Raw genomic sequence first — 60,948 nt, forward strand, 5'->3', positions numbered from 1 at the left:
AAAATCCAAAAGCTTCGTCTTACTTTATGGTATAAGGGAAAGGGGGAGTTAATAATATGAATTAGTTATTTCTAATTGAGAATCTAAAAAATCGTTAGAAGTAAATTAAGTTAACAAATATTAAATTTGAGAGGTCTTTAAGAATATTGAGTAACTAGTCTTTATTAAATTCCTCATTTATTTTACTGTTAAATTCACGTTTATTAATTTACATCACGTATTAAGTTTATGGGGCACAAAGAAAAAGGAGAGTTCAAAAATATTAGTTATTTATTCCTGATTTTTAAGATAAAAAGTTGTTAGAAGTAAATTGTAGTTAAGTTATCAAATAATCGATCTTAGAGCTCTCTAAAAATATTTAGTAAATAAGATTGGTTATGAATAGGGTCCTCAAAAATCTTATCTACGAAAAAATTTTGAAAATTTTGGTTTTAATTATGTATAAAAAAATCTGAAAGCTTAGTCTTAATTAATGTTTTAAAGAAAAATGAGAGTTGAAAATTTTTGATTTATAATTCCTGATTTAAAATCTAAAAATCTGTTGGAAGTAAACTGTAGTTAGGTTACCAACTAATCAAACCTAGCTGTCTTTAAAAATATTCATAATTTTTTTGTCTTAATTTATGGTTTATTCACAAAAAAATCCAAAAGTTTTGTCTTACTTTATGGTATAAGGGAAAGGGAGAGTTAAAAAATATGAACTGGTTATTTTTAATTGAGAATCTAAAAAATCGTTAGAAGTAAATTAAGTTAACAAATATTAAATTTGAGAGGTCTTTAAAAATATTGTGTAGCTAGTCTTTACTAAATTCCTTACTTTTTTTACTATTAAATTCACGTTTAATATTTTTTATTACGTATTAAGCAAAAATATATTTTTAAACTAAAAAAAGTAGTAATAATAAGAAATATATTAAAATAGTGAAATCCGATAATCAATATTTTCTCAAAATAATTACCCAATTTTTATTTTGTGGTTCTTGTATTTATATATTAATTTTTACTTAAATAAGTTTTTAGAAAGCTTTTTGTAGTAAATATTCTTGTGATTTAGCAACATTCCATAACTTTTCATTAATGTTGGCTTAATTGTGATCAAATATTTATATGTAAAGTTTATATTTTGAGTACGTTCTTCGGTTCGTTGCAATATCTTAAATTCATTTTAGGTAAATATTTTAGTAGCCTATTGTTTGTTTAACATTTCTATGGTTATCAACTGCATTATAATAAAATCATCAGCATTATTATTTTTATTAGTTATTTCAGTATTTGATTCTGCAAAATCTTAATTGGAAATTTAGTTCTAATATTCCTTTTCCATTAGATAAATATATTTTTGTAAGCAAAATCTAAAATGGTTTATATTTGTAGCATAATCTGACTTTTGAAAAATTATACGAATGAACTGATTATTTATTCCTTCATTTAGTTTTGATCTAGTGATAAATTGTGTTAAATTCAGATAAATTTTTCAGTAAAAAATTAGAAAGTCGTGCGTCTGATGCTATTTTTCTATAGTACCGAGAACGAGGTTCTCTCAAAACAGAATGCCTTATTTCTATATATATATTTTAACTCTAGTCTGTTTTTTTATTAAAAAAAAAAGTTTTGGTATAAATTATATGTACATATTAAATAACTGTTTTGTATGTATATACAAAATATAATAGTTTCACTATGCTCTTTGCTCAATTGCCAGAAAACAAATTGTACGTGGATAGTCTGATATTAGAAAATAACAAGAGTTCAGGATAAATCTGTAAGTAATGAGACAATGTTTTGTCTTTCTGTATAGTTTAAAATTTTGAAGTTTACATCAATGACTATCGATTTGATCTAGCAAAAAAATATTTTCCCATGTTATATGAGTGAGAGGTGATGAAAAAACAAATTAAAACATAAACCAAATAGTACAAATAAAAAACACAATGCGAGACACTTTTGTCTCGCTTTGGTAAGAGTTCTCTTCGTAGCCTAATTGAAAATTTCACAAATAAGATTAATGATCTAGCGCAGCGAGCCGCTTTCGAGCGGTATAAATTACAAAAAAAGAATACAAAAACAAAAAAAGTATGTGTTCGATTAAATAAATGGCAAGAGCGTTTTTAACAACTCACGCAACTGTCGAAATGACCCTCATGCCCGTGAGGTTTCACGTTATTAATATAAGAGCTTGTATGAAGAATAAGATTTATCGAGATAGCTCGCCATATGAGGCTACAATTATCTTTTTAACCCACACGATATATCTATAGTGTTGTTGTTGTTATCTACTTTTCATCCTTTTGTATGCATATATGTTCATACGGGTGTACACTATAATAATAATAATAATTTAATATGATGAATTTGAATCAATTATATTTTTATAAATCGTTGATTGAGAAACTTTATTCGTATCCCAAACCATGAGACAATTAACAATTTTCTCTTTTTATATCGTTTTTCTTCTCGCTTAAAAATATTTCTTCAACAGCTGTCCGTTTTTAATAGCAATTTAATTTTATCATTGGCGTGTTTTCAGTTTGATCAGCGTTAAATATCTAAAATACTCGGCTTAATTATCGACAGTCACCTGCATTTTTTCTAGACTTTTGCAAAGTCAGGTGTCAAGACTTGACGCCGTTTTCGTCATTGGTATGATGCTCGTTGTTCGTGCTTTCAAATATATATGATAATTTCTCGTATATGTTCGTATGTGACTATAAAAAATAACTTATTGCCACAGCAACATGACAAAAATACAAAAAGGAGAAATAAAACGCCGGGGTCCATTTTTAATGCATGCGAGATGGCCATTCTTTTCGTATTATGTTATGTCCCTAGGATAGATCATTTAGATTTTTTATATCACTACTCCTATCGTCTTTAAAAATATAAATTTAATTAACAAACTATTGATATGTGTATTAAATTAAAGCATGAACAACTTAAATTGTTCTTTCTTTATCTATAAATAAATCTTAAGATATATCAAGAACCGAAATGGAGTATAAAGTAACCCATTCAAATTTGAGCATGAATAAAGCAGAAGTTCATATAATACCTTTTTTTACGCGTTTAATTAATTAGAATAGCTTGATAGCTTACTAAAATTAGCTAAATATTAAAAATATTTAAAAAATGGTTTAAATAACACGAATTTGGGGTTCAAATTTACTTCGGTTAATGAGTTATATTTTGAAGCTCATCACTTTTATATGTATTAAATTATAATCTAAACAACTAATATTGTTCTATTTTTACTATAGTGTTATTTTATTTCTTACCGCGTCTTTGAGAGCAAAAAAGTGACTATAATTCTGATTGATAATCAAAAAACTACTTAATCTAAAGCTTCAAATTTGTGTAAAAATCAATTCAATATGCAAAATAAAGCATAGTTTATTATGCTTCATACAAATGTAAGCAAAATGATTCTAAAATATTTTATTAATGATAAGTGTTAAAAAAGATTAATAAATTTATTTTGTAATTCAGATAAATCGATCTTCTTCTTGATTTAAAAAAAAATATATCTTCATTTTCAAAGTGCTTAATATTTAGTGAATTATAAAATAGTGTAATCATACATTTGATTATGTAATTATATATAAAAAAATCTTTGTTTATCGATCTATATTTATGATAATTTAATACATTTGTACTTATTGTCTATTTAAATTATTTTATATATTAATCCTTTATTTTAAAACATTATTACATATAATATATACAAATATTACCTATATATTAAAAATGCTGTTCAGTAATTTTGTTTTATTATGGTCTTTAAATAAATTAACGATCGATTAAATGATTAGTTATTAAAAATAATTTAGTTATGTTATATTAAATTATATATTTCTTAACAAATATTTAATTTATTTTAACATTGTTGACATGAAATGAAATCACTAAAATACTGACCGTTCATTAAAAGTCTACTAACTATTTATTAGTATTAATATATAATTCAAAAGTTAAAATTATTAACTTACTATAAATTAACAATCTAAAATAAAAATATTTAAAATTAAAATGGGTCAGTTTTTATTTGCTTATTACACTTTTATATTGTTAAATTATTGATGAGAATAATTTTGTATGATAAAAATAGGTTTAAATTTGTAGTTAAGTTTATTTTTTACAGTAACAATTTTTATTTACATTACGTATATTTTTTAATCAAAATTAAAATGTATTTACACACTAAATTTTAATTTAAGATTAGCTTCTCCAATTATAAAATAAACATGAAATATAGAGCGAATTCAATTATCAAAAAAAATTGATCCGTAACAAGTCACGATGTACGTATTTATTTTTTCGGCTGCGATAAAAATCGCCTAGTGAGTATACAACATTCAATCGACTCGCGCAACTTTTGACCCCTAGACCACGAAGCCGCGCCTTTTTAGAGAAGGCTCAATTTAAAATTCGAAATAAGGGTCCGGTCCGCGTCTCTGTGTGTGTATTTTATTATTTTTATTTATTTATGCGTGTTCGATGGCGGCCGGCGTTTTTACCCTGGGCGTTTCTGGAGAGATGAAGTAATACACGGCCGGCAACCTTAGCCGGTCCAAATTGTTTCATATGAAGACGTAGGTGAGACCCCTGTCACAGCGTGCGGCGGCCATCTTGGATCGTAATGTTGCGCATTAAAATTAATATGTCTCTGAAAAGCGGCGGACCTATAAAAAACGGGGAAGGCTCGGTCGGCCATGAGCCCCCTGCGATGGAGCCTTTTGCACACACACGGTTTTAATTAACCCTCAAGTGGCCAAGGTTGAGAAGGCCTGACTTACAGAGAATCTGTAAAGACTGAATAGCATTTTATTCACTGGAAACGATAGATTCATTAAAAAAAATATTTTCATCGAGTAGTATTTTTATTAATTATTATTTATCGTAAGTTTTATGTAATATAAACGGATACTAGTATATTATCCGTTTATATATTAAATATATTAAATTAAGTAATAAATTTTCTGTATTATCAATTTTTAATGATTTTATATTTAATACTTGCATAAATTCTATAATTAATAAATTAAAAATATTAATTAAACATGATATTATAGGATATGTAATAAAATGAACTTATCGTTATTTTCTCGTGGCGTGAGGGTTAACGCTGTTCATGTTGGTTATTTCTGTTTTTTTTTTGTCCAGAGTATAATAAATGGAAATTTTCGGAATTGGCTCTATAAATATGACACAGGCTCTGAGCGGGACATTAAAACTATAATTAATCGAGGGGGTTTAAAGGTACACCCTTACTACACTTATCGAGACGCAGTATCTGGCGTTGGTAAAATTTATTACACAATTTTCATGTTCATTTTTTTCTCGAATTAATTTTGACTTTCATTTCATAAATACATATACGTCTTGACAATATATAATTATAGCGTCGTATGCAAACATTTATATATTCATATTAAAATCGTAGCGAAACTCGAAGTGAGCAATTCTCATTTTATTTATAAACGACTTTGTAATAAAATACACTTTTTATTATACGAATATCTTCCTTAATGATGTTAACTATACGATAATTTCAACGCGAAGCAATTCCGAATGTTGATATTGTGATTAATATCGACGATAGTAAATTTGCGATTGTGATCAAAAGTTGTCAAACTATTTTGATTGGGTAATAAAAATTTGCAATTCTAATGTAAATATGTGTTTATTAATATTAAAATAAGCTTATTATAGTTTCACAAATGTATTATTAATATACAGGTGAATACATTAAATATCTACTTATAATTATTGATATAATCTGTCCTATATAAAATATTTTTTAGTAATTACTTTTAGAAATATTTTAAAAATATTATATTAAATTAATTTGAATATAGGTGTTGAGCTTTAGGTTACAATTATGATTTTTTAAGTTAGAAGAATTAATTATTTAGTATTATATAAAAATAGTATATGACGCAATTTAAAAATCTACTCATTACAAGTAATTTGTATATATAAATAATTATTATTATTTAATGACGTTCGAGCATAGATCGAGATTTTTAATGCACATTGCCAAAATTAGCGATAAGGCATCAATTATGCTCGGCTTTGCTATGCGGAGCGCGTGTCACTTTAATAATTGATTGCCCATTTTTTGTTCTGTACGATATGCCAGTTCTTAGCTTTCTCAGATATGACTCCATTGTCTGGAATTCGAGTAAAGCGTAGTAGGTAATTATTTTTTGGAGAGAACTCGAATTTCTTAATGCACAAAGGCGTTTCCTTATTTATAGAAAAGCGCAAAAATACACAGAATTTTTATATTTTGATATATTATATAGAATGTCCCAAAATTAACACAAGATTTGAATTAAATAGAAAACACATTTTTTAGTCTTTGTTATTTTTTTTATTGAATCATAAAGTACTTAGGAAAGGATTATTTATGATTATTATTTAGTTTTACTAACCCTAAACTCTCAGCTGTCAACATTTACTGCACAAATGCGTTAATTTTGGGACATCCTTTATAAATTGCACTCGAAATTTCATAGTACAAAAACAACGATTATTATAAATTGAAATTGTAATTCTTATCGAGCCTAAAAATTAATTTTATTCATTTAAACTTTGTATGATTTTTTCTTCAGGAAATTCTCACTAAAGTAGCAAAAACATATCTTGCCAAATAAATTGTTAAATAATTTTTGAGCAAATTTAAAAAATAATTACAACTAGCAGTTATTGTTTTTACTTCTTTCACAACGACTTCTTTATGTTTGGCAGGATTTTCATATTATGATGGAGCAGAAAGAAAGTCAACATTTCGTATCAATTAAAATTGTAATTCTATGGAACTGCTACCATATTAAGACTACTATCTAAATATATAATAAAATATTTGTTGATTTACCCCTAAATCGCAGCAAATAATTTTCGACACAGTAGCAAAATCCGATTAATCGAATTCTTAAATCTAAAAGATGTGTAATTAGCAATTTTTGTTTTAATTTCCTTTGCAGCAGCATATTAATGCAAAACTGTGTACAATATACATATGTATAGTTTTTCTCTAACCTTTTTAAATGCATTTTTCCTTTACGGATAATTTATTAATTTTCTTTTTATTATATAACTTCAAGTGAATCATTTATGTGCATTTATTATGTCTGTATGTTATTGTACATATATATATTTTTTAAATAAAATTTTATAAAAAAAAATGTACAGCTGCAACTAAATGTTCTTTAATATTCAAATGTTTGTTATTTTTCTCAATAGTTTTAGTTTGAGAAGTCCCGATCTAGGGTTTTTTTTAGGGCACATAACTTTCAACTTTGTTGCATTAGCTATGTGTTATAATTACGCTGAGATACAATTCATTGCATTTTCGACGCAGCGTCTATTCAATAAAGTACTTTTTGAAGTTGCTGAAGGGTGGTGTCGACAATCCATCGACGCTCGATGGTTTGTTTCCAACGCAAATTAGTGCTCATATATAAAACTTATAATGCGTATGAAAATTTAAAAGAAATTACATTTTTTGTAGCTCACTTTAATTTGGTTTTTTGGTCCGCCAAGCATAAAATATTTATATCTGGCCCTTTACAGAATAAGTTTGCTGATCTCTGTATTAAAGTATAGAAAAAACAATCGGATTTAATCAATATAAAAATTATGAAAAGAGACTTTGAATTTTATTTTTTTTATTATAAAAATATTATTCGTGGATATTAAAAATCTTGTATTACAAATAAAAACTAATGTTTAATTTTAGATATATAATTTACAAATGCAATCTAACATATATTCATTTACTAAGTATAATATATTTTAAGCAAATAAATACAGATTATTATAATAAATTTGCAGAGCTCTATGCAAAATTTCCGATTAAACTGTAGTTTTATTTAATAGTCATTATTATAATAATAATTTCAAAAAAAATATATAATCCCACATTTTCTAAACAGACTTTAAATAAGTTCTTCTCGACGAAAGTCGGCGTTTCTCAACACATCAAAAAATATGATTTATAACTATATTTATATTTTTTAACGCGCGCATCGTAAATAAATCGTATATAACATAATAAATTCAATACTTTCTTCTCGTAATTATCTGTCTCGACGAAAAGCGTTTAGCCGCCGTCGCTGCTCGGCTAGTTTTTTCTCTTCTCTTCATATAGCTTGCACAAACACACGGACGAGTGGTATTACAATTTATGGCTTGGGAATCTCGTGTGCGTTGCATGAGTGAAAATTGTAGCAAAAACCTTCGGCACACACACCGGTCAACATCAAAGAGGTGCTAACGCGCTCATCGGCCGCAATTGTAATCGTAATTGGCCGTAATTGGCAGCAAAAGACGCCAATTACACGCGTTCTGCAACGCAAATAAGTACGCCGAGCTGACGATCATATTTCAACAAATTGACCAGGACATTGCTGAGATTGAGTTGTTTGCGCAATCTGATCGCTTGTTAGGTTGTTAGGAAAATTGTGACCACTTTTCACTCGTTTGCGCTTCTTATTATGCCATTTCAATACTAAAATGTGATTTGAATCACATCTACACATGCTTGATGGTTAATGGATGTAAGTAGCAATACGTTTATTTTGTGTATCTAACTTTATTACAGAAAATCAATAGCTTAAGAACAACATTTGTAATGTAAAAAAATGCCAGAAATGCTAAACAAAGTGTGGCGACAGTTTGTTTTCAGAACTATATTACAACTGCCTTTCAATAAAAAGAGAAAGAGTAGCTTGGCAATGTAAATTTTGATAAACTATTTTCTTATATCGAATTAAAACGATCGTGACCCCAATTTGTTACGACTAGGGATTGCAATACTGGTAGTAACTGTATTAGGGTAAAATTGACCTTTATTTATTTTATTTAGCTAATATAACTAATTTTTACACTGAACGAATTTAAATAAACATACATATAATACAAATAAACAGAAAATAAAAAAATACCTAATAATATAATTTATTTCTTAATGAAGATGTTTCTTAATTCCATTTAGGAAACCCGCCACATTTTTGTTTTTGCGGATTGTCCTAAAAATATATTTATACAAATTCACACCTCCGTACATAATTCCCCTGGCCGCACTCGTTTTCTTATAGCTAGTTATCCTTAAATTGTCTCTATTTCTAATATTAAATCTATGTACATCTTTATTTATTTTTAAATACTTATTAAAATACTCTGTTAACATACTACTTATATATAAATACTAAAACATTCATCTTCAATATTTCTTGAACATTTAATCATTTCAATCTATCAATCATACTTCTAGAACTAGTACATCTATTATTATTAAAAACTACTCTCATTGCCCTATTTTGTATTTTTTGCAATATCATTTAATCTAAATTATTAAACATATCTAATATTGTTGTATAATTATTAAATTGCGGCAATTTTTTGTGTTTATACTTAGCATATTTTATCCTGGATAATATACCTATTTTTTTTAATATGTAATTACAATGTTTTTTAAAATTAAATTTTTTATCTACAATTAATCTTAAATATTTATACTCTTGGTAGATTTTTTTGCTGATTATCATTAAATTTTTTGCACTGCTTTATTAAAATATTAAAATATTGAAAAATCCATAATATATACATTTTGATAATTGATTATGCTAGATTATTATATATAGTACATATTAAATACATAATAAAAAAAATTGAGCTGAAAATTATATTTATATAAAAAAAATGTAAATCTAAATATTTTATATTAGCAACTATTTCTACCTATAGTTACAGTGTTATCTATAACTATTTTTATAATATTATCTAACATATTTTTATATTTAATAAATATACATTTAGTTTAAAAAGGTACTACCAATACCCTTTGAGTAGTGAGTGAATTTATACACATTTATTAATTTGGTAGTAAACACCTATGAGTGAGTTAATTTGCGGTATTTTTACATAATTATTTTTATGTTATTTATTAATTATTATTTTATATCACACTTAAATTTTTTTATTACTTTGATTTTTTCTACTACTTTTTTGTATTAATATATTTTAATAATTTATGTTATTCAAACTCGTTAATTTATTTTATATATTTTTTACATATTATTCGGATTTTGTGGATTTTTTTATATCACTTCAGAGGTTCTAAATATTTTTCTATAAATTTATTAAAAAATATTTTTTGAAATGTTCATTTATTCGCATTCTTTAATTTACTGCTATTATTTTATATAGAAACATTAAATCACATTTAAATAATATTATAAAAATATAATGTTTTTTATTTCTTGTTGCTTTAGTTACATATGTAAATAAATAACTATCTGGAATACTTCAAAATAGAGAAATATCGATCGCCGTACATGTACGGCGATACCGCTCAAAGGGTTACAAAGGCGAAAAATAAAATAATTCCCATTATTGGAGATTAGCCTAAGTAGTTTATATTAACAGTATCCCTTTAAGTCCAAGAGAGCTCAAATATCGGTCCTTCTGACCGACCAATATTACGGCGTAAATATTTAAAATTTAATTAAACCATATCGATATTTTTGTACGATATGCACCACATATCAACACAAATATGTCTAACAGTACCTAACAGTGCATAGTAATTATCTTATGTAACAGATAAATAACAGCGCTACCGCAGCCTGTATTACTTTCTTAATGATAGTGATGGCTGGCGAAGTAAAAATAAAAGCAGGTATTGCATACAGGAAATTCTTCTTAATTTTTTACATTTTTATTTTCATTCAGACATAATTTTACCCAAATAGTTCATGGAATATGCTTCTCTAAGCGTTACTATTAAATATTTATATGCGATAAGTAAGTGTAATGGATTTTTAAAAAAAAAACATTTTTATTGAAAAATATTGCAATGTTATTTTTTGTTAACAGCTCAAGATAGGTAGTAATAATTATTTAGCTTTAAATACATCAAACTTGATTTATCTTTAATATTTTTAAGTAAATAAATATAAAAAGTATAATCTTATTGTTGTAACAAATAAATATTATTGATTTTTATTACCTTGCATTATTGAGAGTACACGAAAAAGTTTCAAATTAAAAAAACATATATGTATAACATTATTTATTTAATAGATACAAATCAATGATTTAAAAAAATCACATATTTGGCAAAATTGTTTGTATTCACATATATTTTATTCTATAATATATACATAAACATTCATAACCCAAATTTGGTTAATGCTACTTTTAACATTAGTAGAAATAAATCTATCAAAAATAAATATTATATTAATACAATATTCTAAAATAAATATTAAAATAAAATATTATAAATAAATCACATGTCAATCACAAAAATTTCACAATCATCAATCATATAAATCTGTTTTTTTAAATATGTCGTATTTTGAACAGACAGATTTACAATTATTTATAATTATTTTTAAAGGTTTTTTCGGATAATCGTAACTGACAAAAAATAATTAGTAATATATTTTATTACAATAAAATGGCAAATAGTGCTCTGGCTTCTGGTATAAAAATTCGATCAAAAACGATATTTTGTCAAAGATGATGTTATCCTAAAGAAGAAAGATTTGGCGCCCTTATTTTTGCAGTGTTTTAATTAAAATATATTGTAATTAAAATATTAAATATATCGAAACAATAATTGCTGGGGTATTGGTTTTGGTTTTGCATTTTAGTTTTGCTAATGAATAAATATATACATTAGAAAAAAATTATTTCGATGATGTGTTTAATCAGTTTGCATCATCAAAATCAGGAGAAAATATTCTTTACTATACTGTATATTAATTTTTTCTTTAAGAATCTGTTATTTTTAAAAATTACTTATACTAATGCTTTTAAAAAGCTACACGATTGAGTCGTTCGCTCAGTCCAATCATCGACTACTTAACACTATATCGTCACATGGATGTTTAGATCGCATATCGAATAGGCTTTATCGCTAATCGAGCTTTTTATGTCTACGTATGTATTCGCACCGTGTTTTGTATGTGCATATATTACGCGGCGGACGAATGAGGTGTTATAATTGTTACATTACACCTGCGGTTCCGAACGTGTTGAAAAATAAATAATGAGTAATACGAGTGCTAATTTAAAAGGGTAATCTTCAACGTCAATCATTCCGAAATTTCAATACATTTTTGGCAATCTTAAGACTGATCGATTTAAGGTAGGCACTCGGATAGTTGATTACATTTTTAGGTCGCATTTTTTGTTATTAAAAATGAGTTTATACCTGGAAACGGTTCGGAACGCCTGCGTCGAGGTCAATCAGATCGCATTTTAGATCTCGCGTGTCGTGTCCGACGGTCGAAAATTAGCACTTGGCGACTCAATATTTGGAGAATAAAGGAGGTGTGTGTGATTGACTCTTTGGCGAGCACAATGCCAACATAAACACCGGATTGGCCATTTAGCTGTCCGCGGAACCAGTTCTCGCCCGGGCAAGGCGACTCTTCATTTTAATAACTATATTTCAAAGCGAACGCACTGTACGTTGCGAAAACGCTATATCAATTATTCGCAATCTCGTCATTATAGGTTCAATGAGGATGTGTTGGACGAAGCATTAAAAACCGATAATAATCAAGGGGTTGTGTTAAATTTAGTTTTTTTTATGTACATTAAGATATTTTTATGTAGACAAGACAAAGTTTATAGTCGGTTAAAAGAGTTAGAAGTGGGTGTAATTAATTGTTATAAAAAAGTACTTTAATGAGAGTAAAATAAATTTATACAAGTCAGATGGGTGTAATGTCCACAGGCAACTAGCAAAATCCAAAGAACTAAATGTTCTGAGGGTGCTTCTTATATTCCGGAATGGAAGGTATTAATTTATTCGACGGAACTGTGAATGCAATGGGTTAAAAAATATCCTCGATTTTTTCATTTTTTTGGTGGAAAAGCAGTGTGATGCTTAAATTCGGACTGCAACTTTATGAATGTTTTTGCATTTTATCATTGAATGAAAATAATAATCAGTAATGTTTTTAGCAATATTGTTACGATAAGTTAAAGTTTAACATATTTAACCCATAATTAAAAAACAATAATGCACAACCCAAAGAGTCATGACGAATTAAATCACGTACAGTCCATCCAAAATATAAACGTTCATCGTCATAGTATTGGTGAGAAAATATAATAGAGTGGATGAAATTACAAGTGCAATTAATTTTTACCTTTTTAATTTTATTTGTTGAGGAAAGTGTAAAATATCACTTTCTTACTTTTTTGTATATTTATATACATATTTAACTCAAAAATATGAGAGCAGTTTTGGTATCACTCTCCAGGTTGAATATCTGTTTAATATATAATTTTTAAAATACCAATAGAATATTACAGGAATTGTTTTATTGATTACAAAATACCACAACATGACAATAATTTATAATAAAAATATAACACATTATATTTTTTAATTCAATTTTCAACGTATGGTTACCCTGCCATTAAAACAGCCCTGATTTAGTATTTGTAACGTTCTCCTATCGGTGTAAACAAATTTGCGGAAAACTATGTATGTATGCATGCATATGCGTGCACGCACCCTTATTTCCAACACAACGATGACGAGCGTTAACATCTTGGATGGGCTATATTTCTTGAATCTTTGATTAATTTCACTATTTCTCGTATTTTACGTGGTTATGTTTAATAGTGGTAATACACGATGATAAACTATTTTTTCATAAGATGATATTTTAGAAACAAATAGTAAATTTCATAGTTGTTTTTAACTAGTTAACGACGAAATTTAGTTTTAAAAATTCGTTAATTTTCTTATTAAATTCATAACTACATTTTTTATAAAATAAATTACAAATATTTAAAATAAGCTACTTATCTTGTTTTAAATGGCAGTTACTTACAAAAAATTGCAACTATTTTTAAAAACCAAGCGAAAAAAATTCAGAGGTCATGTAATGTATTTTTAACACATTTATTTACCTATAAATAAATTTAAAAAAATAAACATTGATTTTTAGGTAGTTTCAATCAAATGACCTAAAACTTTTTAAAATAATCTTGTAAATATCAACAGGGATTTTTATCCAGACTGATCAAAATATAATTTGGTAAAAAAATAAAAGAAGCAAAAATATTGTATAATAAAAATAAAATAAAAATTTAGTTTCAATCAGATTTTCGTAAAACTTTTCTAAAAATGTATCTTAAAAATATTTTAATTATGGTAGTTATTTCGTTTAAAAATGGTTGCTATTTTAAAATAAACGAAAAAATTGTATCTGCAATAAAAAAAACTAAATTAATACTAACACGATAGATAATGGTATAGCACCCGAAAGATTTATTTATTGTGTCTGAAAGATCTGTATAAGAGATTATAAAATATTTTTTGTTATTAGGCTTTCCTAGATTTCCCTGATATCACGTATGAATGTTATAATAATTGATTAAAATCAGGTTAGTTCGATATAAAACTATAATAATAAGATTCTACCGCTCATAGAGAATTTATTAACAATAAATAATTTATTCTTTTTAAAATATCCAAATAATAATCTTAAGCACAACATTTGTATTATATTCAATTGAATATATATAATATATACATATATAAAATAGAATAGCTTACTTCATAATATATAATAAAAATGTGATTACAATAATTTTAAAATAAATCATTAAAAAACAGAAAAATTATAGTGAGAAAAAATGTTTAATAATAAAATTAAAGCACAATAAAAGTTTGAAAGCAAAATAAAATACCCGATTAAATGACGTTGCATTACTAAGATTTTCATAAGACTTTTCCAAAGACTTTGCAAATGTCTAAGTAAAAAAATATTAGCCAATCTTATCCGCCACCATTTTTCAAAGTAACGGCTGACAATATCAGTTATAAATCTTATAGAAAAATATTTTATTATGTATTTAATTATTAAAAAAAAAATTTTAAATACATTTACACATTTTTAAATATAGAAATATATTTTTTGCGGTATTTGCCGGGAAGATTTTTTTGTAGATTTTGATACAACTGCTAAATACATATGAAATGTAATGATTTTTGGGGACACATTATTTTTGAAACTTTTTAAAAAAATAGACCTAATCAATATTTCAGCTGAGTTATTAACCAGCCAAATTCGGCAACCTGTTTTAAATATAGTGTCTATTAAAAAAATCATTAATCTATTGAGGAACATTCTATAGATAAAATTGTAATATTTAAAAGTATTTAAATATGTATTTATTAACTATAAAAAAATTCTAAGCATTCAAATATAAAATAAAAATAAAATATCAATACGACCCGATGTTGAGAAATACTGCTTTATTATGTGATTTTCTTGAAAAGCACTGAATAGGTACACGATAAATAAATATGCTCTGGTAAGCTTTTGCACTGTTATTTTATCTATTAATCTAGCAATAAACACGTACTGCTGTTTTACAAGCCGAGAATTTTGATTTTATCGTTGTAATTCTTGTTGGTTTCTATAAATTCAACCCACCATTGATATATTACATTACATAATCGTATCTCTATATAATTATTATGATAAATAATTCGGTCAAATATAAATATCGTAATACATTTAAAAACAAGTCAAATTAACATTGTTTTAATTAAATATTTTCATCATCAAGCAATGCATAATATTCTCTCACGCTTGTGTAAATTTTAATTTGATATTTTATAAAAAAAAAATGTAATTAAACGATTGATTTCGTAAGAGTATCAACAACGGTTAAATTATTTTACATAGGGCTTTTTATATTATACGGTATGTACTAACACAATCTCATCCCACGTGAACGTGAGGCAATAATTTAAAAATTACTGAAACTAATAAACAATTAAACGTAATTATAACGTAAATTGTGTACGTATTGCGAGCGCCTACTCGTTGTTAGTTTTGGCTTAATTCGTCTTAATGTCTATAATCAATTATTTTATGCAAATACGAGTGAGCTGAATCCATAACGCAAATTAAGCTGGAACGTAATAACCGATGATTAGATTAGGCAAATGTAAATTGCTGTTTTTTTCTTATCTATCTCGAATGTAATTGTGTGTAGTCGTATGTAAAGAGTGACCCAAAATTTCCTGTTATTTTCAATAGCTAAGCTCAAAATAATTGTTTGGCATATTTTATGTGAAACTGTTTACCAATGAGAATTATTGAAATTAATTGCTAATTAAATTTAAATCACATTAACAATTATACAGAGTTCTTAACCGTTTTATTATTATATTTAAATAATATGTCACGTAACAATAAAATTCTTTTGTTTTAACGTAACTATGGTTAATAAAATATTTATTATTTTTTCAACAATTATAAAATTGTGAGTCGACTATTTTATATATTTCAATAATATTGTGTAAAAGTCTTACCTTATTCACATTTTTACTTATTAAACAACTGTTTTAAAATTAAAAAAATTTAAATACAATTCTGAACCAGATCTTACATTTAAGATGTCCTTGAAATGATTAAGTAAGTGATACTAAAAATATAGTTAATCGCAATTCTTGACAACTGTTTATACAGATTTTTTTTGATGACCACTTGTATTGTAATGTTGCTTTAAAGATAGCTCAATTTAACAAAAATATGTTCCATAATAAATTTTTAAACATTTTTGGCAATAACTTAACAAGATGAACATAGTTAAAAACCTAGAAAATTCATCCACTTTGATAATTCGAGATTTTACTACTTTATATGAAATGATAAAAGAAGCTTTTTTTGAAGCAGCAAATACGGCCATAAATGTTGTTATTGTTCACTCTAATTTTATAAATTTTCCAATGAGATCTTGGATGAACATCTCAGCTAGAAATATATCTTATAAAAATATTCCATTTAAAAATCACACTACCTGTAAATGTATTTAGAAATAAAAAAACAAATTATATTTGGAATATACCCATTCAGAAATTTGTGAATATAACTACTGATAGTGCTCTAGCTTTTACTAGTGTTTTATTGCTTTATACTGAAAAGATGAAATGTTTCCATGTTTTTTTTTTCATCAGCAATCACTGTGTGCAAAATATCCAAAATTTAGCAACATAATGAAACTTGTTGTTGAAATAATTAATTGAGTGAAGTCTCATGTTTTTTAAATACGATTTAAAAATATTTATTCACTGAAAATTTTTCATAAAAGGGATGGAAACAAACTGCAAAAGTAATTTGACCTTATTTAAAATAAAACCTTAATAGAAAAGTTAAATTACCAGTATGCTTTTTATGCTTTTTCTTCACACAGAAGAAAGTTGGGTGAGTAATGGAAGTTCTCTGTCGCTTTAACGAATTGCTGTCAGCAATAGTTTTTTTAAGTATATCATAACTCATCCAGAGACTAATCAGGTGCATAATTTTGCTTTTCTTGTAGATAGCACAGAAAAACTTGTACTAAATATCCAGCTTCAGAAAAAAAATAAAAATTTAGAGGAATAATTAGAGTCAAGGAGAAGTCAAACATTTCCTTTATTTGAAAGAGAAGCTATAAAAAGAAGCCAACAAGACGCAATGGAAAATCTTATTCAAGTTCGAACAGCGTTTTTTATTATTAAAATAAGCTTGAATTACTTTTGCAGTTTGTTTCGACTTTTTTTGTGAAAAATTGACGGCGAAAAATAATTTAAAAGTATCGTTGAAAATTTTCACGAAAATGGTCCTTTATCGGAGATAGAATATCAATGTTATTTAGCATTAAAAGGCACTGCTTATAAAATATAATCTATATGGACTTTCCTTTCAGCAGAAAAATATCCAATATTAGTACATATTCTCCTTTGATTAAATGCATTATTTTGTTTATGAATGTGGTTAAGAATAAATTTATAACTGCGCTCAGAAATATGTAACAAATTATTTACCTGAAATGACACTTCAACGCTTTGAGTTGATGTACTTTTTGTAGAACTTTAAAAAAATTGTTGATAAGAGTTTTAAGATATATGAAAAATATCCCTTTTATCTGAATTAGTTGTAGGTGTATTTATTGATCATACATACATAATATATTTACTTATTTTAAGAATTTGAGAGCACGTTCCATATTAGTATCAATTTTTAACACAATGTTTTCCAATTTTCTGGCTTGCTGAAGAGCTTCATCTAATTTTTGGCAGTAAATAATGATGGTTTGCCAGATTCACCGATGGATTCGATTTCACTTTCATGATCTGATTCTAATATTAAAATATAGCTAACTAACTCATCTTCGGTTATTATCTCATCGGTAAACAATTCTTTGATATCATTAATATTTAGGTCGTCAAACTCTTCTCTTCCCATTGATATTGAAAAATTAATAATTTGAGAAAATTAATTATTTCTGGATGTAACAATATATTTTAATATCACTTCAGGCCATGTCTAAAAAAATATATTTAAAAAATACATTTTTCTTGACCGCGTAACTTGGGGGATGGGTGTACAGTACTACTTATGTATATCTTAAGAACTAAAAACATATCTTTGTGTAGATCAGTGGTGTCAAACTCATATACGAAGATGGACTGCCAAATTCATTAGAAGAGAATTTACGGACAAAAACCCGCAAAAATTGTAGTGAGTAAAGTTTTTCCACCTAATTGATATTATTTGCTCGAAACTTATTTTGCCAGAAACTATTTCATCAATATCGGGTGTAAATTGTTTAAATAATGTTGTATTCAGTGCTGATTTTAAATGCTTATCTGATAATCTTTACCTGTGTGAAGTTTTATTAGTTTTTGAAAGAAAAAAATAATGGTATGCACAGGTATGTAATATTTTGCCAATAGTTTTTCTTTGCTGCAAACATACGCGTTTCAATCAAATGTTCTGGAAAGTAAAAATGACGAATACCTATTTCATTATTTTTTAGCACCGAGTTGCATTGAATTTTTATTATTATAATTTTACGGGGTTCTAAGTAATAAAAATAAAGTTTACATGTTTTTCGACTCCTTTAAATTGGGCTTAAGATTTAAATATTTAGGCATATTTTTAAAATCACAACAGATTCTGGTTGAATTTTCTAAAATTTGGTTTATTTGTGCTTCTTATTGTAAAAAGTCTCAATATGAACGCTAGATAACCGAGAATTTTCACTGCGACGGTACGAGTTTTAAGCTTTTGACGTGGATTAAAATAAGGATTCTAAAGTTTAAATTTGGTTAGGAAAATGCATGTAATTATATGAAATACTATGAATTTTAATAGAATAAAAAAATTAAAAAAAAAAAAATTGACTACTCAACTTTTTTCCGCTCTGAAAAAAGCTCATATGACGTCTCTGGTTTGACGTGGATTTTTGACTTTTGGGAAATGATACTTGATTTTTGCACCCATTGTATTGCTCAGAATTTGGTTTTGATATACTTCATTTAACTGGCACAATTTTATTGTTTTTGACGTATATTTTTGGCTTCTGAGAAGTGATAATTATTTTTGCACTCTCTTATTGGTCAAAATTTAGATATGCTTTAATCGATTCTCACTTATTTTAAGTCGTAATATTGTTTAAAAAAATACTTAATATAAACGCTAGATAATCGAGCGTTTCCAATGCACGATTTTATTGATTTTAATGTGGATTCTATACAGGGATTCTAAACCTTAAATTTGATCAGAAAAATGCATGTCATTTAATGAAATACTATGAATTTTAATAAAGTTGAGATTAAAAAACGACTACTGACTGGGCAACTTATGCCCCCTACTGAAAAAAACTGTTAAACGCCAATTCTAGATTTTCAATTTATATATTATATTAAAGATTATGGCGTGTTTTGCCTTTATGAAAATTTCTGATACAGAAAAACCAATGCTCTTCCATATACCTTTACCTGTTTCGAACATTATATAAGGGCAACAAAAAAGTTTTTCGATTTACATACAGTTAACCATTTTAAAGAATTATAATAATCTGTCTTGAAGGGGCGAGTATATTTTTTTTATTAAAAAAAATATCCGAAGTGGGCCTACAATTCCTAATAACATCTTGTTTGTCTTCAAAACTTAAGCTTCTAAATGAATTGTTGAACAATCGATTCCAAAGGAACATTGCAACATTCCGAGGGCTTGTAATTCTTTCCGCGCGCTCCGCTGTGATTTGTTCTGAAGGAATCGTTTCTTGAGCAGAGTCACCTTAATGTTTGTGTTCAAGTTCTGTGTAAATATGTGTTATTTTAACTAAAAAAATATTTCAAGTTGTTATTTGTAAGACACAAATCAAAATATTCTGTAAATGCTTGAAGAGAAGATTAAATTAAAAAATGTTTTGTCTTCGATGGAACGCCTATACATAACTCAGGTAGTACCTCCGAGATTGATATTTTTAAATTTTAGGCAAAAGATTTTAAGGGACTAGCCTATTCCCTCTAGTCTAATTAGGTTAATTTTTTTAAAGTATGGAATATAAATAAATATTATTTTAATGAAAATAATCATAAATTTGTACTGCTTTAAAATTTATTTAATTTTAGTTGGATTAACTAAATTAAATTTTTTTAATCAACACTCATATTCATGTTCTATTCCGTGACATTACAATTAATCACGTGTATTGGAATGTGTTTCGCAGAAGCGTCGGCAACTTGGGTCGTCATAACGCACAAGTGGTATTTTTTTAATCGCTCGCTTGTGTGCGATACGTGCATTTATACGGCGAGCGCATAATAATAATTTAAACATGCGCAGTGCATGTGTAACGCGGTGCAGCTTTGGACTAACGAGCTGCCGCGACAGGTAATTACACTCACACATGCGCACATACACGAAACACATCCGCGTCGAGTGTCAACAACTCAATTTATTGCCAGCGATGTCGGCTACGCCCCGCTTTTCCCCGGGGACCAATCGGGGCGTTGGGGCGCGCCCCGCCCTGCCGCCCGTCTCGCGCCATTGGCCGTAAAAAAGAAACGGACATGCTTCGTGCGTCTCGCTTTTTTCTCGCGCCTTTTCCCGACGGTAACCGGATAATTGTTTATTTGATTAGTAATTAACTATTGTACACAGCATGATTACCGAGAGAGGCTTAAAATCTTATAAGATTGTATGCAATGTAACCCTTTTTGGACCGTTGCTAAATAAACGAACTGATTCTAACCCTACTTCTATTTTATTTTTATTTATTTATTTAAAATATAATCATCGTGACTATACAAGCTTACTAACGCGTATGATTCAAACATTGCTTACACAAACATTTATTGTGAATCTTCCACTATAACAGACGCTCAATGCGTTACAACAATGTTAACACAGTCAATAACCACAAAAAAAGTAGTGAACGGTCAGCCTTAAGAGACGCGGGACTAATTAAAAATTAAAAATTAATACTAATTTCAAGTTTCATGTTTTTAAAATTAGTATACGAAAAACTGTAACTTAAAAATATTTATTAGTGATTAGGATTTTTAAGTATGTATATTAAATAAAACAAATTAATCAATTATTTAATTAAAATAATCTACAAAAGGTGGCATTTTAGTTTATGTAAATAATTTTTTTCTTTTAATATTTATTTTTTCATATGTGTCTAAAACATAAACATACATTTTGTTTGATTCTCAATCATTTTAATTACATTATTTTTTAACTATGTTTCTATTATACCTAATTCATCATTTAATATCACACTGTGATATAAAAAACAAATAGATACCCTTACCTATATTACTACAATAATGAATCTGATATGAGGGTATTAGTCAAAATATATTCAAACCAAATTTTGGTCGACAGGATAGCACAAAAACAATTATCACTTCTCAGAAGTAAAAAATTCACGTCAAAAGCAATACAATTTTCAGTGAGAACGTTCGTTAAGATCGGTATTTAAGCTACTTATACCTGATATTTAAGCTATAAAATAGTAAATTAAAATTTTTATGCTATGCGTTTTAAATTTTTGCTAAGCAAATTGTACCGAATTTTATAAGTACAGCTGAATCATTACGTTTAAAGTAGACCAAATTACTATGCTAACTTATGTTATTTTACTAATAGTAAATATTTTAGTTTTCTCTCAAAAGTTATTTAACTTTCTGATGATGTTTAAAAATTTAACATAAAACTATATTTCATTAAAAGTAGGTCAAGATATTTTTATGAAATACATTCATAACACCATTTACTAGGAGCGTTTAGATATAATTTATTGCATTATCAGCGTAGCATTTACTTAATGAAGCGCTCTTTGAAGTTGCTAGGGGGCGGTGTAGACAAACCATTATTGCTCGGCAACTTTTAGCTAAGAAAATCATTTCTAAAAATGTTAATCTCGCAGCCAGATATATCACTAGATTCCTTTTTCTTTAAATTGTTGTTTCCTATAAAAAAATATTTTTAGTCCACTTTTTTGCTCATGCTCTTAGTTGTGCGAGCTGCACGCATTATTCACGCGCGTAATACCCGCACCGACAAAGATATAAACCCGTAACCACAAAAGGCCAAAACATGCAACGGCCATATGCAGCTAAATGAATTCATTAAAAATATTCCATTATTCGAGGCCGGCCCTTTCGCGACCCTATTCCGATAATAATTGAAGGGATTCGACTGAATACGAAACGCAAAAACACTCATCGCCTCCATACAATGAAATAATACAATACCTACCATACGCGAAGCGCACTCTGTGGTTAACAAACCTTAAGCTAGTTCTATACATCGCAACAAAACATAGTTTAATAAAAAAGTTATATACATAGTATATCACAATTTTAAATTAATTTGATAAAAACGGCTATATCTTAGATTACTGTTGTTTTTGTATTCATTAGATATAAAAGAATGACTTCGAACAATAAAATCACAAAAAAACCCAAGCCATTTGCCTAAAATCATACTCCTATTATTTCATTTTCTTTGATATACATATATGGAATATTTACATGCATTCAAAAGTAAATTTACTAGTTATAAAATATTTTTGTATAACCTAAATTCACTTTTGAGCGAAAGATAATATGAAAACTCCAAGGCAAAATCATGTAAATTGACATTTTTGAAAAAAAATTAGTTTACAGGTTCTTGTCTTGAGTTTTAGCCCATGGGCAACTGAGATCCAACCCAGTTTGGGTTTCGCCGGAGTACTGCGTACTCCGGCGCTAGGGCAGACCTCCTTCCTTGGTCGTCGCGATTGACGACCGCGGACCGGTCTACCGTCGCGAAATACCATTGATGGTCTTCGGTATCACTAGCCGATTGGAGACGGAAGTGTATAAATAGTTGAAAGAATTTTGTGTATGCAATACCAATCACTTCGCCACCCATCCCTATCATAAAAATAGGTCACTGCGGTGCGGTAATTTTTCTGTTACGTAACATAATTATTGGGAACTTCTAAACTGGGATATAAAGCAAATATATTCCTTTTATGTTTTAAGTTACGCATAGTATCTTCAATTCAATTTTATTAATTTGCGCCGAAATATCGGCCGGTGGTATTTTTAGTATATGTAGGGTGGGCTGATATATAGACTTTCTGGAATAATAATATTCTACTTTGATGTCTTACCCCGATAAAACTACTTAGATTAATACCCTATTTATCTGCTTTCAAGTAATATGGACATCGTCATTCTCATAGTTCTAAGCAATAGAGGTTTAGGTTTTAGGAAATAGGATGTTCGAATTAAAAAAAAATATTTTTTGGTACTATCGATATTTTGTTTTGTAATACCGGTAGTACCGAAGGTTAATTTTTTCCTCAATACCAATATTACCGCTATTGCAATCCAATTAATACGCATTTATTGTTTGTACCTACTTCTTGTAGAGATGATATTTCTCAGATATTACGTATTTTACCTATTTATATTTGTATCCTAGTACTGTTTTACTAGGGGCGTTTAGATACAAGTCATTGTATTATCGGCGCATTTGATTAAGTGAAGAGACTAATACATATTATTATACAATTAAATAATTTCTCAACTCTATATGTTGATATTGATACTTAAGTACTGCTCATTATAATGTAAATTAATTTTTATTCTAGTGCTTTTAAGTTGTTAATTACAAGTGAGATTATTTAATTTATATTTGCGCGGTAACATTAATAAAATAATTTCCCTTAATGACGTTTTTAATTAGCGCATCAGTTTTGTGGTATGCAATATTGCATTACATACTTATTTCGAATCCATAAACTGTTATATTTATTGCCGTAATAAAACACCTTTCAACTTTATAATTTTATTGCGTCTGTATACCTTTTTTTAGCAAAATTTACCGATGAATGCGAAACGTATACATTTGTATATAGTTACCCTTTATATAGAGTTCTTACGTGCGTGCATTCTTCCGGAATGGAGACTCGCATGACAAGACATCAAATTGACACCGCGCAAGTGTAATAATGGCGACGATGAGTGGAAGTGATAATCGTCGCGATTACGGCACCTTTGCGACAGATTGACAAGCGCTGATCGAACGATTTGAACCCCCTTTTTACAATTCGACATAATTAAATTCGTACGTTGAAAATTAATTACGGAGAGATAGAATCTTTTCATCATGCCGAGAGTGCTCGGCATAGATACTCTTTCCATTACACATTCACATAACACACCTCGGTATTTGTACGTGTGTTATGTGTCTACACAATATGTACATACATAGGTACGTAACAAAATGATCCTGATTTTCCACGCCGTTGCGAGGGAGCAAACGCTCTTTTACTTTACTACGAATAAATACGGCGCTGGATTTGCGGCGAGCGCGAAGGAGATAATAAAACCAGGGATCGTGAACTAAAAATAGATTTAAGCATAAATGTTACATGTTAAATACATACAAAGATTTAATTTATTATCTTCTTAATAACAATTTAGTAGTGTGTATTTAATATGTAGTATTAAATTAATTTATAAATAAAATAACGATAAGTTAAATGAGTATAGATATAGTAATATTTAATATAAGCTATTTCCGATATTATGGATTTTAATTGTCTATCTCTATAGATATATTTTTTATATATTAATTTAATATGTATTATATTTTTAATTCATTTTCTTATAAATATTATTATATTTACAGTTTATGATTCATAGAAAATTTTATTTCGTATTTTTCTTTTCACTTTCAAAACTATTGTTTCTTAAAAAATAGTCTGCAATTATATTTTTTCCGGATATAGCCTACCCCCACAGTTTCTCGTGATGAGTAAAATAATGTTTAGGTGAAACTTGAGTAGATCTTAAGAAACGCTGTTTAAATTTGTTATCTAAATTTACGGTTCATTGAAGAATATTTTAAACTAGCATGATTTCAAAGGCTGTGAAAGGTTGAATTCCTCTGATCTAGAATGGCTTATATTCTTGCAAAATTCACAATTTTTGTGCTTGGCCAAGATGGATTTGAAAGATAAAATTGTGTGTCACTATTTAAAAATATATATTTGCAGACGCTTGGAGACATTCTCATTCAAAAAATATTTCTATTTTGATAAGATGAAACTTAAATTATGGATCTGTAACGAAGAAGCTGATTCTTATGTTACGGGAATTTCCGGAAATAGAGTTTGTTTGCTTATCAATGATATTTTAAATAAATATTTGTGTGTATAAATGCGTGTAAAAAAACATATATTAAAAAAATGGCTTTTTTTTGATATATTTGCTTATTATATATTACAATATACTTAGCTTAAAAAACGTTATTTTATTTTTATATGTAAAAATTAGAATACATATTTTATTTTTGCTGGGTAAAATATTTTTTTTGAAAGATCGTAGTTAATATTCCTGCCATTGAAAAAAATAGTTTCTCACTTTCCGTTGATGTTGGCTTAATTGTGAGTATATATATTATTTAGAGTTAATAAATTTTCGGTCGGTTTCAAAATACTACTGGTGGTTTATTAATTGTTTTGATAATCCTTCTTCAATTGTCAAAGACATATATATTAAAACCATCTTCATTATTCTCTTCATTAATTAGTGATAGTCTTTCATATTAGTGATTATGAATGATTCACGTTTTCGTAAGCAGGGAGTTACCAAAAACAAGTTAAACGCATTGTTTTCCGCGCGTTTTGTGTTAGTACTAATATCTCTCTTCCGTTGTGTGATTTGTGTGTGTTAGAGATCTCTCTTTATGTTGTTCAAATGGACGTTATGGTAACTTCGAAATTGTTTTTATGGGTAAAAACTATTTTTTTAAGTTTATTTAAGAGATTTAATATGTAAAGTTATTAAAACTAATTTACAACTGCAAGGATATTCCTGCGTTTGTGATAGAACTTATTTTGTATAAAAGTAATTTGGGACGATAAAATTTTAACTAGATTGGTTTTGATTTATTGTTAGTATTTTGAAATATTTTTATCGATTTTATTAAATTATTTTATAATTTCTGGATTTGGGTTTAAAATTCATTTTTAATATTAATTAATTATTTTAGTATTCGATTCTAAGCCATCTAAATTAAAAAAAAGTCATTGTATTATTATTTTTTATTATTATTCAAATATATTTTTTTAAAGCAACTTCTAAAATAATTTCTATTGGTTTTTAAAAATGTATCAAACTAATGAGCTGCTTACTTATTTTTTCTTTAATTTTTTGGACCCCAGATGGCATAAAATAAAAGCCGAAAATTTGAATATCAAATATGTGATATTGGAAATAAAAACAACTTAACTATAATAAAAGAGTAACTCATTTTTTTTTTTGAAAATAGCGGGTTATAAAGATTTGAATTCAATTTGTAACAACGTAACTAAAATAGCATAAAAATTTATTATCTTGCCTAATCCAACAACACACAGTTCAATGTTTTTATTTAAGATAAACAACAACAGCCTTCACCTTGATTGATGTGTAAAAAATTCAATTGTTATACGCGAAGTTTATTATATAATATAAGGAAAAAAGTAAATGCAAGATCATTGACCTTAACTGGGTGTTTTAAAATTAGGAGCAACCATCCGAGGCTCGAGCATTTTGACATAATTCTAAGATAATGTTTTTCACAAATAAACCACTGCCAAAAGTGCATTTAGTGCACAATTGATAAACATGATCATGTTAACCTAACTGACAATTTTCTATATTAGTCAATCGCTCAATCGAAACCTTTACGCTATCCTAAACAAGGTTGTCAATCGCTCTCGCCAGATTGAAACCAGTATCCCTAACCGCACAATCGTGACCGTGCACCCACCGCTTCATACGATCGAATATATGCGGGCGTCAAACGTTAAACAATGATAAAGTTGTACTTAAACCTTTCAAATCAAACAGCGTTATCTCCAATAAGTGAAAACGCTCATACAGTCATACGTTACTCTATCGGATTTTGATTGGGCTTTCGACATGCGCTGCGAGAGCGAATGGCGCACGTCCTCCGGCCCTCCCGCGATGGCGCCGAGTGGAGGGATCGATGCGGGCGTGACTTTGCTCCCACTCCTTCGGGTCACGGCGTGGTGGGGGCGGAGTGGGGGCGGCGCGAGGCAAGCGAACGTTGCACGCGTCGCCGCACTTCACTCTTGCACTCGCGCGCCGGAGCACGCCGCTAGTGACAGTGACAGTAGTGACAAACTCTTGACAGTGACGTTGGGATTTTTTTCTACGGATTTGGATGGATTTTAAGCACTGAAACGTGAGTAAAGTGTTTCATTATTTAGTGTTGTTTGTGAATATGCTAAAACTATTATTTAAACCTGTTGTGTATGTATTCAACTGTTTATTTATTGTTGCATATAAAATATATTTAAATTTAAATCTTGATCCACAAATTTATTTTGTAAATATGTATTAAATGCACTATTGAGTAATTTATGTTGATTTATAATTTTAACAACAGTTCTATACAACATATTTTTTTAATTTAAACCTCATATGTTTAAGTTAACTTGTTTTGAATATATTTTATTTTTAATTTCAATATGTGTTATTGAGTAATCATTGCTTAAAAATTCATTTTATTGTATTAAAAAAATATTGCTTTTTTATTACATTTAATTAATTAGATTGATTAACATAATTATTTAACGTCATATTCTAATCTATAATTTTAGATAATTGATTTAAATATATTTAATAAATAGATTAAAGATATTGTTTTTCCGGAAAAAGACCAAAATCCAACTTAGCGATCAGATAAATTTCAATGGAATAAAAAATCTTTATTATAGGTTAAATTTACGTTGTTGTTTTTTAAAATAGTTCAGACGTTTCGTTAAAAATGTTTTTCAGCATCATCAGGTGGTGTTTATTTTTTGAGTAGCACTTTTTTTTGTAATTAGACAATGTACGATGACAAAAAGTGCTACTCAACACAAAATACCACTTGATAAAGACTAAACTTCTGGACTATTTAAAAGCAGCAATGTTAAGAAACATCCATAAATATAATTGTTTTAGTGTATAATAATTAACTTAAATGATTAAAGCTATTCTTATTAAAATTAAAACTAAAGCCGCGTATTAAAATTATTGATTTTAAATAACACAAATTGTGCTATGATTGAGTGCTACTAAAAAAGCAAAACAAAAAACACCTGATTTTGGCGAATTATCTGGTACATAATAAACCTATATACACACATTTTGCGATGGCAGAAAAATTGTTTTTCAAAAGTTAAAATAATATAATAAATGGTGATGCTAAAGATAATTTTGGCGAAACTATTTTTTCTAAAAAGTAGAGGAAAGTCCTAAGATATTATTTTCATATACATATTAATCAACATCATATGATGATGCAAAAAACATTTTTGGCGAAACGTGTTGTTTTGTTTTTATATAAAGGTATTAGGTACAGTTTAGTATGACTAACTACCTTTGTTTTTTATATAAAGGTAGTTAGCCGTGTAATATTTTTTTCTATTTATATTTTAATTAAAATGCATATTTTGTTTATATAACGCATATTTTGAATTAGAAAAACAGGAGTTTCTCAAAAAAAAGTTAAAGCATTATAAGGACTATTTTTTTTTTAAAAAGTAGAAAAATTTCTTTAATATTTTTTTTTATATTTATCTTTTAACAAGTATTTAACGCACATTTTGTGATGACTAAAAAGTGTTACTCAAAAAACAAGATAAAACATCATATGATGATGCAAAAATCATTTTTGGCGAAATTGGCCTGGATATTTTTTTAAGTAAAGATAGTGCAAATTTATGTAATATTTTTTCTATATGTACATTAATTAACATATATATAACGCACATTTTGCATTAGCAGAAAAGCTCAAAAAAAAGATAAAACGCTATAAGAAAATGCAAAAAAAATATTTCTTAAAATACAAGATAAAATAATATATGACGATGCTGAAACATTTTTGGCGAAACTTCTTGACTATTTAAGAAAACGAAAATAATTTTTCATACATGTCAACATAATTAACTCATAGATTGTAATATTTTTGGGAGAAAGGGAAGAGAGGGGGGGTGATCATTTTTGTGGCTTTATCCAACGTATTATTCGAATCATTTTGTTTTGATAAGGAGTAACTAGAATGTGATAAAACTAATAATAAAAATTGCGTTTTGTGATCAAAATTAAAATTTCAAAATGGTTCTGTGACTGCCTTTATTTTTTTTATAATAAAAAATTATAGTTATATGTGTTCTATTTTAAGCCTAATTGTTTATTATTGATTTTATTTCACAGATATAAATAAAACTTTGACTAAAAATGGCTTTCGAAGATCGCTGCAGTCCAAATCAAGCCAACAGCCCTGGTCCAGACCCCAATAAAACTCCTCCTTCAGATGCGAGCCACTTAAACCCAAACGATAGACCTCTGAAACCCTACACTTGCAACACAATAACCAAACACGAAAGGTCCTCTTCGCCTATAGACGGCATGACTTTGAAAAAAGCTTCGATCTCTAGTCCTATCGAAGAATACAAAAACAACCAAATCTTCTACAATCCTTACTACGTCGGGTACTACAACATTTACGATCCTTTGAACCAGTACTTGACCCAAAAAGCGCCGTTGCAAGAGGCGAGGCAAAGTCCGCCGCAGAGGGAAGAGAGACCCGTAGATCTGAACTTCTCTATATCGAACATCCTGCGTCCGGAATTCGGCCTGACCGCCATCAAGAAGACGACCAACAAAAAAGAGGGTCCCAGATCGGGAGGTCCAACCCAGAGCATTCTGTACAAGCCGTACGAGTTGGCCAAGTCGGAGTCCAAAATAGACAGGGTGCAAAAAATCGATTCGCCTACCAACTCCAAGTATGCGCCTTTGGGAAGGCTGACCCGCACTGTCGCGTCGATTCCGCAAACCAAAAAGGAAGACTTCCATCCGAGGGTGTCCAGAGAGGAATTCGGCTTTTCTAAAGCGGACACGGCTCAGAAGAGACCCGATTCTGCGAACTCTTCGATCTCAACGGCTTCTTCTTCGGTTTCGTCTCAAGGAGTGGCCCAAGGGGTCGGAGGATACGCGACTGGATCCGACGAGGGCTCGACTAAATCATTGCCGTCTACTGCTAGCAAGTCTGGAGATCAACAATGGCCAGCCTGGGTGTTTTGCACTCGGTACAGCGATAGACCTAGCTCAGGTGAGTCATTAGAATAAACAATATAATACATAGGTATATAAATATAATTTACACATTTATTAAATCAATGTGGAGAAAATACAGTTAACTAAACTACAATTTTTAAGGGGAACTCAATTATAAATCTAAATCTCTATTCAATTACATAAATATGTAAGTGATTTTTATAGGCAATAAATTAAAAGGTCAGTAATCTTTTAATTAACGGTCAGTAAAGCTTTGATTACGGTTATTAAAACGTCAAAGCGACAATTATAATGTTCATATTATATTATTCGAAGTATTATGTGCGATTTTTGTATAGGTTCAAATAATTTATATTATTTTTTTTAAGCTAATTCATAATAATCGTTTTTTTAAAAACTAACATTTAGTCAAAATATAATTAATCATTTAATTTTAAAATATAAAATTTAGTTTAAAAATTTACCAGTTTTATTATACTACTGACTTTCTAATTAAAATACTGACTGATTCAATATGTTCTATCAAAATTGAAAGAAGTCTGTTAATATTTTTAATAAATTAACAAAATCCAGCAAAAACAATTTCAATGAAATTAAAATTTTTCTTTATTAGTTTTGCAATAAAGAAGCAATTTTCCGATTTTTTTGGGTAAAAATGGAATTAATTATAAAATTAATTGTGATTTTTAGTAATTTATTAATTGACCATTTAGAAAAAGTAAGTACCGATTATTCAAATTAAAATATAAATCTTACAAAAATATAAGCAGTCCTTTTTTATATATTTTCATTATGTTCTCTAAATTTTAGTACGAAAATTTTAGTAAAAAAATAAACGTCACTTATTCAATAAATGTTTAGGATTTTAACAATGACCGAAAAATTGGCCGCGCAGTGAAATTTTTTTGGATGTGAAAATATAAATTTGGGTAAAACCCACTTGTTGTGAAATGCCATTTTAAGTTATTTAAAGCATTAAACCGTTAAATAATCAATCATTTATTAAAACTAAATCTCTTACAGTTGAATACAATTTATTACAAAATAAAACCAATAAAAATGATTTATATTTTCAATAAATTTGTATAAAGGTAATAATAATATGCAGTATATAATATAGCCGCGCAGTGAAAAATTTCTAAATTTAAATATTGGAATATTTTGCAATAAAATAATATTCTCTATAATTTCACGTAATTTTGAGAATTAAGCCGTTCAAAAAATAGCCATGTAATGAATTACTAAAATCATTAAAAATAATTGCTAATGAATTACACATCATTTTTTCAATGAATATAGCCAAGAATAATCTGTAGGGAAAAAATTGTCCGCGCAGAGAAATTTTTTTTAATGAAATTTTTTTAATTTAAATACAAGAAACTTTTCAATACCTTGAAATGAAATTTTAAATATCTTATTCATAAATTGCCATTTTAAGTAACGGTAAACGTTAAATCGTTTAACAACTCACTATTTATAAAAACTACTAATCTTTTATACAAATTACTGACCAAAAAAAATATTTACTGACCATTTATGAACTTCTAACCATTATAGAGATATTAATTAATTGCATTTAAAGTAATTTTTAGAACTGACAATTTTAAAGATATCAATCTTTGAAGATATAAAACATCATTTTTTCAATGAATTTGTGTAAATTTATTCGTAATACGTATAGGAAAATAGACCGCGCAGTAAAAAAATTTTGGATTGAAAATTTTACCAAAATTTTTCATTACTTATTTCACTCGTGAATCACATTTTAAGTAATTTAAAACATTTAACCGTTTTCTGAATTTCATAAAAAAATCACTAACCATATTTACATCTCCAAATTTTTTACTTAAACTTAATAATATTTTTAAGGAACCATAAAAATCAATTGAAAAAAAATCAAAAACAATTGCAAAGATCTTTAATATAAATTTCATCATAAAATTGTAGCAAGTTAGAAATAATATATGGAAGGAAAGTTGACCGCGTAGGGAAACTTTTTTGAATGTTTTTTTTAACCCAAATTTTTTTATTCTTTTTAAATAAAATTGGATATATCTTAACCATGAATTAATATTTTATTTAACGGCACATAATAAACACAAAATTAAAAAAATAATATATAGGAAAATACAAAAAATATTGAATAATTAAATTAAAAATATTCATTTTTGCTATATTAAAATTAAAGTTGATTGCTGAACCTGCAATTTATATATCTTATGTTTTAGTTTATGAGATAATAACATTATTGAAGCAAGGTTTAAGAAATGATTAACTGTTTAGTAATACCAGCTCATTAAAATTTTGTATTTATATGTTAATTAATTATTTTATAGGAATTTTTTCTTATTCGGATGATTTTTATTGAAAAAAAAATTTTTAGATTTAAGAAATAGTTGAAATTATTGTAGATTATATTATTTATTATATACTCATAATATTAAAATAATGATTTTATCTGTCGTCGATGACGTAGACCTGTCATTATCTATCAATAAAAAGTTAGTTTAAGTATTTCAATATATTTTGAATATCTGTCTTGATTAAATAAATAAATTTTAGAAAAACGTAGTTAAACTTGGTACTAACTATGCTTCTCTAATTGTATCATAAAATCAAAATAATATACGATTACCGGTATTTTAAAATTAGTTTTCCATCATAATATTAATAAAATTGAATAGTATACAATAATCGTAAAACTATTTATTTCGCATACTATTTATTGAACATTAAATACTCATTCTCATATAACTTTAAGTAGACACTAATTGCAATGCACATAAGGTGCTAAATTTAATTAAATTGATTAATTTCTAGTTGTTAACAATGGTTAATTTTTATTTATACCATCGACTAAACGATAAACCTAACATGCATAATACACAATAACCGTTGTAATTAAGCCTCGAATCCCATAATTGTACGCATATACACGAGCAAAGTGCATGCGCACATACACATACGTTATAAAACATGTGTAACGGTATTTTTTTGTGGTTTGGTTACGTAAAAAACGCGTAATTACAGTTAGGAAATGGATAATTTCACCGACGATTCATATAATAACATTTGTTCTGCGGTCGGACATGAATTCGCAGGTGGTAATTCATGTACTTTACAATCGCATGATTAATATTCAATTATATGTACATAAACGTGATTACGTTTATTTTTTTCCGTGTTTAATATCTCAATTTGATTGGAAATTGTACGTGTGTACACGATTTACGTAGACGGTGACGGATTCCGTCGTGTATTTTTTTTAAGATACTGTTTGTTTGTTGTTTGATCAAATGTTGCGAAAATGTTAATCGAATAAGAAGTAATAGCAATAGGAATCGATACAGGCATTGGGTACATGAATGTTGATTGATGAACCGTTATTGGCAAATAATGATCTATTGTTGTGCTGGACGAAAATTAAGGAGAAAGTATTTCGTCAGATTGTCCGTTGAAATTTTGAGCAACATCTATTCGGTTGCTTAGAAAATAATTTTGGTTCATGCCCTTCTAATTTAAATATATTATTAACAGTAAATATTTAACTTATATAATAATTATGATAGTAGTGTAGAATTAGTTGAAACAATATTTCATATTATGGCTTAGTTAGTCCAATGCGTTACAAATAGGGTTCTCAATTATTCGTAATTTTAACACTTTGAATATTGAATAAAAATGGATAAAGTATTCGAATATATTTATAAATTTCTACTAGGTTTTTACCAATTGGTGCAAAAAATCAAATAATGCAATTATTTGTATAACATACTTTTTTTATCAGGGATGTCAGTTTTAACTTTTTTAAATCATCAAAATTAAGATCAGCTGCGATTGAATTAACTTAGCAAAATTGATAAAACATTTTATATACATATTTTTACCGAGTTTATTGTACATACAATAGTTAATAATGATCGGAATGAATTAGATATACATTTGCGTTTATTTTGTACGAATTTAATTAATATAAAATAAATAACTAGAAATATGTTAATCGCAATCGAATTATTAAACTGATTAAAATAAAATCTTTACGTATTAAAACAACAAATACAAAAATGTAGCACTAACATTAAATATAGTATTTGCGACGCACACCTGTTTTTGAGATAAGCGTTAAACGATAATAAAGGATATGCCTTTCCAACATTTTGTTTTGCGAATTTCTATTCTATTGATATACTATTGCTATTAACAAATGTTTTTCGAATGTGTAAAAGCATTTTTTTTTGTTAATAAGAAGCGACTCGTCTCGCATTTCGTAACAAAATAAAGTCGCTTTAATGATCATCGATTTTGGAGCGGCACTAGTCGCTCGGGTATATTGAGAGAAAAGACGACTACCTGTCTTGCTCAAGTATACTAATTGTTTCATTCTATTTTTTTTTTCAAATTTTATTCACGAATATTTAATCAATTATTGAATATATCGAGCGAATAATTCTAATAATCGAATAATCAAATGTATTAATATTTAATTGAAAAATACAATTAAACGATCAAATAAATTATTTAATGTTGGGTTTTGGTTTGAACATGTTTGCCTTTAGTTAAATAAGTTAAATTCAATGTGAAGCGTAACTTACAACTTTTTTTAAGCGAAATTCATGAGAGTAGTGGTGGTCTATAGTTTTATAATTTTTATTTTAGTTTTGGTTCGGAAACATTAAAAAAATATTTTTGTCGTTTTATAATATTTAATCAAAGTTAATATTTATTAACTTTGATTAAATATTTTTGAATATCTCAATCAACTTTTTTATATTTTTTTTAATAAAAATAATGCAAATATATGTTTAGTTTACTAGCCCCTATCAGTGAAATTATATTTTGACTAGTAGAAATATATCTTGCATAAGCCATTCAGATTGTAAACGAGCTTGCCAAGCACAACGATGCTTTCGACGATAGCTACGAGGAGCTGTAAAAAATATTTGGGATTTCATTGTATTATTTTTGATTGTTTAATGGTCGTCATGTCGCATTGGGAAAACTTTTCAATCATGATGATCAGATTTTTAATAAAAAATGAAATATAAAAATATCTACTTGTGAAAATCTATTCTGATATGTGAAAATATGTATTACCAGTGAAAATATATATTCACTGGTAATACATATTTAGCATAAAATACAGTAGGTAGGATATGTAGTAGCTCTAATTTAAACAAGAGTACAATACCTATCATTATTTTTATGCTAAATCTCAGCTGGGCTTGTTGCATTAATTGCTATATTAATAATCCAGGTTTTTCGTTGATTATAATTAGGTATTTTTAAGTAGAAAATGTATTATTTTTTTTAAATAAAAATCAGTATGTTTTTGTAATTTTAATGATGTATTATATATAATTTACTGATAATATTTATCGATTAGTTTTTTTATAGTGACATACATACATACATCTTTATAATATATTTTTGTCTTAAAGATGGATTCATTTTATTTATATTTATAGTTGATTGTACTCTTCTGAAACAGAGGTTCTATACATTTTTTGTTTTATGGACCCCTATGCCAATAAAATAAATATGAAAGCACATATCAATGTGAAGTCTGCTATTGTTTATCCTGACTAAGAATATTAAATTGTTATGTAGTATTTAACACTTATGTGCTAATAAATATCTGATTTATTGCAAGCTTATATTTTCATTGTTACAAGTGTTGAAAATAACTATCAGCATAAATAGCATAAAATCCTGAAGCTTGGAGTTAAACTCCAATTCAATTAAGTTTTTTGTCCTGAGGTCAATGAGTTAAGCATATTTTATACATTATATTAAAAAACAACAAGAACTTCTTAAAACATTGTGAATTTGCTATGTTGTACTTTACACTATTCCTTCCATATTTATAGCTTATTTAAAAAGCTTGTAAAATTGCAATGGCTTCCATAAAAAAATAAATCACGATTTTGAATGGGATCATTTATCTCCTTCATATTTTAAAAAATATCTGCTAAGTATAATACCCATATATAATATTTTTCTCTTAACGTTTCTTTCTTCCAAAAAAAATGAAACCAATTCCCTTAGTTTTAACATGGCTCTTGAAAGTAAGCGTGCTTTTTTGTGATAAAGAAGCTCTTCATATTCTGCTTTATTGCTTCAGACAACTACTTTAAAGTTGATAACTTCTACGGCTCATAATACATTTCTTTCTAAATTGAGTTTTAATTGGCAATATTATAATCGAATCACTGAAACACATCTTTAAACTTCAGTATTTAGTTTGTTATTTCGTTGTCAAGATGATTCCTTGCATTATTTTCTTGAATAAATGCGCAATCACTAAAATATACAATTTTTTCATAACATAAATCAAATACAATGATATTTATTGTGAAATATTCCGTAGAGATTTGACTAAATTTGTACGTGTATGTTACACGTTACAACACAATCTAATTACAACAAAGGATTGCGTGCCCGAACAAAGACCACAACAACAACGGTTGAATTAAATTTGTTGTGCAGATGTCATAAATTGACCAATTACTCGACTTCCGAAGAAAGCTCGCAAACACAAACCATCGTAGGTCGAATCGCACACATACTAACATACGATGCACTCGCGTAATGATTGTGAAAAAGGATAGTCGAGTGATTCACTCGTCGGAGAGGTTGATCCGAAACCGGTTTCGAATTAAATACCCTCCACTTAAGCAGCTGATGTTGACTTGACATATCTATCTTGGCTCAACTAGCCGTTTCCCATATAAGTTAGAATGACGAGTGCTCATACTATACTGGATACTTATGTATATGGCGAAACACTTTTGCACAAAATGGCAAAACGGATTGCCTTCGCTGAATCTCAATGTACACATTTACGTGAAATTATTGGATTTACAAAGTTGCCAGTGGATGCAGTGGAAATTTATTGCCTATATAGAACGAAATCGATTGTGGGCGGAACCCTCTTTCGATTTTATTACTTTCAATTTAATTTTCATTATGCAACATCGCAGGTATGATAAAATAAAATCTTTGCTTTAAATCGTTTCACAGAAAAATTCACATGGCTTTTGAAATATGAAAGGCATACTTATCTTATACACATTATAAGTTCATAACCGAAAGATCGAAGTTAAATAGCAGGGTAGTTGTCTCAGCCCGTTCCTCTTCATTTTATTTCTCATAATTATTTATTACGGTCTTAAACCAATTGTAATTTAGTTTGTATAAAAGTACAACATTTGTATAATTATTTTATTAACACGCAAAACGTGAACAATGTAACTGTATTAAACGAAGAAAAAACGTAAAACATTAGGATATACATCTAGGCTCCAAGCTTAAATTAAAAACAAAGGCTTATACGGCTTACTGACACAGCGGTCCTTAAACCGATAATTAACAAAAAAAAACAAATTAGCAGTAAATAATAAAATTATACTGTATAAAAAACTAATTAGGCCCGTAATAACCTATGCTTGCTCGGAATGGAGTAACACCTGTAATTATATTTTCCTTGATTATTAGCTCATTTTCATTAAAAATAATATATAACGCACGCTCAATAAAATATAATATTCACAAGTAAAGAATATTGCCAGAAACAAACCGATAAATACTAAGAAAGAAATTTAAATATACTCCTAAAATACCAAAGTAAATCTTGCTTTTAAGAAATTCTTTAATTTATCTTATATTTTATTTTATTTAAATTAAATTAAGACTATCATTACATAGCAAGTTACCTCAATGCGTCACGATGGTTGAAAACAATACATTGTAATATTTCAATATACAAAAAAATATATATTTTAAATAATACAACAATTACAAAAATCATAAAATATTAAAATAAATGATACGAATCGGACCAGCTCCTCGTTGTTTTAATTTATTTTGGTAAATTCTACTTAATTTCAATGAATGTATATTATTAAACTCATAATCTTGTATTAAACGTTTATATTTACAATATAAAAAAATGCAATATAAGCTAGTTTAAAAAAAATTATATATTAAGCCGTGTAGCGTAATTAAAAGGAACAATTTAATAGTTTTTTTAAAATTTATTTATACAATGAGTTAAATAATATATTTTTAATATAATATCAATTTGCTTGGTTATAGTGTATAGGCACAGTTTATAATAAATTCGAACGATCGTGAGTTTTATTGTTATTAATTAATACAACTATAATTATCATCGTTTTAATTACTATTATTGTTTTGTAAAATTAAGTATTTTTAAGTGCATTTCTTACGGACTTAATTTGTCGAACTACAATTAAAAGTAGCTACTAAAATTTTATGGTTATAATAATAATGAGCAATACATGCATGAGAAAATTTTATTACTCGAATAGTAAAACTTTTCACATAAGTACAACAATTTATACGCAGTCGTAAAAAATATGGTTGGTGTTTAAATTAATTTAATTTCTTTGAGCAGTATTTTTATTATGTAAAAGTAGCGATCGTTAGAGATGGCATGCGAGCCAACGATTTCGCGAATAGAAAATAAAAAATATTTTAGAACAATATAAAACTTACATTAACAGCAATCTGCAACATATACAGATACTTGAATTTTGCTGAGCCAGACGGAATGATTTTTTAATGGTGTAACCCACCATTTTGTAAACTGCTTATGTTTGATATTTTGTATATTAAAAACTAGATGCTCGGTTTTCAAAGTATAATTTTACATATAAATTAGATTAATAATTCTTACTGGCAAAAAAATACGCTTCGTGTATTTTTTTATTATATTACTTTAAAAAATCTACGTTTTAATGTATAGCAAAAAATATAGGTTTAAATAAATTATATTTATAGCATGTTTCATTATATATGAAAATAAATGTTTCAAGTATCATATAAACACACCTAAGTGATTTTCAAGTATCATATATGCATACCTAAGTGATTTTTTATTCTACGGTACATATCAAGCAAAAATATATGGCAAATATTTTAATGTGCCTAAGAAAAGTTGGGTGGCACTCAAAGGAATAATGATAATATTGCTGATCTTACAGATTTTATAAGTATTTTAATATAGAGACAGATTATTTGGTTGTGAAGAACTTGTGTATTATATTCAAGTAGTCAGTCCTATAATTATAAATCCCATTATCAAATGTTCATTTGATGTCATTACTGTCCATCTCTAGCCTTATCGATAAGCAATCTCACGCTGAAAGCGAATCTTGTGCCATCTTGAAGTTTCAGAGATTCAGTGGCGAACTAGCATCACTAATCTCTTTTCATCCGGCCGGATGCCGCGTTTATCCTGGTAGGCGATCGTCCAATTAACTTTTATTGCCGTCGATTCCTATGATGAAAGGTGGTCACAACAACAATAAAAGTCTCGAGACGAAAGCCGACTTTCCTCGTGACTTATTATAAACGTTCTGATTTACGAGCCGGGGCCATTACGGAAATAAATCCCGGCACGCTGAAAGATTTACACGCGGCGTCAATTATACTTTTACTCCACCATACTATACCTAGGTACGGGCAACTAATACGCGTCACTCGTCAAAAGCTCGCAATGTACCGCCTTTAATTAATTTCGCTCGTTAAAAACACCGCGGATCGATTAACGCGCGCGTAACTTTGGGAAGCGCTGCTGGGGATCGATGACGGACTGCGCATAATGCGTATTTAACTATCTCCAATTGGAGAACATAAACCTAAGGCAACTTAGTGATTAAGGTATATAGAGTTTGTTTATATGATTTTAATCATATACATATACATATTTTGTATAGTGAATGTATGGGAGCTCTTTGTAATTATCTGTATTACATATGCTACAACCCTCCTACTATCACTTTTTAAAACTTTTCGCATCTCAATTGATTGTATTAACACGTCAACATACAACTAGCACGCACATCCAATAAACGTCAAAGTAAGGACCTTAGTTTTCTAGCCAAGCTTTTTCATGATTATTTCACCCTACACTCAAACTTCAATATAATTAAAAACAAATATTTAGTAGGTTTTATCATTTCTTCTTTGTATTGTATATTATTAAATTAAAAATGGCCCTCTATTCGTAAGGTTGATTATTTTTAGCTAAAGGTTTTTTAATTTCGGAAACAATTCGTGATCATGGCCGGAAAATTTCGGCCGAAATATAGAATACAAGTAAGTGGTTGTGGTAATGTGGTTGAATGCGTTTTCGCGGAGAAATATTTGGTTAATATTTCTAGGAGTCGGATTACTCCGCGTACTTTTTTGATTCCGTGTGGAATCATGAAAGTACGAGTAAGATCTGAACAACCACATGCTGGGCTTTGCCCACACCGGATGTTCATATTCTCAATTTTCCCCTGAGGATGGCTGGGCGAATCTGGCCGAAACGTAGGGACCATGATTCCACACGGAATCAAAAAAGTACGCGGAGTAATCCGACTCCTAGAAATATTAACCATATATATATATATATATATATATATATATATATATATATATATATATATATATATATATATATATATATATATATATATATATATATATATATATATATATATATATATATATATATACATGTATATATATGAAAAAAATTATTTACGTGTTTTTTTTCGCGTTCATCTTGTTTTTTTGAACGAGTCTCTATATTTCGCCGAAGATTGTCTCAGCATCATCAGGAGTCCACATTTTTTAGAGTACAATTTTTTTACAATGCGCAGGGAAGGTTGTTTTTTTGAATAAAATAAAAAAATGTGAAAACTCCTGAGGATGCTGGGACAATCTCCGGCGAAATATAGAGGAACTTATTCAAAAAACAACGTAAATAAATTATTTTTTAAATATATTGCTGCGTAAAAATAAAAACAATTTAATAATATTAATATATATGTATATATATATATATATATATATATATACATATATTATATATATATATATATATATATATATATATATATATATATATATATATATATATATATATATATATATATATATAAATCTCGGGATTCATCGCGATTTATGCTTACTTGTACTTAAGCATAAATCGCGATGAATCCCGAGATTTAAAAAATAATTATAACCGCGAAAATCTAAAAATCCATATATATATATATATATATATATATATATATATATATATATATATATATATATATATATATATATATATATATATATATAAATAAAATGAGCTATATATAAAATAATTGTTCCACAAATCTAATTATCTGTGCATTACTGTAGAAGTGAGCATTCATTGGTCGGAACAGTGAGCACCCCATGAATAACATTCTTTTCACAAAAAATCTTACATAAATATGAAACAAAGTATTTATGCATGAATGCTTTGAAAATAAAAAGGCATAAATCTCTTAAAATAATTCCTTTTTAAATCACACTTTTTTAACAGAAAACGATAACAAGCGTTGCTAGATATGAAATTATATATTTCCATTAACATGGAAATTGTTAATAAAATATTTTAATGAAAAAATTAAAAATTAATGTTCTTAAGTGTAAACATATAGAAAAACTACAAAATTCGCAGCAGTAGATTACTGTTTAATAAATAGATTTATAAAATTCTACTTTAATTTCATTCTATAAATTTTACAAATGCATAAAAATAAAATAAATTTTTGCAGAAAAATATAGTTTTCATTACAATCTTTACCACCTATGAAATTGCTCAATAAAAATTCTACAGTAATAAATATTTTCAATATTAAACTTGACTGACCGTTTATTAAAAAGTTACTGACCATATATTGATTAGATCACTGTCTATTCTTTATAAAGATCACTTCATTTGTTGTTATTGTTATTTTATTACAGACATATGTATTTTTAAATAGTTTATAAAAAAGACATAAAATTAAAGCCAATATCAAATCACTTGAAAATAAGGAATTAAAAAAATAGCTTTATGTCTAAATTCTGTATTTTATCATTAGATAAAAAGGCGATATAACTTTCACAATATTTTTATACTATACAATAATAATGAAGCTTTAACCTCTTTTTATATAATTCATTCTCACTGTAATTACCTGATACTCGTTTAATTATCATCCATTCAAATCAAAAGTGTGTGTTTTTGACTCGGGTGCATAAGAGTGTTTTTGCTCGTTAACGACGAAATTATCAATTTACAATTAAACGAAAATTTTCCCGTCTGCTAACAATGGTGCGTTGATGCATAATGTATGCACATAAATCGAATACATCATCGGTTCGTTTTAACGAACGTGTGTGGCTCGCGCTAGAGCCGGCGATAGATTTACACGTCGTTTTTGCGTCGACGCTGACAGACGCCCGCTATAGAATGGCCCATAAATCAACATCGCTTTTACATACGAATTAATGAGCATTATTTATGAACCGTTAATAGACGCTTTTGGCGCGTGCAATCGGCCCCACACACGTTCGACACCGGATCAAATATTTGGTAAAAATAAACTCAATACCTAGAAAGGCAATGTAAATATTTTTAATAATTTGAATATAGTAGAAAAACATTCCAAACCTTCCAAGATTTTGAAATATTCCTCAAAATAAAACATTTCATATGTTTCAAAAACTTTGTTCTGATATTTAATGCAATGAATAGTAGTCGTGTAAATTTCAAAATATTTTGCACTGTAAATGATGAAGTTTTAGCCGCGTAGCGAAAAAATTTCAAGCGCAAAATTTTTCTTTTATTTAAATTCCATGCACATTTTAAAAGTCAACCTTTGACCTTTACGCTCGGCGCGTGCGTGGTGAACAGTCACTGTAGTCGGCGGTACAAAAAGTGGTTTTTGCTAGGCGCGCAACTTAATTGAGGGTTCGAGTCCGGAGGCCGGACGCGGCCGGTCTCTGTTTGCCGAACAAACAGGTAAATTGCATACAATTACGGAAAATGGTTTCATTTTCAATGCACCGCAGCGTGACTGCATTATTTGTGTCATTCTACCATTCACGATGCGTTTAATACATCCAATACGGAACATTTCTCGAACCGAATCGCAACAGCTACTACTCAATCTTATTGCATGACCCTCGCGAAGGCGATTGAATCGTTCGATAATCGCAAATTGCTCCAATTATGACACCGTCGCGTTACTTTTTAATCATATCCACGTCTGGTTTATGATTACTTTTATATCTTACGGTAAGTGTGAATATGATCAGTTGATCCCAACCATAGTAACGATAGATTACTATTAAAACTTAATGCGTCACGATGGTCGAAAACAATACATTGTATTATTTAATTTAAATAAATAAATAAATGTATTATAAAAAGTCATATAATATACACTAAATAATTAAGCGTTACCACTGCGACGGCGCGATTTTATTGCTTTTGACGTAGATTTTTGACTGCTGAGAAATGATAATTGTTTTTTGCGCTCTCCTTTTGGTCAAAATTCGGTTTAGATGTATTTTTTAGAAGTCGTACCTATATTGATTTAAATATTTTTTTGTATTTTAATACTATTTTATTATTTTTTTATTATTTTTTATAATGTATTATTTAAATTACATATTTTTTGTGTATTGTAATAATGCAATATATTGTTTTCGACTATCGTGACGCATTGGGGTAGCCTGTTAGGTCACTTAATATTTATTTAATTTAAATAAATAAATAAATCAATTATAACAAAGTCATACAATATACACTGCGTCAGCGACGACGCGATTTTATTGCTTTTGATGTGGATTTTTGAGTTCTCAGAAGAAATAATTATTTTTACGGTCTCTTATTGGTCAAAATTCGGTTTAACTGTATTTTTGGAAATCGTACCATAGTCATTTAAATATTTTTTTTCATATTTTAATAATATTTCATTGTCAACTATTTCCTAATGCATTATTATTCTGCTATTAATAAACTTTATTATTTTATCTTTCATCAGAGATTGAATTATATTATCTATAAGTATAAGCGCTGATTTTAAATTTGTCATTCATTTTTTATTAGCACGTGCAGCTTTTTTCTCACTCATTTTATATAATTAGAAATATCAGTTTGCAGTGCATTTAAAAAAATAATGGTATATCATCATTTGAGTTACTTTAAAATAAATTCTTGAAATATACATTGTGCTAATAATGATTTGCGATTATTTTTTACATCCCCTGAAATTCAGTTCAAAATCTTTGTTTGATTTTTTATGTATGAAACTAGATTATTTTGATTATGTAAAACATAGTAAATCCCCGATACTTCTTTCACACGAATGAAGCCATTTCACCTTCGTGTGTTTGCGAAACGCTCAAGAGTCAAACAAACAAAGCCGTGTTTGCTCGTCTGGTCGATTTCGTCAATAAATGATTGTAAAACGGTCGATGCTAAATAATGACATCTACAAATTGGCTATAGACGAGCGGCACACCATTTCGTCATTTGTCTGTATGTGCATGTGGGCCGCAAATGGGCCACGTCCGCATGCGACGATTGTGTTTGGGACATTATCGGACCATTGTCGTCCGATTATTAATTCAAAGGGTTGGAAACTATAGATGTCGAATTGCAGAGCTTCGCAAAGTGTGGGGAATTATACATTTTATTACACCGCTAAGGGTTAAAACGCCTTCTGATTCTTGTTTAATTATAGGTCATTGTGACTAAAAAACAATAAAACATTAACTGTCGGCATCGTAGTTGCAAGATTCCCACGTTTTGATTAATGGCAAATGTTTGAACAGAATTTCTGGATTAATTAAACTGCTAAAAATAATTACACCCAAGAAACGAATCAATTAATCTAACCCTATATTTACCATTGCATTTTAATATAATTATATATAAGCCACTAGTATTGTAAAGGACATAAAACTAGTAAAATTTATCTCAGATGAAGCTTTAAATAAGAGAACATTTTTATATATCGCATCACGTAAATACAAGTACTACTACTATAATTATTTGGTAATTAATTTTATAAGCGATGGATATAAAATGAGATGTATGTTGATAAAATTTGTGCAAAAATGGAAATCATATTTTGATCGAATGTTGCGATTTTAACAAAAAAAATTATGTTTCACAATCAGTAGTTTTAACAAATGATCACTAATTGTTTAAGAGATGATTTTATTATTAAATGGCAGTTATATTTTCAAAATATAACTGCCATTTAATTTAAAAACGGAACATTTAATATATAATAATTACTGAACATTTTTTAAAAACTACTGGGCATTTATTTAATCTACTGACCGTTTAATAAATTAACTGACCCAATAAATAGAGATTTAGTAACTTAAATCCATTTGGAAATTGATCCTTTTCTGTTTTTCATATTAATTAATCTGTTTTTAAATTAAAACGCATTAAAATTTTGATAAAAGTTGCTACTTAAACTTAAAAAGATAAAATCTGTACTTCTGTACAATTATTTTAAAATAAAAATGAATAATAAATCTTTGTGGCACACTAAAAAATCTATTGTTCAATTTTATGTACTATATTTAACAAAAATATTTTTGAACTATAAAAATATAGAATTTTATGCCTTAAGAACTAATAATTTATTGCCACAAAGATAAGATAGATGTATTATAAAAATATGCATTGATCTTTAATTGACAGTTTTTTTAAATTTCTAATGCACATATAGCACATTTTAATTAAACATATATATTTAATTTATTTTAAACTAACTTTTAGGTTCTATGTTGAATATTTATTTTGTTAAAAAAGTATATTTTTGGTTAATGATTTTTTAACAAAAATATATATTTAACATAGAACCTTAAGGTTAGCTTAAAATAAATTTAATTTATATATTTATTTAATTTAAAAAAAATATGTAAAAAAAATAAAATACTGTCAATTAAAGATCACTATCTATTTTTATTAAACATATATTTTAGCTTTGTGGCAATAAATTAGAATATTATCTAGTTTTCAATGCCTAAGATTTTATATTTTTATAGTTAAATAATAAGCATAAATAAATAAAATGTTTATTTTACTTTGATGATTAAATTTACATACATATTTTTGAAAAGAATATATTTTACTGTTTTCTGTTATTTTATTACAATATAATTAAAATAATGAAAAATAAACATAAACAATTTAATTAGGAAATAAGTTGCAAATTTATTGAAACATAGTGGTAATAAATAATTTTTGAACCACTAAGAAAATGTTATTTTTATAATCAAATATTTTAAATCGCAAAAATAGCGTTATAAAAATCATTCTATTATTTATTATTATTTTATTTTATTAATTTATTTAGCTTAATAGCTAATCTTTACATCTAACAAATTTAGTAAACATATATAAAAATATATAAAAAATACATAACAGAAAGAAAAAATGAAAATATACAATAATAAAGTCTTAATATTATAATTTATTTCTATATGTACGAAGGTGTTTTTTTATTCCATTTATGAAACCCGTTATATTTTTGCTGTTTCGGATTTCTCTTGGAAGACTATTATATAAATCAAAACCTCCGTACATAATTCCCCTAGCCGTACTCGTTTTCTTATACTTAATTTTCTTTAAATTTTCTCTATTTCTAGTATTATATTTATGTACATCTTTATTTCTTATTAAATACTTACTAAAATATTTCTAAGAATAAAAAAAAATTCGCTGCGCGGCTTAACATATCATATCATTTTTTTTAAATAAAAACTTTTATAATAAGCTTATCAATAAGCAACATAATTCTCATACTAATATTATTACTAAAAGCAAAATTCTTCACAGAAAAAGGTGGAGTATAACTATTCTCGTTTTTTTAAGGTTTTAATTTGTCGCCCTTGTGTGACAGTGTAAAACTAATTGTTTTTCCGGGGTGCTAACCAACCCCGTAAGCCGTTTGCAGCATCCTGTCACCCTCTTTGGGTTGTAATGGGGCCGCAAATGGTCCCAGAACAGTCGCAATGATATAAAGCAGGGGTCATCAAGTATTTAATGAAAATATCCGTATTACGTAGTATGTTTCAAAAATAAATTAATTATTTTTGCGTTAGTTACGTTTGATTCTGCGTTGCTAATCGATTTTTACGCGTCAGAGTATTTATAGCGAATGTTTCTGTAGGTAATTTGCTTTTAAATGTATTTAATAAAAAAGTTGTACACTCCTGTTCAAAGCCAAGGGGAGAGTTCCCCGTCGAACGGCGGCCATTATTAACACTGTAATCGCTTAGTAGATTAAACTGAGCCAATCTAACCTCACCGTTAATTCCCTCTGCGGAGCGAAACAAGGGGATGGTGCATCCGCAGCGTTTTATGTTCAGATAATAATAGAATTCCCCCCGGATCCGCCTCTGTGCGAATCACAATGATCCCGTTACGCCCAAACCGCGATATTATTATTATTAATATTGTGAATCTACTGTTGTTATATAACTAAGTGATAATCAGTATTAAACGCCTATGTTGTCTGAAAGTCTGATTGTGGAACGAACAAACATTTAAATAGGTCGATTGTTTTAAGTGGTAACATTGATGTACAAAAAACTTTTCGTCCTCGTCTCCCGCTTTTAACCAATAGTGTGAAAATGAATAAGTGTTATTATATTGTCGGTTTAGTTAGGTTACGTTGCTGAAAAACAAAGGTAAGTCCATTTTTATGTATACCGAGCTATGTGTGATTCGGGGAAACTGCGGTCGTTAAGCCCTTTTAATAACGGCCCACCGGGGATATTCGTAGAAGCCGTCGTTGCCGAGTTACGCGTTTGTGTGTAATTTAACGTTGTTGTTATTGCCGGCCATCTGTTCGCCCAGTCTTGATAAACATTTGATGTGCTCGTTATACCCCACTCGAGATGTACATAGGTACATGGCTACCCCTTCCGAAAAAAAATCGACCAAACCGGTCAGTAATTATGATGACAGTTGTGCGCTAATTTATTCGCCTAATGGCGTATTCACACACGAACCGCAATAAAATAAATAATAATCTGATTTTGGATGAGAATCTAGTTATGCGACTAGAACACATCTCGGTTAATTATTTGTACTACACGAGATCGACTTGTTTCGGCGAGCCATATTTTAAAAAAGTAATTAATTACAGTCGCATTTTTTATCTCTCATCAGATTAACGTCCGTGACATAAACAAAGCAACAAAAAGTTTGAGAAGCGCTAGCACGCGTCTTTTCGCGTTCATAACAATTAAGTTGTATCGCAATAAATTAAATTTTTAATTTAGATAATTAGCCAAGCGAACGAATTAAAAAAAGAGCGGCGTTTGTGTGATTAATTTCGGTAATCGCGACGATCTGGCCGAAACCTTGCGGCGACCGGACGGGGTGTGCCGTACCCCGCTGAGAATTTTCGTGGCGTGCTCCGCGGCTATATTCCGGTTGATTTATCGAGCATATTTGGCCGAAATTCCGACTCTGACATCCATCTAAAGCGAGGTTATTCAAACTTGAATCGATTTTGTTGTTACAATTATTTATTTCAATTATACTCGAGCTACATAACAGCAGTTCCCAAAGTTGCGTCAAAGCTAAGAGTCACGAAAATATATTTAGATAAGTGCCTCATATTTGAGAATGCTATAATATTTTGAACACAATCAGTATATAATTTTATGTGCTCAATTTATGATTCCGATCCGAATGTACTATATATTTTATATGAATTTATCAATATTTATCTTTTCATAACATTTTAAATAGATAATATATATATACAGGCGGCCCTCGACTTTCGCACATAATTGGTTCCTGAAAATGTGTGCGAATGTTGAACGTGCGAAAGTAGAAGGAAGTAAAAAAAAAATTATGTGTATTTTAAAATATTTATTTATCAAGTAAATATAAGATGTTTAAGAGGCGTTTAAGAGACATGTTTAAGTGGGTTAACTGTTTTCCACTATTCTTTTTCTTTTCTTATTATAGTATTTTATAACATGCTATGTCTTTATTGATCGCCTTACGCACTTGAGATATGCGTTCTCCATTGGGATCACAATCTTTCATAATATTTAAAAAATTGTCAAGGTGCGTGAAGGCTTCATTCATATTTTTCATTGTTAAAGAGTTTTCCAAAATAAACCAATCTCATCTACATTAAATATTTGTCTAGAGGAATATTCTCCATCTTCAATAATTTTGGATAATTAGGAAATAAATTCTTTTGCAGCATCTTTATCCGCATCAGCCGATTCTCCAGTAAATTTAATATTATGAAAAGAATACCTCATTTTAAAATTGTAAAACCAACCGTTACTTGCTTGAAAACCATGTTAAAATCTTTTTTTAATCTGTCCTTCCAATCTTTGTGTAAACTAAGAGCTTTTGCTTGAATAATTGAAATACTCAGAGGGACATCTTTTTGATGTTGGTCATCGATCCACGATGACAAAGATTTTCCATTTCATCCATGTTTTTTTTTTTGCTGTGTTTTTTGGAAACATATCCTTAAAGATTGTGGAAATATTATATATATATATATATATATATATATATATATATATATATATATATATATATATATATATATATATATATATATATATATATATATATATATATATATATATATTTAAATTTAAATTTAATTTTTTTTTATGTGTGAAATAGCGAACTGTGCGAAAGTCGAACGTTCGAAAGTCGAGGGCCGCCTGTACAGGCACTTACTTAAAAGTGCGAACCTGGAAACCTAAGAGTGCGTATCGGACATCTAGGCACAGATATTACATTTATATGGACCACCACTGAATATACATTAGGCACTCTATCCAATCTTCAGAAATCGGTTCCTTGTAGACTTCTTTGCATCTTGGGCAGCTCCACATATTTTTCTTAAGTGTTGATTTGCGTTTCTTGAGGTTTGACTTCGCCTTTTTGTTAATTTTGTTAAGGCTAGGGCCAGTGGCGTAACTATGGTGGGGCGGAGGGGGCGGGTCGCCCTGGGCGGCACTTGCTTGGGGGCGGCATATTCGCGATGAGATCGTCCAGTGTGGTTCTTAACCTTGAATGCACTAAAAAATATATAAATCCACAAATAACAAGAGCTTAATAATAACCAATTTATTATTTTAAGAAATGCTGATTGTATGATTCTGCAAAAAATATATGGGGGGGGCGGTAATTTTAAGGATCGCCCTGGGCGGCACATACCCTAACTACGACACTGGCTAGGGCATCCAAATACCCGGTTCTACGGGTATTTTTGAGGAAGAACCGGATACCTGGTTCAGTTCCGGGTAATTTTTGTAAGCTATTAAATAAACTACTTTTATAAGCCGTTAAGAGTCCAATTTTTATTATATTTGTATCTTTGATTAAATATGACGTGATAAATTTAATATAGGCAATAAAGAATTATACAGATTTTCCAAATCTGGACTTCTTTTGCCAGTGGATTCTAAATTTTTAAAATGTATTTTAATGCTATTTTTTAATTGTTGGATTAAAGACTCATTATCACCGTATTCTACATTTTCTACTGTCCTTTTTTTAGTGTATATGAATGCAAGAGGAACATAATCCCCACCCGCACTCATAGCGCATACGACAGTCACGTTTATACTCTCTGCAATGGAGATTTTTTTTAAAAACATTTTTTGCCTTTCGTGGAAAGTACTTCAGGAGGTTTGTTCGGAACTGTTGAGATGCCGGATTCGTCCATGTTATATATGGCGTGTGGTGGAAACTTTGTGAGTAAGTAGTGTTTGATTAAAGCCGATGGCTCTGGTAAGGCTGGTGGCAGTTAGATGTTTCAAAGAAATATTTTTATTCTTTTTTAAAAAACCACTTAGCCAACTTTTGCCAGCCATTTGCGATGCCGCGCCGTATTGAATCGATGAGGAATATTATTTTTTTCCACAAATGGATTTTGTTGTCAGGTCATAGAACATGTTGACTAGAGTTTTTATATGCTTAGAGAGTTTGGCCTCCATCTCCTTGGATAAAGTTAGGTCATATCTGCCAAGCTTTGTGGATGCATTGCGTATTATTCACATTTGAAACAAGTGGTGGCATCTCTGTTAGAATTGGGGAATGTTATGGTGCATTGATTTACACAATCGATTTTGAAAATAATAGCCCATACAATAATAAACGAGCACTCCTTACAGGTTTCAATATGTGAAAGAAATAAAATATAATACATCTAAACTGAATTTTGGTTTTGTATATTAGCTGGTCTTACTCAGCAGCTATAAATATTTTTAATATGAAAAATAATATCAAAGCTACGAAGTTTCCCCCTTTCAGATGTTCACATAGATATTACGCCATGTTTATTAATAAGCCCTCGCATTGTAGTACAGCGGCCATTTTATTGCCGGCCCGACAAAATAAACAGTTAATCAAAGGGCTCGCCCCTATATCGTTGTCGGATTAACCCCGCAACGACTGTAAACAACGACTCGTGCCCCAAAGAGATTTATCCTCGCGGGACGAGGGTGTGTTAGATCTACCCCAAGCGATAACGCGAAAATTATTAGTATGGCCTAATTGAATTAATAGCCGTGAAGTTTCGTAATAAAAATTGTGTTTTTTATTGTTACAGGACCCAGATCCAGGAGGTCTAAAAAGAAGGAGACTACTACCGTTGAAGATAAGAGACCTAGGACTGCTTTTAGTGGGTCGCAGCTAGCTAGACTCAAGGTTTGATTTTTTTTTAATATTTTAAATTATTATAAATAACTTTTTGCTTTAAATTGTGCACTTCTAACTCACAAGTTTTTTGAAGAATATTACAATAGCTAAAGATTTTCGCCATAAAGATAAAATAACTCAATTTATTCAGCGGTGTAGAGAGTGATTCTTTATTGCTGTGATTTTTTTTGAAAAATATTTAAAATTACTATAATTTTGTGCTCTAAATTTGTTTTCTTTTATAATACATAAATTCAAGTTATATTATAATATTTTTATGACGCGATTAATTTTTTGCTATAAAGATAAAATAATTCGATTTATTAAGCGGTATTGTTAGTGAATATTTTTTGTTGTATTTTTTTTAAATATTTAAAATTACAATAAATTACTTTTTTCTATAAATTTTGTAGTTTTGTCATACAAATATATTTAATATAAAAATAATTTCGTTGAATTATTGAATTTTTGCTATAAAGATAAAATAACTAAATTTATTGATTTTTTGCTGATTATTATTAAATTTTTGCACTTCTTTATAAGAAAAAAATCCTTAATATTTACATTTTGATTATGATACATAGTACATATTGATTAAATGCAAAATAATTCAACGTTGAATATTATGTTTGTATAAAATAAATGTAAAATGTACTGATGTAATTAAATTTTAATTCTACTACTATAAATTTATTTAATTGTATTTTTCGATAGTAATAATAACAATTGAAATTTGTTTTTTAAATCAGTGGGCAGTAACTTTCAATTAGAACTGTCAGTAAGTTTGTTATTAATTATAATTGGTCAGGAACCTTTTAATAAATCGTCAATAACTTCCAGATTGCCGTAAAGACAATACAGAAACTATTTTTTTTTATTATATTTATATGATTTTAGTATACAAATATTTTATTGCGGATTCTTAAGGAGCAATTTCATAATATATAAAGTCAAGGTTACTATACCTCTATTAATTAGATCAGTAATCTTATTAATCGGTCAGTAGATTAAATAAATAGCCAGTAGTTTTAATTAATGGTCAGTAATTATTAAAAAGATTGTCTTTTTATATTGAATGTTCTGTTTTTAAATTAAATGGTAGTTGTATTTTGATCGAATGCTTAGCATATTATGGTTCTCTGGTAAAATATCAACATTCGATCAAAATATAACTGCCATTTAATTTAAAAACATAATATTTAATATAAAAAGACAGCCACTTTAATAATTACTGATTTGATAAAACTACTGATTTTCAAACAAGATTACCTTTTCAAATAGAACTATAATTACAATCGTTTTATTCTTTATACTTTAAACATCATAAAATTATTTTGAAGCACAAAAATAAACTTTAAATAAGTTTAAAATATATCAGATATTATACAAAAAAATGAGTATAGTTTATAAATGAAAAATATTAAAAATGGACTATTTAAAAAATATTTTATCTTATTTTGTAGCAATTTTAATTAGGCAAAATAATAAATGTAAAGTGTATTATATATCATATTATATAAAAAAAAAAAAAATTTTTTTTATACTTAATTAAAATAATTAAAGTAAAATTGAAGATTAAAATTACGACTTTTAAATAACGAATATACCGCAATAAATAATATATTAAGATTTTCTATTTCATTAACTCTTAAATAAATACTAATTATTTTGTAACAAAATTACTGATCATTTAATAAAATTACTTATATTGTATCATAAAGCGTATATAAAATATTATTAAACATACTATTGGAGTTATATATGATTCTTTTAAATATAATAATACATTTTTACGGAACAATTTCATATTTAGCAACGCTTTAATTTTTGCTGTTAAAATAGAAATATTACAAAATTAAAATTACAAAAGCAAATTAAAAAAAAATTACGGGAAAAGCTTATTATAGCCAAAATTAAAATCAATCAATATTTTTTTTTGCTAAAGAAAAATTGTAAATAAAATCGACATATAAAAAACATAACTATTGAGATTTTTTAATGCTGCAAACTGTTATCAGCGTTTACGTCAATAAATAAATCGATTTAAGTTGTAGCAAAAATATGGTTAATATAATATAAAATAGTATTTTAAATGCACTAATTTATATAAATATGTAATATACATAGTTTACCTATATTATTATACATTAAGCTCAAAAAATATATTAGATAAATTGATTTCAATGGTTTATATGCAAAATTATGTAGCATATAAATAATAAGATAATAATAACATTGCCTATTTGTTCATTATTTTAATTCAACTTTCAAATGCCACGTAAAGAAATTCGCTAACAAAGTCCTAAAGAAAACATACATAATTTTCAAAAAATCTATCACTAAAAATTTACTATAAAAAATACAAGCTTTCAAATATTATATAGATAGTTTTTTAAGCTTTTTATTAATTTAGTATATAATAAACATTTATATTTAGATTAAAAATTATTAAATATCATCTTAAAAGAGCTAATTAAAAAATATTTATTTATTTTTTATGCATATCAGAAATCTAAATTTTGTCTTTCTTTACAGCAAGAATTTACCGAAAATCGCTACCTAACCGAAAGAAGAAGACAGCAGCTCTCTTCAGAGTTGGGTCTGAACGAAGCCCAGATCAAAATTTGGTTCCAGAACAAGCGAGCCAAGATAAAAAAGACCAGCGGGCAAAAACATCCATTAGCTCTGCAGTTGATGGCGCAGGGTCTTTACAACCACACTACAGCAAGCGGTTCGGAAGACGAAGACGAAATAAACGTAACTTAGTAAATCATATCTCAAAACAAAAAAAAACTTATAGCGTACCTAATCTTTTTTAATTATATAAACCTACTTATGTACAAACTGCGAAATTTTTGGTCCAACCTGTGATTTTTCCAAATGCCGAATTATGTTTATGTATTATATATAACGCTTCGAGATTTTAATACTGTATATAATGTTGTATATTTATTTACGTAATACGCTCATACATGTCAGACTATTCGTGAGCCATCAATTTCGCGCAAACACAACTCTGTAAATAAACACATAAATTATTTATTATTTAGTAAATATTGAATTATGTATTGTACAAACGTAAATTATGAGGCAATAAAAATGATTGACTATTACTTTACCGTTGTATTTTATTATATTTTTTATTTTTTAAATGCATGCATTCAAACGTCATAACTCAAGTTCGACTTCTTTTCTATTTTATTTTACATCATAGTTAAAATGGCAACACTAAAAAATGTGCTGTTAATATTTATGGTAAGTAAAGTAAAATAATGCAAATATATATATATATATATATATATATATATATATATATATATATATATATATATATATATATATATATATATATATATATATATATATATATATATATATATATATATATATATATATATATATATATATATATATATATATATATATATATATATATATATATATATATATATATACAATATAAAATCAATTAATGTGACTTGTGGAAGATCAGTTTTTTGTACAGATTTATTTTACACATATAAATAATGCTAATAAAATGCAGGTACCAGTATCGGGTGGCGGTGTTGAACGAATCCAGGTTGATTAAAAAAGGTTTGTAGCAGGCGTCGTAAAATAAGTTCTTATTAGTTTCAGTGTCTCGACGAATCAGAGAAAATATTTATTTAAATAAATATTACTAAACCTCGCCTTTTAATATACAAACTCTATATAAACAAATGAATTTTAATCGTTTCAGATGTTAATAATAAATACAGATATAAATAAATAAAAGAATACACATTTTAACAATACTATTTAAAATGACAATGTTTATTAATTTTTAAGCGTTCATCAAATTTATTAAATAAATACATTGTAAGTTAAGTCGCTCTTTAAATTCTTGAGTGTACAAAATTAGTGTATTTTGTTGAATTGTTATGTAAATATTTTTTTCGCTTTGTATTGTTTTTATTGTCCACACTAAAACAACATTGGCGTAAATCTGTTATACCCTGAAGATAGATAATACATAAAATACATCTTTTTTATTTTTGTAGCAAAATGTCGATATTGAGCCATTGACTAGAAGCAAGGTCTATTTTTCGGGATCGATGACCTCAAGCGAGATTTTTGCCTTGCCGGGCTTTTATTAAATGCCCTTTTGTAGTCTATTTACTTTCATAAGCCTTCGTCCTTGACCGGATTACCCCACCGTTCAAAGTCTCCATGATAGCCCGACGCTGGAATTTCGATGTTGGCCAGTTGGGTCTACATTTAAAGCATTGCAGCCTTCAGAGTCGCATCCACAGTCTCATGCCAATTTCTAAGGAGCGAAAGTGAATGACAGCATACATTTTTTGCAGGGTCATAAAATCAGTATTTCTTAAAATGATAATTTGGTTATTATTAAGCTCTTGGTATTCGTAGATTTATATATGTTTTAGTACATTCAGGGTTAAGAAGCACACTAGATAATCCTATCGCGAATATGCCGCCCCCAAGCAAGTGCCGCCCGGGGCGGCCCCTCCCTCCGCCTCCCTCCTATAGCTACGCCACTGAATACCAGTTAATTAATTTAAAGGAAGGCCTTTTATATTCTTAATATTTTACTTGAAAATAAATATGCTTTTGTAAAAATACTATCATTATTTTATGCCATATAGGGGCATTTTTACTTTCTTTAAAAACAGAATTAAAAAAATTTAAAGAAATCTTTATCTAATATTTTTTGTTGCTACAAAATAATGTATATGTAGTTTCTTACAGTCTCGAATCTATCCCGAAAATATTTTTTAAAATATGTCATTTCCGTAAAATCATATCAAAATACATTTTTACTAGTAGATATATATTTTTACCAGTAAAAATATTAATTATTTTGCAGATGCCAGTAAAATTATACGATTTCAGCTTTTCTATATATAGTAATATATAATATATATTTACATACTTTTCATTACTTATTTACATCCGATATATAAATGTTACAGCAAATGTGTATTTTTTGGTAATAGTTATATTTTCACTAGGTTTAGTACAAATATTACTAACGAAAATGTAATTTAATTATTGCTCCACAGTTTGTCTGCATTTCGATATTACGCTATGTTTTAAAAATATTATCGCTGTCCTTATTGATATTACTATGAATTTCTAATATAAGAGGGGTGATTAAAGTATTTTCAAACCGAATTTTGGTCAATATGAGAGCGCAAAAACAATTATCACTTCTTAGAAGGCAAAAATTCACGTCAAAAGCAATAAAATCGTGTCGGCGTAAAACTTCGACGGCGACGGCACGATTTTATTGCTTTTGACGTGGATTTTTGTCTTCTGAGAAGGGATAATTGTTTTTTGCGCTCTCATATTGGGCAAAATTTGGTTTAGATGTAGTTTATTTGTTAAAGAATGTCTCAATATAAACGCTTGATAATCGATTTTGACCTGGGTTGGAAATTTACTATATGGCAACACTGAGCAGCAATGAAAACACAATTAATCAGGTAAATATTACGAGTAGATTTTTTTAATAATTTTTAATATTTTGCATAATATATGATTTCAGAAAATATTTCGCAACAGTGACTAATTTTTTTTTGTGGCATAGAAAGGATTAAATCGTACCTATTGTTATTTATTCATGATGTTAAAAAATATATAAAATTACATTTTTGTCATGAGGCCCGGAATCATTGTTTTCCCATGGCCCGGGTTCGCTCTCGGCGGCCCTGGGCACTGCGGTACTGCTAAGAATTTTATACTGCGGAAGACGAGAATCTTTGTTTCGCGACGCTTATCGGTTAAAAGCGGGAGATGAGGATAAAACTTTTTTTGTACTGCAATGTTTTTGTTCATCTACGTATATATGTCGTCGTAAATATTTAATATTATTAGCAGACTATAACATTTTATTTTATTTTTGGGTTTGAAAGCCACTAAAAATATGAGTTAGTTCGTTCATGTATTTATTTTATTTGTGTCAAACCGAGAGGGGTGAAAGAAGGCCACCAACGAATCTGTCTTCAGAGTCATATATGTTATATTAACATGATGATAAATCATTGACAGCGCAAAACACACAAGCGCCCGGCTTTGAATACCTCGAAAAGCAAATACAACACCATAAAACATCTTCAAGTCTACCACAACAGTGTCGTCCCATTGGAGTCGTTTTTCCGCAAGGAATAAAGTTTCCGGTCCCATGTATCATAATTAATGCGCAAGCAGTGTGGCCAATTAGTACCCAATAAATCACGAGCAATTTGAATCGGGATTCTTGCTAACGAGCCGCCATCTCCGGACGGTCGCCTCTAATTATCCAGAAATACCCGAAATGTCCCGATTTTCCCTTTGATACTTTGATACCATTTTCCGAGAACACTAACAGCAATTACCGCCTTTTTTCTACCGAAGCTTTGTCGACGCGCAGAAATAGCAACTGGAGGACATTACTCAAAAATGAATAATTGCCCAGCGACAGGAGCCCGATTATGTTTCTGGTTTGTTTGCTTTGGTTTTCACACTTTTCGTCTCGGGAACTTTCCGCGAGTTCTTGGATGTGAGAAAAATAAAAGAAAATATTTTCAGCGGAACGAGGTGATGTATGAGATTGCTTTCCGTTCCAATTTCTTTATAGTTGTACCTTCTGTGTATTCAAAATATATTTAGAAGTCAAAGAATTTATAATTTTCAAGATATTATCATATTTTTGATATTCTAAATCACATAAATTCTAAGCCTGTGTTTTTATTATTGAAAATGTATTTTTTTTAGCATAATACAACTCATTAGCTGATTTAATTCACGTCATTCGAAGCGAAAAAATCTATAAACTATCAGTGCTGATTAAGGATCGAAGTCTCCGTTTCGTATCGATTGAGTAACGATAATTTTTCATTATCGATATTTGGCGGGAAAGTACAAAATAAAACAATGTTAACCAATGGCGTGTGAAATTATGCGCCCTTTGACTTCTCGTTTATGGCAGAACTAGTCCTGATATTAGAAAAAGTTAAAGATGTGAGTGAGGGACTTTCTGCTGATGATTCACTGACCGCTCAAAAAATATTCCCATTTCTCTTATCTTGGAAAAGTGCTCGCTACTGACACAACAACTTACGAAAGAATTCATCACTGAGACAAATGGAACGGGTTTTGCCGAAACCTAGTACTGAAGAGCACCATGTACGTATGACCAATCAACTTTACACGTATTATAAGGGATTACCTCTTACTCAGTTCAACAAGGAAGAGTCCACTCTAAGAAGATTTCTTGACTCACAAACATCGTCTCAAGAGGTTGAACAGGAAACTCCAACAAGGCAGCATATAGGACTGGCATCAACTCCTGCCCTCGACGACATGGATTTCATGGATCAATTGGTGGCTGAAAAAGCTCAGCATGAGACTCTAAATCGGCAGTAGAAAAATAGTGGGACTCCTTCAAGATTTATCCCGGACCTTCATCTTATAAAATTGATGTATTGACCTGGTGGAAAGACTACAACGGGATCTTCCCGTTGTTGGCGGCTGAAGCCAGAAAACGGCCATAAAAGTGAACGGGTTTTTTTACTAGAAGAAACCTTGTAACATCTTAGAGTATTAGGTTTGACCCGTCAAATGTTGAGAAGATCTTCTACATAAAACTGAATCACAGTAAAGTCCGTATCACTAAATACAACATTGGAACTCCTATTGTTGAAGAATTACCTGTCGGAGAGAGGGATGATGAGAGTGGTCCATAATTTTTAACTCCAAGAAGTCGTGCTGGTTCTGCATCCAGTGCAGCAAGTAAAGACTCCCGCAACACTGTGAATGTGACTCAAAGAAAAGCTCAAGACAGTTACCGAAAACAAAGAATTGTGTATGCTCCAGATTCAGACTCAAAAGATGATGTTGTCAGCATTGGTCCTTCAGAGACTATCAGTGCAAGTTTCACAGAATCATAGGCATATGCAAAAACTGATTGATGACTTAACTTGCTGTGAATGCATCATTGCATCATAAAAAGTGATTGAAATAAGGTGAATTTTTTGAAATTTTAATATATGTGATTTTTTGGCTTTAAAGATAAAGTAAAATTTTTATTATTTAATGTTTTGGTCATTTTAATTTATAACTGGTAATTTCAGATAATTTTGTATTAATAATAATTTAATACAATTTTGTTTAAATTCTTATAAAAATTATTAAGAACAAAACTTTAGGTTCCATTTAGAATTTAGATTACTTTGTGGGGTTTTTTATTGATTCACATTCACTGCTTAGTTGGATTTTTTTCCAATTATTTTACAAATTGCTTCTGACAAAAATTCAACTGTGAAATAACTCACTTGGTCTATCCATTTATTTTTTTTCATATCCACTGATTTGCTATTGTACATAAAGCCATTTTAAAATATCAAAACCCAAATACATTTCACTCGAAATTTAAGTTTTGCTTATATGAAAAAAAAGTGCCTGACGTCACTCATTAGTATTAGTTACATTTGTATCGTTATACGATTAAGTCGGTGGGTGGTTTTCCGCCCAAGTGAGGTGTAATAAGTCAATCGGCTCCTACCGATTCCTATCTGGCATGTCCTGTCCTTTTGTTGTTTTTTGTTGGTCCATTCACCAGCGCACACAATGGCCAATCAAGCATTGTCTTAGTTTATCTTATCATCGGCCAGTCGCTAGAATCGCAGGACTAACTCAGTTTTGACTAATTGCCGTGTCACGCGTGCTAAATGCGGACAACACTTGGGTTTGTCATCAAATATTTGTCAAAAGGCTGCCTGCTTTCGAATTAGAATTTCACGAATGCCACAAAGCACACGGGTATACACGCAATTCGTTTTAATTAAATTATACCATAGTTTAGATTACATAATTTTCATATAGAATATTAACACTATAGCTATTGCTTAAAATCGAGCGATCTTTTTAGACAAGTAATTTAAAAAATGTATACAGTACGTAAATA

General features: G+C 28.4%; 1 protein-coding gene across 1 annotated transcript; it reads left to right on the top strand.

The window, feature by feature from the left end:
- The first annotated feature begins 27,459 nt into the window (after positions 1-27,459).
- Positions 27,460-55,119, top strand: LOC148228992 (segmentation polarity homeobox protein engrailed-like). The gene is made up of 4 exons (XM_088200167.1): positions 27,460-27,581; positions 29,600-30,497; positions 51,913-52,010; positions 54,537-55,119. The coding sequence occupies exons 2-4, from the start codon at positions 29,624-29,626 to the stop codon at positions 54,765-54,767; spliced, it is 1,203 nt and encodes a 400-aa protein (XP_088056293.1). The 5' UTR covers positions 27,460-27,581; positions 29,600-29,623; the 3' UTR covers positions 54,768-55,119.
- The last annotated feature ends 5,829 nt before the right edge of the window (positions 55,120-60,948 follow it).

Source organism: Plectrocnemia conspersa, unplaced genomic scaffold (assembly GCF_051122295.1).
Source record: "Plectrocnemia conspersa isolate PC_06_02 unplaced genomic scaffold, ASM5112229v1 ptg000012l, whole genome shotgun sequence".
In the NCBI taxonomy this organism is placed as follows: Eukaryota; Metazoa; Arthropoda; class Insecta; order Trichoptera; family Polycentropodidae; genus Plectrocnemia; species Plectrocnemia conspersa.

Excerpts from the sequence above, each read along its gene's own strand:
- LOC148228992 (XM_088200167.1), top strand. The coding sequence starts at position 29,624 with ATGGCTTTCGAAGATCGCTGCAGTCCAAATCAAGCCAACAGCCCTGGT. Across the intron at positions 30,498-51,912 it reads CAGCGATAGACCTAGCTCAG|GACCCAGATCCAGGAGGTCT; the intron begins GTGAGTCATTAG and ends TTATTGTTACAG. Across the intron at positions 52,011-54,536 it reads CGCAGCTAGCTAGACTCAAG|CAAGAATTTACCGAAAATCG; the intron begins GTTTGATTTTTT and ends CTTTCTTTACAG.